This window comes from Zingiber officinale, chromosome 8A (assembly GCF_018446385.1).
Source record: "Zingiber officinale cultivar Zhangliang chromosome 8A, Zo_v1.1, whole genome shotgun sequence".
Lineage (NCBI taxonomy): Eukaryota > Viridiplantae > Streptophyta > Magnoliopsida > Zingiberales > Zingiberaceae > Zingiber > Zingiber officinale.
In genome coordinates this window covers 79,779,279-79,849,551 of record NC_056000.1, presented here as the reverse complement: position 1 = coordinate 79,849,551, position 70,273 = coordinate 79,779,279, and the positions used below count along the sequence as shown (strand labels likewise).

Sequence of the window (70,273 nt, the reverse complement as noted above, 5' to 3'; positions counted from 1 at the left end):
TATATCACTTTGTTAATCCTTAGAAAGAAACAAGTGGGTGAAGGAACCTCTAAGTCTAAGTCACCTGAGAAGTCGAAGTCTAAGGCTCCCTCTCGACCTCAACCATCTGTCTCCAGGAGATTCCCAAACCACAATTTTGAGGAAGCCTTTAGACAAAGAACCTTTAAATTACTCCCTTGTAGGTCTGTGGATCGAAAATTCATGGACGAATTTTGTCCAACTGTGTCAGAAATCATTGCCTACTACAAACTTGATACACTTGTCTATTTAGAACGAGATATCAATTACGACTTAGTATCTGAATTTTATAACAATCTTCATCAAACTAATGATGTAAGTTATAAAACAAGAGTTGCTAAGCGGACTCTTGATTTCAGTTTCTCAGCTTTCTTTGACTATCTAGGTTGCGGAGGTGTTCCGGAAATGTCTTTTCTATATATCCAGACTTACCCGACCCCTTACCTGAGCCCTTTGATGTATCACCTGACTCTATTTATGAGTATTTCTTCAGACATCCTAGACCGGGTGGGCTAGATGAATTAGATGTTGATTTTCCTACTTTTACAGCCTTGAGATTATCTCCTCAAGATTACATTCTTTTTAAAATTGTCACGAACTGCCTTCTGCCTATCACATCTAAACCATTGTCTGAGATCCGACCATATCATTGCCTGATGCTTTATGGATTGCGTCGGCGTCTCGACTTTGACATCATGTCTAGCATCTACTCTTCGATCATCTCCTATAGTGAGTCAAACAGCTTCACTGTTTATATGTCTTATGGGCATATAATTACAGATTGGCTCGAGACCCTTCAGATTGATGTCTCTAAGGGTAGAATAGTCAAGATGGTCAGGAAGGACTGCAGACTTGGGAAGCGGGCATTTTCCAAGTCTGGCATCATAGGTCAAAATGGGGATGTTCGGTGGAAGGATGGGAGAGCTCTAGGTGAGTTACCACGGGAACCTCCACGACAGGTTGCGGCTGCTCCTGTTGCTGCTCCTCCTGCTGCTGCTGCTGACGATGGAGAGGCAGATCCTGATCTGCGCTGGCAGATCGCCGAGCTGGAGAGTCGTTTTGATCGGCACGATGAGCTGCTGGTTGCTGAGCTCCACGAGCTGCGCGTCCGGATTGACCAGCGCTATGATGAGTTACGCAGTCAGCAGTTGGTGACACATCAGGCGATTATGGGATGGATGGCCAGATACCCACCTCCGCAGGATTTCCCGGGCTATCCATCTTCGAGCAGCGGCATGCCACCTCAGGGACCCACTCCTTCCATTGATGATGCTGATGCTCCTCATGATGAGGAGGCTGATTGATATACATTGTTCTATGATGTCATTTTGACTGTCTATGCTTTGGATGTTGTTTGTTAGATATTTATGTCTGACCTGGATACTTGCTGATTTCATCTATTTATGTTGTTCATTTTCTTGTTTTTCTTTATGTTTCACTTCCTATTGGCTATTAATTTGTTGTTCATATGCCATGTCTTGTATGTCTCTTATCTCTTTATTACTGTCTTCTAATACACTTAGAGGGCATTTTCGGTGGATTAAGAAAAAGACAGTATGGGTTAAGGGGGAGTCCGTTAACGTTGTCTTACCTAATTCGCACCTTTTCGGTGTTTGACAAGGGGGAGAGAATAACTAAGTTTAGAAATAAATGGAGGTTTGACTTTAGGGGGAGGATCTTGATTCCCCTAAAATTGAAATATGAACACTTCTGATCTAAATGAACACTTCTGATCTAAACTTAAATCGTGTTGTCAAACAACAAAAAGGGGGAGATTGTTGATACAGTCTGACCTGGCTGTTGTTTTGATGTTGACACTGATTTAAGTTTGTATCAAATTTTAATTAGACTCAGATTGATTAATGATCAAGGTTGATCATGTGGAGAGGAAAGTCCAAGTACGGATATTTGGCACACGAAGTCGGAGAGGGCTCGGCAGCTCGTTCTCCGGACTAGGTCAGAGAGGGCTCGGTAGCTCGTTCTCTGGACCACACGAAGTCGAAGAGGGCTCGGCAGCTCGTTCTCCGGACTAGGTCAGAAAGGGCTCGGTAGCTCGTTCTCTAGACCGGACGAAGTCGGAGAGGGCTCGGCAGCTCGTTCTCCGGACTAGGTCAGAGAGGGCTCGGTAGCTCATTCTCTGGACCGGACGAAGTCAGAGAGGGCTCGCGGCTCGTTCTCCGGACTAAGTCGGAGAGGGCTTGATAGCTCGTTCTCTGGACCAGGAAGACGTTAGGGTTTAGGGCTGGGAGGCTCTAAAACTAACACAGGGACATTGGATCGGTCGACAGACCGATCCAGTGATACCTTAAGTGAACTGATCGGTCTCGTGACCGATCAGTAACCACACAGAAGCAATCTGTGGATTATCTGATCGATCTCGTGACCGATCAGTAACCACACAGAAGCATTCTGTGGGTTATCGATCGGTCTACAGACCGATCAGAAGGGAGCGATGGGATGCGCTGGAACTCAAAGCGATAAGGAGGGATCGGTCTGTGGACCGATCCACCCATAGGCTGATCGGTCCACAGACCGATCAGCATCAACCCAGACCGATCAAGGTGTGTCCTGATCGGTCTGGAAGGTTATGGATCGGTCTGTTGACCGATCCACAACAATGTCGTTTGTTTCTGCTGCTTCTCTGATATTTCTGATTCACTTCTGATTCACCTGATCAAATCATCTGCTGTGAGATTTTTAAGTTACAGGTTGCAGGTGTCGTGCCAATGGTTGATTTCAAATTAAGCTCCATCAGAAGAATAAGATCAAGTGATCTTTCTGCTGTGTTCCGCTGCGAATGGTGCATTTGGAGCATCAACGTTCACTGGCGACGATCAGTGGCTACAGCTTGACTCTTGCTCATTGGTTCGAGCTCAGAGACACCAGTGAAGACCATGGATGGTATTGGTGTGAGTTCAGAGAACCAGATTAGGAGGAAGAGTGATTGGCGACACCTGAGTTGGTCGCAGCGATTCGACACAGGTGACAGTGATTCGGGACAGTGAGAAAGCAGAATAAGAAGAAGGAAGAAGAGAGGTTTGCTAAGGTTCTGGAAAAACTCTCTATCGCTCAAGCAAGAGGCTGTGTTGTTGAGCTCTTGGCTGAAGCTTCCTTCTGTCTTTTACATTTCGCTTCGTGGTTGTAAGTTCATTTGCTCAATCCTTTAGCCACTGAACTCTGTAAGTCATTGTGCTTTATTTTCAAATCTATTCTGTGACTTTTGTGGAGAGGTTACTCCACCGAGAAGGAGAAATACTTAGCCGGAATTTGTCCGGGGTGTGATCTACCGAAAGATCAAGGGATCGTCCACCTTACGGACACGCCGAGGAGTAGGGGCAAGTTATCCTCAAACCTCGTATATACTTGTGTAAGCTGTGGTTTGGTTTTTCTTTCCTTGCATCAGTTTTTGTTTTGTTTATTTCCGCTGTGCTAACAAAGTTTTGTGAGGAAATTGATTGAGTTTTGAGTGGAGGCTATTCACACCCCCCTCTCTAGCCATCCGAAGGTCCTAACATGAATAACTCTGATTAAGTAAAGTTAGTAGTCCAGTAGCGCTCCGCCCTTACAGACCAGTAGTGAGGAGGGTGGGGTGTTACATGTTTAGACTTGGATCGCAAACGATGCTTAACATTATTGATCCAAATCTACCCATGTTACAAATTTAATTAAATATTAATTTCAGATATTAGCTTCCAGGTTAAACATGGCGAGGCACTAGGCCTTCTTGGGTATGGGAGCATTCACCACTTCCTAGACAAAGCCTTTCAACGAAATTTAATATTTAATTTCCTTATAGTAACCCTAGGTTTAACCAAAAAGAACAATCGAATCACAAATTCGAAAAACAAAAGAAACACAAAATCGAAAAAACATAAATTCGATTACCTAAATTCATTAGCCTCTTGTGTTTGGTATTTCAAGATCTAAATAAAAGGATGAACTAGTTATGATGCGGAAACTAATAACTAGTTATACCTTTTATAGCTTATAAACCTCACGATCTATTATCGTATTCCTCTTCTTATCTCGGACGTCGTGTGAGCGACGATCTATCGAGACGAGAATCCACCCAAGCTTCCTTCTTCTCCAAGCAAGTTTCGGCCACCACAAGAACTCCAAGAGAAGATGAGGTTCGGCCACCACCACCAAGCTCCAAGGGATGCTAGAAACAAAACCTCCTTTCTCTCCTTCTTCTCCAAGCAAGATTCGACCACCACAAGAACTCCAAGAGAAGATGAGGTTCGGCCATAAGAAAAGAGAAGGGAAGGAAGAGGGTCGGCCACACCAAGGAAGAAAAGAGAGAGGAATAGATGATAGGTTATTCTTAGGCGAGACACCTCTACCCTCTCTTTTATATTCCTTGGTCTTGACAAATAAAGAAAATTTAAATAAAACCTTCCTTATTCTCTTTGCCAATGAAAGGAAAATTTAATTAAAATTTCCTTTCTTGTTTCTATTTGGCCGGCCACCTCAACATCCTCCATACAAGGAAAGTTTAAAACAAAATTAAAACTTTCTAATTTGTTTCCGGAAATTTTTAAAATAAAAATTTCTCTTTAAAAGATTCCCTTCATGGTTGGTTATAAAAGAAAACTTTTATAAATTAAAATCTCTCTATTAAAACATGTGGATGATTTACAAAAAGAAAAATTTTCTCTAAAATTAAAATCTTCCTTTTAACTACAAATAAGGAAAGATATCAAATCTTTCTCTTAATCTTTTGTAGAAAACTATAATAGGAAATATTTATAATTTTAAAACTCTCTTTTAAAATCATGAGGATGGTTACAAAAAAAGAAAGTTTATCAAAAATTAAAATCTTCTTTTTAACTACAAATAAGGAAAGATATCAAACCTTTCTCTTAATCTTTTGTAGAAAACTATAAAAGGAAATATTTAAATTTTAAACTCTCTTTTAAAACCATGGCTTTCACATAAGAAAGATCTTAAAAAATAAAATCCTTTTAATTTATTGTGGCCGGCCACACCAAGCTTGGGTTCAAGCTAGGGACGACCACCTCTTTAAACCATCTCACCTTGGTTTGGCCGGCCCTAGCTTGGGCTCCAAGTTAGGCTTGGGCGGCCACCTTAAGGTGGGTAAGAAGATGGGTATGTGTGGATATAACACTTTATAAATAAGAGGCTACGACAGGGACCGAGAGGAGGAATTGATTTTGGTCTTCCGATGAACTTGAGCTTCCCATGTTCGCCCTGAACACCCAACTCGAGTTCATCAATAATATCTCATTCCACTAAAAAGTTATTATTGAACTATCGCACCAATCCAATATTACTATATGGGCTCCTTCTTATCATGAGTGTGTTAGTCTCCCTGTGTTTAAGATATAGAATGTCCACTAATTAAATGAGTTACTGACAACTCACTTAATTAATATCTAGCTCCAAGAGTAGTACCACTCAACTTCATCGTCATGTCGGACTAAGTCCACCTGCAGGGTTTACATGACAAAGCTTATGAGCTCCTCTTGAGGACATAATCAACCTAGATTACTAGGACACAATTTCATTTTATAATCAACAACACATCATATAAATAATATCATTTCCCAACTTATCGGGCCTATTGATTTATCGAACTAAATCGCCCCTTTGATAAATTAAAGAAATGAATATTGAGTATATGTGCTTGTTATTATATCAGGATTAAGAGCACACACTTCCACAATAACAAAAGTCTTGTTCTTTTATTCAGTCAGTATAAAAAGAACTTACCTTAAATGGTCCAGCTCAATACACTCAGAGTGTACTAGTACAATTATATAGCTAAGATAAACTAATACTAAATTACACTAAGATTATTCCAATGGTTTGTTCCTTTTCACCTTAGTCGTGAGCTACTATTTATAATTTATAAGGAATTGATAACATGATCTTCTGTATGTGACACCACATACCATGTTATCTACAATATAAATTAATTGCCCCCAGGGCGTAGCACAGACGATGGGCGCATGGTATCTCTGACGTAATGGTCAGGAGTCGATTCTCAGGAACTAATGACCTGGGGTTTACCCCGCCATGCGCCTATGACCTGTGTACCTGCATGAACCTCCCTCCATATCCGTGGGGCCGGCACTAGGGAGGTCGCTAAGGTAGCGGATCTACCTTTTTACAATATAAATTAATTGAACAACTACACTTACCATATAAATGTAGACATTTGACCAATGTGATTCTTTATTTCAAAATAAATGTTTACAAAAAACTAGGCTTTTAGTATACACTCTAACAGAGGAAAACCCTAAGGGGCAGCAACCTTAGGTCCTAGGGAGTGGTAACCCTAGGTGGTGGAAATTCTAAAGGGGGGTAACCTTAGGCCCTAGATGGAGGTAATCCTAGGTGGCAGAAAATCCTAGGGGTGGTAACCCTAGACAGAAAGTCTAGTCAGTCTAGAGGACCGGACTGGCAACAGGTATGCTCTCCTGAGTAGAGTAGGTTAGGACGCGTTCCCCGCGGAGGGAACAGTAGGCGTCAGTTCGACCTAGGGTTTCCAATTGAAAATCCAAAGTCAGAACTGGACGGCCCGAAAGTTGTCAACTTATTTGTTTTATTTGCTATTTGTCTAACTCTGTTTTACAAGAAACTAACATTTCTGCAGGGTCAAACTTAGCCATGATCGGTCGACTGAATGACCTGATTGGTCAACTGAACCGTAGCACAAAAGGACCAGATTTCTAGATCGAGGGATCGGTCTACCGAACCTGGGGATCAATCGACTGAACCAAGGATGGGAGTTGACCAGATCGAAGTCGGGGGAATCGGATCGGATGAGGAGGTCATCTGATCGGTTGACTGAACCTTGGGATCGATCGACCGAACCAAGGATAGGACTTGACCAGATCGAAGAGGAGAGAGCGGATCGGATGAGGTGGAGATCATCTGATCGGGCGACCGAACGTGGGGATCGGTCGACCGATCTGCTTCGGATCAAACCTGATCCCGAGCTTTGAGGATCTGGATCAGTCCTGTAGAGGCTATAAAAGGAGACTCAGGAAGTAGCTTCGAAAAGAACGAAAACTGAACAACCTGTGCTCTTGTACATTGCTCTGAACGCTCCAACTACGCTCTACTACTCCGAGACTCTGACAATTGGCGACGACTTTCTTCATCTATTTGTACTATCGGTATAATTCTTTATTCAGTGCTTGCACTTTACAATTGTAAAAAATTTACGGATTGATAGTGATTGCCCACCGAAAGTGATCAACAATCACGGGCCTTGGAGTAGGAGTCGCCCAAGGATCCGAACCAAGTAAAAATACTTGAGTTTTCTTGTGTGTGTTTTATTTTTTGCTGCTCTACTCGAATGTTTTCGAAAACGATAAGTGAAAGCTACGAACGCTATTCCCCCCCCCCCCCCCCCTCCCCTCTCCTCTCCTCTAACGCGTCTCGATCCAACACTAGCTAAACCCAAAGATCCAAACCTATAGATAAAACCCTAATCATAACGATCATTAATTATCCTTAATTAATAATTAGCTTCAATTACTCTCATCCATGAATCATTTAACCTTCCCAACTATAATCTACAATCCCTTGATTAACAATCATATTATAATCATCTTTATCCACCTAATTAGATTAGGTCTATCATATTATCCAACAAATCCAAATTAGTAATGAATTATCCATCATACTCATTGAATCCATCCATTAATCTATCTACTACAAATTAATCCCATTCTAAAACCAATTAGCTCATCATTCAATCCATTACCATTGTATCAACTACAAACATGATGAACCAATAGGATGATAATCAATCATATCTACTTTGGATTTAAGTATTCTTAAGCATTCCATCACTATAATGGATTAAACAACCATAATCATTCCATAATCCAAATATATCACTCAATTACGTATCAATTAATCCCCAACTAACACAATCATCCTTTAGATTTAATCAATATAAACTTACTACTCAAAACCACCAATTAAACCCTTAATCAACTTAGGTTAAACAATCCCAAGTATTTCATAATCAAATCGGATGAAGCTAAACACATATTAATTTCTACCACTTACCTAAGTCTGGAGGTGGTTGATGGTGGTACACGCCAGACAACCGAGATCTACTGCTGCTCTCCACTCCCTTCACTTGCTAGCCTAGCAATCCAACCAAGATTTTAGCTAGCCAATCTAATACAGGAGTGAATCGATCTTGTATTAATCAAATATCCATCATAGCTTACTCTAATCCGATTATCAACGATGAAGTAGTGTGGAGAATAGAATTTCACCTTGAATTTGTCATTTGATGAAAACCCCTAGGATAGCTAAGAGGAAATCTGCACTCTTCTCCTCAAATCCGCAAAGAAGGCGATGACTCCACACAAGGGAAAGGGCGTACAATGTCGGAAGTAGGCCCATGGCTGCTGGCGATAGATTGGCGACCATATCGCTCACGTGGACAGAAGAGGAAGGGGATCGGGCTGTCGGCGATGATCCAGAGCTAGCTGCATCTGGTAGAGACTGAGAGGAGGCGGCGATACCCGACAATGGCCACGAGCAACAACATCGAGCATATTAGGGGCGAAGAAGGGGAGTAGGGTGGAAGTTAGGGCACAGCTTGGCGGTTCCTTGCTCCTGGTCGTAGCAGCGTGGGCAGCCCGAGCGGAGGAGTCGGTGAAACGACATCACCGCGAGCAGAGGGCAACACCGATGGTCGACAGGTAATGGTGGATCAAGTGGAGAGGAGGAGACGACGACAATGAGGAGAAGGGAAAGGAGAGAAACGAGGGAATTAAGTAGACTTAGGTTTATTTTATATACTTAGGTTTAATTTAATCAACTTAGATAAATCAAGTTAATCAACTCCTACTTAATGATTATTCTATACGGGCATTCTCCTAGCCCAATAGACTCATCCCTTTAAAACAGGTTGTATGGACTCCGTTCAAATTCATAAAATTTTCTAAAATTTTTTAAAAAATTTCATAAGATTATTCCTCTAATAATACTTATTATTTAATTGTCAGATCTTACCATACATATATACAACATTTTAATTTATATATAAATATGATATAAATCTATAATATTTGACTTTCTAAAAGATTTTCTATTATTATTTTATAAATGGATATACTATTTAAATTATGGATATGGATATATAGTATAGTTTTTTCTATTAATTTATTTTTTTTTGGATATTTTATGTCTGTTTGGATTATGTTTAGTTTTTTCGAGATTTTGTTTGTATATTATATTCTATTAGATAATTGTGATTGTTTAAATCATGGATTGTGAAATGTATTTGTAATGCGAAAATGTATTTGTATGTGTGGAATGTGATTTTATGGATGAATGTGAAATATGTGTGGATTGTCAATGTCATTATTTATAATAGTTTTATTATCTATGAAAATTGTAAACAGAGTTTAGCCTAATTAAGTTGTCTATTTCTATATTATTTTTTTTTATGGAATACCAACGAGATAGAGATTTTGTTGGTAAATATCAAAATATTTTACCCACGAAATCTCGATGTCGTCGGTATTACTTAAAGGATTTACCGACAGATTTAGGTAATGCCGATGGATAAATTTTTCCATCGATGATTACCAACGAAAAATAAATTCCATCAGTGATATTCGATTACGAAAATTAAAATTCGGTCGGTAAAATATTTCTCGACGAATTATCACCTGATCAATTAATTTCTATCGTAATTCCGTCACTTAACCCCTACAACAACAGAATTCCGATAAAAACTTTGACCATTTATTTTCGTAGCGTATAACCATTCATGTAGCGTACAACCATTCAACCAAAATACACGTTGGTTAAAAACAATTCAAATAAAAAGGTAATTTGATTCGAATCAAATTCTTCATGGGTATTATAATCTTTTATCGGCTCTGCGTTGATACAGGGAGCCCTGTTTGTGATCTTGATACACCGGAGACTCACTCTTCGTACGCATTCAACTTAAACTACATGCGACAGAGATGGCTGCCGGGGCATGCTACTTCAGCGGAGTTGCTACATTCACCACTACAGATCCTCTCATTGTTTCTACTACGCCGTAGGAGTCCTTGAGATCATTAGGGTTCTTGGGTCTCGTTTTCTTGTAGGTTAAATTATTGACATTTTTATGGGCTGCGACTACTGGTGGTGAATCCCCGTTGAAATTTACTCAATCTTACTGAGTCAACATGTACAAAATCTATGTTAAAGTCAAGCCACGGTGGCATGGAGCATCTCTTTCCTTCTATCCAACTGTTGCCATCGTTTCGAGGGATGAGGCATCCGATCACAAGGCGGCGACGGCGACACGTGGTCCAGACGGACGTTTGACGGCGCCGACCAACTGCCACGCGTTCGCAGTCAAAATTAATGTGAGTAGGACATTGTGTCGTTCTTTCCTTCTCTGCGACCTTTCTTCTCCCAATTTTCCAAAATTGTTGTTGTCGATGTCAACCTGGTTGACTTACAAAGTAAAGTCGAACTATTCTCACCCATCTGTTTGGTTCTCCAAATGACTTTAGCTGCGCATTTTGAACAGAAATCCAATTAGTTGTTCAACTAATATTCTACTCGTTTTCTATATTAATTTGGAATGGTTTTCAAATTATGTAATTCTTTTTTTTATTAATAGCAGACAGCAATATTTTACTAATAAAGTATTTTTCTTACCTGTTTATATTTCTTTCCCTCATAATTAAGGAGATATATTTATTTACAAATTTAACTCTTTTATTTCGCTTCCTTCTAAAATAGTGGTAATCTTAATAATTAGTAACACAATTATGGTAAAATTGTATGTTAATTATATATTGGAGTTTTGAAGGAGAAGGGTAGAAGAATCGAAGCGGTTTTTCATCGAGAGACGCATGGCGTCACCGCCCTTCTTCTGCGCCTTCCTCTTGTTTCTTCTCGTAGGCCGTTTGCCCGGCGGAGCACCGGATCTGGCGGCGGATGGCGTCGCCCTGCTTTCCTTCCGCGCCGCCGTCGGCCGCTCCGTGCTGCAGTGGAACGCGTCCCTGTCGCCCTGCTCGTGGCGAGGTGTGGAGTGCGACTCCGGCAGAGTCAGCGCGCTCCGCCTCCCCGGAGCCAGCCTCGTCGGCTCCATCCCGTCCGGAACCGTTGGAAACCTCTCAAACCTCCGCAACCTGAGCCTCCGCTACAACCATCTGTCCGGCGACTTGCCATCCGATATTTTCGATCTTCCGGAGCTCCGCAACGTTTACCTCCAGCAGAATCAGTTCTCCAGCAGAATCTCAACGGTTCTAGGTTCTGTCAGGAACCTCGTCCGGCTTAATCTCGCTGGGAACCAGTTCTCTGGAGAAATCCCTCCGGCGCTCAACAACCTCACACGGCTTCGAATGCTTTATCTGGAGAGCAATCAGCTCACCGGGAGTCTCCCCTCTTTGGTTCCGCCTAATCTGACACTGTTCAATGTGTCGTTTAATCGGCTTAGTGGTTCGATTCCTCCTCCTCTTGGCGGGTTTCAGGTGAGCTCATTCCTCTCCACGGGCCTGTGCGACCGGCCGCTTCCTCCGTGTTCAGCAGAGATTGCTCCATCGCCGCCGCCGAATGCGGGTTCTTCCGGCGGTGGCGGCGGCAATCTCTCCGGAGGTGCCATCGCCGGCATCGTCGTCGGTTCCGCCGTTTTTCTCGCCTTCCTCCTCGTCTTGTTCATAGTATGCCGTAGGATCCGCAAGAGAGCGACGACTTCGCCTGTCAAGCAGCGAGAAGCTGTTTCGGCGGTGCCGGCGCAGGAAAGGGGAATCGGCGGAGGAGAAAGCAGCAGCACGTCCACCGCTACACCAACACCACCTGCGGCGCTCCCCGTGCCGAAGAAGCTGGTCTTCTTCGGCGGCGCCGCCGGTGCGACAACATTCGAGCTGGAGGACCTGCTGAGGGCATCGGCGGAGGTGCTAGGGAAAGGTACGTTCGGGACGTCGTACAAGGCGGTGTTGGAAATGGGGATCACAGTGGCCGTAAAAAGACTCAGCTATGTAACCTTGACGGCAAACGATTTCCGGCAGAAGGCGGAGCTCATCGCGGCGATGAACCACCCCAATTTGGTCCCTTTACGAGCGTACTACTACAGCAAGGACGAGAAGCTCCTTTTGTACGATTACATGCCCATGGGAAGCCTCTCTTTTCTCCTTCACGGTAACGACTCTGCAAATCTGTAACATTTTCAATTGTTTGTTTCTACAAACTTGTAATCTTCGCCGGATGAATTTAACAGGCGACAGGGGATCTCGAAGAACCCCTCTCCGCTGGGGCACAAGAACTGCCATCGCCCTTGATGCCGCGCGCTGCATCGAATACCTTCACTCAACTGGACCTTCTTCCTTCTCGCATGGCAACATCACATCCTCCAACATCCTGCTCTCCGACTCGTATGAAGCTCGCGTCTCCGACCATGGCCTCTCTCTTCTCGCCGCTCCGTCCGCTGCTATGGCACGCGTAATTGGCTACCGCGCACCGGAGATCACTGATCCTTCCAGGGTTCCCCGGAAGGCTGACGTTTACAGCTTCGGGGTGCTACTGATGGAGTTGCTCACCGGGAGGGCCCCTGCTCAGGCCAACCTCAACGGCGACGGCGTTGATCTGCCAATGTGGGTTCGATCGGTAGTGCAAGAGGAGCGGACGGCCGAGGTGTTTGATCCCGATCTGCTCAGTCAGCAGAATGTCGAGCAGGAGATGGTCCAGCTGCTGCAGCTTGCTGTGGACTGTGCTGCTCAGCATCCGGAAGAACGGCCTTCGATGGTCCAGGTCGTCGCTCGCATTGAGCAAATTCGATCGCCAAGCGTCATAGCTCTTGAAGAGGTTGAAGTTAGCGAGAAGCTTTCATCAAGCAGGGATCATTCCACCACTGAATCCTAAGTTTTCTGGATGAACAGAATAGTCTGGAGATCGCTTCACATGAAGATTTCCCCCCCTAAATTTTGATGATTTATCAGAATCGTTTGTTCTTCCCTTTGTGTGATTGCTACTAACAGATTGTTAGACTGTCGTAATGTTCAAATGCTGATTCACGTAATTGTTTGAACCTTTATGTATTGTAAGCTTCCTTTTCGTTTCCTTCATTTTTTTTTTCCTGCAAGAAAACAACGCCGGAGAAGTTGTTCCCGCGTCATTTCTCTTTCCGGTTCCTTCTAGAAGAGCATTGTTCGTAGACTGCCGTGGCACGTGGGTTGGGTTACAAACATCCTCGTCGGTCCGCTTAACCGCTGGCAACGTCAACTGCAGAGCTTGGGAGAAGACGTTACTCCGGTCCGTTCGGTCGCTTTGCCCGACGGCGACGGCGACGGCGACGGCGACTTTGCGGGCCCCCACCTGCCATATCGCTTCCTCCATTCGTGAGGTATGTCGTGAAGGCCGGGCAAGCTGTTTAGTTGAAACGTCTCACTCAGACGGGAAGTGTGTTTCGTGTCGTGATGGATGCGGTAAGTTGGGCATAACGAATTAGTGGACCTGCAAAAATAACATAGGAGAATAGATAGACAACCGTTTCTTTTTTACGGGCAGGGAATGCTCAATCTTCACTTAATTTTGAAGAGATGTTTTTTAAAATTTGTCGGTCATTGGAATAAAGGATACATCAGTCCAACATTTTAAAGTGAAGTATCCATTAAATAAAATTTATCTATTAATTTAATAAAATTTAAACTTAAGCTTTAGATACTTAACCAACGCTGTTACAGACAATTTTATGTCTTAGATTGTTCTAAAGAAGGGTTTCATGGCGTAAGTCGTGAGGCAACCCGGTCCGGAATGGCACCAGCAAGGGAGACCGTGATACTTCCCAGGCTGACGTGATCTGATGGATGACGTCAGCCATTTTCTTTTTCACGGTAGCGAAGGAACGCAGTTCCAAGTGCCGCAAAAGCGAAATGGTTCACCCAACGTCCCCGCCGCACCAAACCTAAGATCACCACGAAAGAGATAAATGATGATAATTAAGAGGGTAAGTGGTAGATGGAATGAGATATACAAGATCCAAAGATTTACACTTCGACATCCCTATCGTTCAAAGGTAACCACCACTTACAATCTCGAATACCCCCGTGGAGTTGAACGCAGTTCCAAGTGCTACAAAAGGTAAATTCATTCGCCTCTAGTGCTCTCGTCGCACCCAACCCAAGGCCATCACGAGGAAGATAAATTACAATAACTAAAAGGACAAGTGGTGGGTGGGATGAGGTATACAAAATCAGGAGATTTAAGCCCCGATATCTCTATGATTCGACCCTACGTTCTCAGCTGCAAACGTAACCACTATTTACTATCTCGGATAACCCCGTGGGGTTGAACGTAATTCCAAATGCTACAAAAGTTGAAATCGCTGGTCTCGAGCGCTCCCACTGCACCCAACGTAAAGTCATAACGAGGAAGATAAATTATGATAACCGAGAAAGTAAGTGATGAATGTAATGAGATATACAGAAGATTTATGCCCCGATATTTTTATGATTCGATCATGTATTTTCAACGGTAAATAAACACGTAACCACCACTTACCATCGAGAATCCTGTGGGGTTGAACGCAGTTCCAAGTGCACTTCTACAAGAGAGAGAGAGCGTGCACCGCAAGCCACCTCCATTGCTTCTGAAACCCTACTTGCCTCCCTTCCGTCCACTAGCCAGATCTCGATCTCTCTGCTTGCCGAATTCGTTGTATCTTCCGATCGGATTCTCGAACTTTTCCTTTTCTCCGTGTTCTCTGATCTTATCCGGTCCAGAAATCTATTTTGAACTGGTGATTTCGTACATCTGATGTGTTTTTTCCATCCTGATCGAGGTTAATTGCGCGATTTTTAGCTGCATTATTTTTTATTCTCCCCTCCGATCCGTTTGTTTCCAGGATCGGAGCGTGTGTTCAATTTTTTCTTCTAGATTATTGCTCGGTATACTTCTTTGGACGAGATTTTTCTCTTGATTTTCGAGGTCAAGAGGTTGGATCTTTGGTTATGTGCTTGAATTAGAGGGCTTGGAGATGGCGGCGTTGTCGGGTAACTCGGTGGTGGTGTCGGTGGAGCCAATGCAGTTCCCGCTGAACGGCGGCCGCGGGAGCGAGGTGCCGCAGCAGTGGTTTGTGGACGAGAGGGATGGGCTCATCTCGTGGCTGCGGGGAGAGTTCGCGGCGGCTAACGCGATCATCGATGTGTTGATGGATCACATCAGGGTCACTGGCGAGCTAGGGGAGTACGACCACGTTGTCGGGTGCATCCACCAACGGCGGTTCTACTGGACAAACTTTCTCCACATGCAGCAATTTTTCCCTGTTACCGATGTGGGATACGCGCTGCAGCAGGTGATGGACTTGAGGCAGCTGAAGCAGAGGCAGAGGCATTCGTATGGCCAAAAGGACGGGAGGAAATCTGGATTTGGGCATAGGTATGGGCATCGATCTGATGGGGTTCGAGAGAGTCGTGTATCTCCTGCTTCCGGCACGGCTGTGTCTGAGAGTGGAACTGTGGAGCAGATGGTGGATAAATTAGACCACAGCAAGAACGTGAACCAGAACAATGTGCAGATGTCACGTGCTATGAATTGTTTCCCTGTTGCTGGGAAGGATGGTGAGTTTCTGATTTCAGTTGACGAGTCTGTTGTGATAGTAATGTACAATCGAATAGCAGTTATATGGAAGTTCACTCTTTTTTCCCTATTACTGCATAGCGCTTACACACAATCAACCTATAAGCCATAGCCACGGTTTTCATTAATAACTTTTATGCAAGAAACACTCACTTGGATTTTGCCTTCGTTAGAAGACTCGTATACTTATGAATGCTCAAGGATAACTATGATCTGACTCGCAATTAAATGTATTCAGGAAACTCACATAGCCTGGCGGAAAGTTGTTGCATGAAGGATGGAAGTAATCCAGCTGAGACCTGTGTTATTGAGTTGGAAGCTGCTTCTGGGTGTGGTAGTCAAGCCTCAAACAGTGGAGGTATGCTCTTTTTTTTTTCTTCTATGTGCAACAAAAAAAACAGCATCTTGGAAATGGCATGCAACACCCTTATCCTTAAGAAGTTCAGCTAATTTTACATTATCTAAATTGAATTTTTGGGAAGTTCTCCTAATCACGCATTTTATAAATACATTTTTAAGGAAGCCTTGGTTATTATCATTGAAAATTGAAATGTGATGGCGTGATAGGGATTACACACATATAGGACAAGCATCCTTGTAACAAACTCACCTTTCTCCATAACATTGATATGGAATATCTGAAATTTTATTAACAAGGTCTTAGCTACTAGTTCTTTTGTTAGTTGTACAATACTTTCAAACTCTATCATAGTTTTATAATCAAACATTCATGAGCCATTTGTAATAAGTTTTTTACGCATGCTTCGAGTATATAGTGATCCCATCTATATTGTTAATGATATAAATATATAAATTGATAGCTTTACTATTAGCTCAAATTTTGAGATAAGTTAGGGAGGCAGGGATTTGAATCTCATCTGTGTGACTGTGTCAAAGAAAAAAACACAATTTAATCTAATCAGTTCATGCGTTGGGAAGTTGGGATCAATCAACTCAAGTACACTACCCACACATGATGGTTGTGTTAACCATCTAAATATATAAATTTGTTTTACTAATAGCTCGAATTTTGTGTAATTCTTAACATATACTAATAAATTAATCATCAAATACCCTTAGTTTGTTTACCAACAATCGCTTAAGGGTTAAAGTGGTTTGAGTCCATTAACAAACTATTGGGAAGGTGCTCCTGAATGAGGATTGTCTCATATCCAATATGGTGCAAGAACACTTTCGTGGTCAGACCAAAAAAAATTGGCTTACCTTGTTGGGCATGTGCTGGTTTATCTGCATATGGAACATTTTACCTATTCCTGACAGTTAATATCTGTTTTCTTTTGTTTGATGTCCAATATTCAATCATTACTTATTTGCATTATGCCCTAGCAATGTGAGCACTTGGTTCTTTACCTTACTTTACTCTTTCTTGTACATTGGTTTAATGTTTGGAGACTTGAAATGATGCTACTACAGATAACACAGTTATGACCTCAAATCAAGATAGAACTCAAAAAGTAATACCAGCACCAAACGAATTTGTGGCCAAAGAAACATGTGACGGCATGATGGTAAGTTTTATATAAGAGGTAAAACAAAAACATTGCTGTAATTGCATCATATAATTGTTAGATTGAAATTTAATCTTTTAGGTTTATTATACAACTTGGTTATTAATTTCCATTATGCAACTTGTAGGTCAATGTCGTTGAAGGGCTTAAACTTTATGAAAATTTTCTGGATAGCTCAGAGGTCACTAAATTTGTTTCATTAGCAAATGAAATGAGAGCTGCTGGCCACAGAGGAGAACTTTCAGGCAAGCATTGCTATAATCCATCTCCTTTTCTATTGGATACACAATTATAAATTTATAGTTATTATTAATAAATCATCATTCGGGAATTATTTATAGGTATATTCTTATGCATGACGTTCTAGATCCTCAAACAATTAGTTAAACTAATCAGAATTATCTCTTTCCATGATTGATATTCTAGTGATATTCTAATTGAAAGGCACTATTTAAAGGTTTATGTATTGAGAAATTGTTCCATGATAGATCCATTGTAGATTATTGTTAATCCACTGAACTAATTTTTTTTCTGTAAGATTTACATAGCTGTATTGTTAGCTCTTATCTTTAACATTTTTCCGATGTAAAGCAGGACAAACACTTGTTACCCTGAAAAGGCCAACAAAAGGACATGGAAGAGAGATGATTCAGCTAGGCATACCCACTAATGAAGGGCATATAGAAGATGAACATAGAACTCTGAACTATAAAGGTATTTGCTACTTGCCCGATATGTTTTCTTTGAATTTATACATATCCTTTGTCAACTTGAATACAATATTTTAGAGAGGAAGATAGAGGCCATTCCTAGCCCACTTCATAGTATCTTCGACTGCTTGTTTGAGCAGCAAGTTTTACCGGTCAAACCGGATTTTTGCATGATTGACTTTTTCAATGAGGTAAGGAAACTGTTTTTTTTTTTGTTGGTGCATGTGTGAATCTGTGAGAGCTCCTAATGTTCTTGGCTGACTTTTGTTCTCATGTGAAGGGGGATCATTCACAACCTCATACGTGGCCATCTTGGTTTGGTAGGCCAGTTTGTAATTTATTCTTGACCGATTGTGATGTTATATTCGGTAGAGCAGTGGGATCCAATCACAGAGGAGATTATGATGGTTCTCTGAAACTTCCTGTAATTGCAGGGTATGTTTCTACTTCACCAAGTTCCAAACTCAAGGCCATGTTATTAGCGATGCCATCCTGTGTCATGTATGATAGTTCTCTTTGATCTATTCCAGGTCTCTTCTTGTCATGCAAGGGAAAAGTGCAGATCTTGCAAAACGTGCTATCCCCTCCCTTCGCAAGACACTGATATTACTAACCTTCGGAAAGTACCGGCCAAAGAAAACTCTTCTTCCATCAGAAGGCACGTTCTTCAGTTCATCTGCTGTAAATCCACTCTCAATCTCAACATCAGCTAGGCCTTCAAGCTTCTCACGGTATCCATCAGCTCGGAAACCATATGGGATCATGCCTGCCAATGGCATTCAACATGCTCAGCAAGCCCCACAAATTATGCTATCTCCAAATGGTGTCCAACCACGCTTTGCAGCAGCTCCCATGGTGGCTTCTCCAGCTCTGCCATCAGGGCCTCCTGCAACTGTTGGGTGGGCGGCGGCGTCTTCAATGAATGCAACTGGCCCTCGACCTCCTGTTCCCGGCACTGGAGTCTTCCTACCCCCTGGATCTGTTCATATATACCCAATCCAGCACCTACCAGGAACACCGATTTCTGTCCAAACCATCTACGACAATAGTAGATCTGAGAAGCCAACTTCTAATAGTAATGCTTCTGATTGTTCCACAAATATTACCACTGATTTGTCTGAGCCTGTTCCCGAGTGCAATGGCGATGGGTGGTGCTTGGACACTGCTGCTGTTGCTCCTAACCAAGAACAGACCGATTCTGTTGAAAAAGCTGATGACAATCTTTCTGAAAGTGTTGCAAAGTAAGCAGAGGGAGAACACTTTGTTTTGAGCCTTCGTAAGATAAATCAGAAAACTACATAGGACTTTTGAACCAAATGTAGAGGGCGAGAGAAGAATTGGTAAGCAATTATCTTCGCATTTTTTTTTGTCATACGTTAGGCCAAAAGCATTTCATTTTTGTAGGCTCTCTACACTCATATACTCAGACTTAGTCATATACTTAAAATGCCTCTGAACCTGGACTAGTTACCACGGTACACAGAGAAGTCGACCTCGTTGGTTTTCAATGGCTAGCTTCATCGGACGGTTAAAACAAGATTAAATTGACACTACAAAGCACAAAATGTTCATTAGTTATCAGCAATTCTAATAAAATAAAATGATAAATAAAAAACAATTGAAAAGTTTAAAGCAAGGCTGTTAAGATCTACGTAATCACAATGCTGGGGCCAAATGAAATTCTGAAGGGCGGTGAAAACATGGCGTCTGAGTCGGAGTTGTTAAACCAGTGTGACACTGACGTACTACTCTCCTTCGAACAGAGAAACAACCACATCAGCCGGATTTGAAGATCAGGCTGCGTCGCCCAATCTCCATCGCCACTCGCCATCCACTTGGAACCGACCGATTATTTAAAAACCCAAACCTGATTCACATTTTAATTAAATTATAGCATATTTGATTTATAAGAATTATTTCTCTAAATTATCAAGCGGTCCTATTTTTTTATTGCAAAATTAAGTTCATCGTATTATTTTACTTTCTAAAACTTATCTATTTTAAAAAAGAAAAAACTAGAATGATTTTTAAGGAAAATATTTTCTATCTTTGGTCATGCATATGTATAACAATTATGGTTGCATGGTTCGCCTGCTGCTGTCGACGCAGAGATGATTACTCAACGACCGATGGCCGGAGTCCGCTAAAATACGGCGCAAGCAAACAAATGCAGGGGAGGATTAGCTTTCCGATGGCCGCCGGTGACATGACTCGTCGAAGTGAAAGCTCCACCGCCTCTGCCGGCGGTTGGAATGTCATCGATCATATCCATCCACCCCGGGCATTTCCAACTGCAGCTTATTTCAATAAAATAAAACACCTTATGATCCTTAATCGCTCCATCTTCAAACTGCGCAATCCTTGATCGACAACATCTTCGCTGCTGCTGCTGTTCCAGAATTTGACCAACCAAAGTACCATAAACTACGTTAAACTGCAGGATGCAGCTATAAAGATCCCCCTTTTTTGCTTCAATCTCGGCAAAATCTCGGTTGATTTCTCCTGGCGACCATTTCCAGTTCGGGCATTAGCAAGCAAGCTTGTAAGGCAAGGCGAAGGGAAGCAGAAAAGTTGTTCCTTTCTGCGCAAGCAACGAGAGAGGAAGAAAGTTGGTGTTTTGGTCACTGATTGAGGCGCAAGGAAGGGAAGGCGGGATGGCGGCTCTAGGGTTAGGGTTAGAGGCGGAGAGTACCACCGGCTTTGGCGATTCCATCAGAGAGCTTCAGGTTCGTTCTCTTGCACCTTCTCGTTGGCGAAGATTGTAAATTTAGGGTTTTCCTGGTCTGCCAATGTTCATGCCAATTTGGTGGAGCAGCAAATATGGACAGAGATCGGGGAAAGCGAGGAGGACATGGACAGCATGCTGTTGGAATTGGAGAGGGAGTGCAGGAAAATATACCAGAAGAAGATCGAAGAAGCTAGCAGAGCTAGGGCATTCCTTCACCAGTCAGTGGCGGCCAAAGAAGCAGAGGTTGCTTCTCTTGTGGCTGTTCTTGATGAACGCAATCTCCAGCGCAAGGTGCCATACCACTTTTTTTAGTAAAATTGCCACCATTGTTGTTCAATATGAGAATTTTACTACTCCTTTCTTTACATGTACAATAGCTAGAGATTTATCTATCACTTTGAAGAAGAAAAAAAACTTCTGGTATCAGTTTAAGAACATGTTATTCTGCAATTTACACTTAAATTCATAGCAGTTGACTGTTGTTGTGTAGATGGAGAAGTTGTCTCTGAAGGAGCTGCTTGCTTCAGTCGACCCTCTTTTGGAAAATTTGAGGGAAATGAGAGAGGAACGGCTGAGGCAATTTGCAGAAGTGCTTTCACAGATTGAGAAGATTAAAGCAGAGATAGAAGGATTCAGTTACCCTCATCCTCCGACTAATGATGTTAAGATCAAACAAGATGACTTATCAGTTCGAAAACTCACGGAGTATCAGTTGCAACTAAAGGCCCTCCAGAAGGATAAGGTATGTTTCTTGCTCATCCAACTCCAGTTAGTCTAACTGGTTTTCTACACTCAGCATATGTTTAGTGTCTACCGGGTGATTCATCCTTAGAATTTAAAGTTGTTAGTTCATCGAAAACACATTTTGTCAGACATTAATCATTAGATATTACATTCAGATCTACTAGTACTGATTGTACTTATAAGTTGAGAGATCGAAGGGTGTAAGAAGAAAGTTACAATTTCTTCATCTAACTATGCTTTAAGGTTACTTTCGCATGATTGTATACTTCTATGGATCTACTACAGGTCTTTTTGTTCAATATTTCTGACTGTCACAAGCATATTATTGTATCAAAGTGAAGAGTTAGTATTGTCGACTTGTGGCATAATGTGAATTCTATTGCAGTAGCTTAATAACTAATATGGGTTTGCATTCAAAAAAAATGATCTGATCAAAAACTCTTCTTCAGTCTGACCGCCTTCAGAAAGTTTTGGAGTTTGTAAATGAGATTTACTCTTTATGCGGTCTCCTTGAAGTGGATTTTCGAAAGACAGTTGACTCTGTGCACCCTAGCTTGCATGATAATGGTGGAAAACATTCCACAAACATTAGTGATTCCACACTCGAGGGGCTGTCTCAAACTGTCCTGAAGCTAGAAACTGAGAAGAAGATTCGAAAGGAGAAGGTTGATTACGACCTACATGCATAACTTTCAACATCTCTTGTTAAAATTGTTTGATGCGACCTCTTCGATTTGTAGCTATTTCAAGTGGCGGAATCACTGCTGGATCTGTGGAATCTGATGGAGACACCTCATGAAGAGAAGAAATACTATAGAGAAACAATAAGCATTGTGGGATCACTTGAACATGACATTGGATGCTCAGGCATCTACTCGCTTGAAACGATTGAGAAGGTTAGATTTGTTAGATCTATACTGACTGTTAATATCAAATGAAAAACAGTTTACCGAAAGTATAATTCTTAACAGATGGAAGGTGAAGTTGAGAGGCTCACAAACCTTAAAGCGACTAGAATGAGGGAACTTGTTCTGATTAGAAGGACAGAACTAGAAGAGATATGCAGAACTACACATATCGAACCTGATACAAGCACAGCACCAGAGACCGTCAGTGCACTGATAGATTCAGGTAACTGTATGGCGCACATATTCGAAGCTGTGCTGAGAGTGATAAACAACATATGGCATCATGTCACTCGTCTCAATTCTTGTTGGTGTCCAGGCGTTGTGAATTCTTCTGAACTTCTTGCGAGCATCGAGATGCAAATTTCTAAAGCCAAAGAGGAAACCATTGTCAGGAAAGAAATCACGGATAGGGTAAACAAATGGCTCGTGGCATGTACTGAAGAGAACTGGCTCGAAGACTATGACCAGGTAGGTTAATTTCGATTGCTATAATTGGATTGTCAAACACCCTTTAGTTTTAGATCTTGTGTTGCATGCATCTTGAAAATCTTCACATCATCTATTTCTCAGTTGTCACTAAGTTCAAGTACATTGCAGGATCCAAACAAGTACATTGCTGGAAGAGGTTTCCACTTGAATCTAAAACGCGCAGAGAAGGCACGAGCGATTGTCAGCAAAATTCCAGGTAGACCTTCGTAGGACTGATGCATTATCACTTTCTTTCATCTTGATTGAACTGTTTAGTGCTGTTTCCAGATATGGTGGACAAATTGATGAACAAGATATTCGTCTGGGAGAACGAAAGACAGATGCCTTTCTTGTATGATGGGGTAAAAGAAAATCTTGATTCATTGTCTGCGAGTTATGGAGTATCTGCTGATTTATCTGCTGTTAATTGTTTAGGTTTCACTGGTATCAATATTGGAAGAGTATAAACTATTGAGGCAACAGAAGGAAGGACTGAAAAGGCGATATCGAGTATGTATCATCTCTTATATCCTTTTTTTCCCTCCCTTCGGAGTCTTTTGTTTTACCTGCGATACTGATTTTCTAAACAGGAGCAGAGAAAACTTCAAAACATGTTCCTCAAAGGTAAGGAAACAGTTTACGGGTCCAAATGGAGTTCAAGAAGAAACACCAATTTTAGAGGGAAGCCAAATGCAAATGGCTCCATGAACAGTGCAATCCCCGAGTTGTTTCTTCTCCATTCCCGTTCTCGCGATTCTGATGCATACTCCTGCACATCGTTGAACTTCCCTCCGATGTCAAGGGAGGATACTGCATCTTTGTTCACGTCCATTACAAGTTCTGAACCTGAGTCTCCACCTTTCACTTAAACTCTCAGGTTTGTGTCACTTGTTATTCATTTCACATGTTTCCTTTCCACATCTGCAAGTTTGTAATACCTTCCTTTCAGTTTCTTAGCCGCCGGGCCCTTTGATCTTCTTTGTTAAATGAAACTCATTAACTAGATGTTCTGATACTCTGCGATATCAGTCATATGGAATAGATGCTGCTAGTAGATTTATATATGTAAAAGCTATAAATAAAAGATAAAATTTTACTTTGCGCGGGTAAAATATTTTTTAAAAATTGATAAAAACAAAGTGGCAATCATATTTTCAATGTTTTTCTTTGTGATAAATATTTGTTTTGCAATGTTCACATGATGTTTGTAACATACCATGTACTCAGGCATCATTATATCATTATAGTACACTCCTAAGGTTATGGTGCAGCGATAAGACATCCAGATTGTCACCCAGGTACCTGCGATTCGAACTCCAGTTATGACAAATTTATAAAAAAAAATTCTCCAAATGGAACACGCAACTAAAGAATGTTGAACTCCTGAGCTGCGAGTTTTTTCGATTTACTTTGATAGTCGATGTAAAACTTTCGTGGAACCGGAGATGATGAGACATCTTGTAGAATGCCTTGTGTTGCGGATGGTGTTCAAGCTCACTTGAACTTAAAATTAAACATTTTGATTCACAAACTGTATTTTTTTTTTCCATCAGCCACAATTTTATCTTTCATAAAATGCTAAAACCCTTTAAAAAGAAGGTAGTTTCCAAACAAACATTTTGCGTAGGACAGTTCTACGGCCGACGATCGAAAGATAAGCAAGGTAAGGCAAGAACCGAGTATAAAGTGTCCAGATTTTGCAGCAAATACTAAACAAAAGTTGCATAACATGTTTTGCAGAAATGTAGTCAAAACTTAAAAAAGGGCAAAAATTTTCATAGGCCTCAATAATAATCACATCATATACAACAGGACCTGGACGAAAGGGCATACCAGAGTGCAGCTCAACTACACCCATTGACTCGAACACAAATGATAAAAGGAGCGAATGAGTGATTACAACAAGACTCCACCGCGAAGAAGAGTCGGATCCTAATGTCACATAAAAAACTAAGCACAAAAAAAAAATGGAATTAGATATCGAACTTCCCCCACCTAGGCTCACCTGAGTAGCTCGTGGCAAGTTCCTCTGCTTTGCGCGTGAAAGATCTGCTGCGACATCATTTACGTGCAGCGGAGGATAATACCGATGAGAATTTTCTCCGAGACTGACTGACCGAATGCAGCGTCCATCATGGATATCTCAAGTTGATATTGGTTCGTAAGGATATGAAAGCCATGGATGGTTAAGTGCCTCTGAAGCACTTGATCGCTTCCTTGGATTCACTTCAAGGAGGTGTGCCACAAAATCAATGAAGCCTTGATCACCCATCGGCAGACGGTGGCGTAGTGATGTTTTCTTTGGGATCAAATATTCTAGCCTGTTGGTTTCCTGAAAAGAAAATGTAATTGAGGATCAGGGATTCGAGCAACACTTCTGTTCCATGCTTCAAATTTTTTTTTTTTTTTTTAAGAAAAGGGGCTTCGAGAGGGTACTAGCCACCTTCGCCGCAATAAGATAATACAATAGCATCTAATTATGTGTCTACGAATAGTAGCAAAAAATAAGGATGGCAAAAAGGCGAGAATAGGAAGGATGTGGAATTAGTTAATGGCACAAGTCCAATTTTTGCAGAGCATAGGTCATTTATTTGTTCTTTCTGATAATCATAAAAATGATATGACTTTTGTTGTAATTTAAAATGCATCCTTACCAGTTTATAGAAAGACAGCACAAGATTGGAAAGTTGCTTTTAACATAGATTAAATATCGGAGGCTCAAACCTGGTTCTTCTCGTATAACATGTGGTTCTTTGTAAAATATTTGTATGTATCATGCCCCTTAGCAAGCATTCCTTGATCAATGGGACCAATGATGCCGATAACACGTGCTAGTAACGTTGCAGGAGAGTCATTTTGAAAGAGAACCTGCAGAAGTAGGAATTCATTTAATGACAAAGTAGAAGAGCATTGTTGTTATGAATAATGGCATCTTGAAAAAACAGCACAATCTGTTAATATAATCTTAGGAAAAGATTAATACTAGGAGAAGGCAAAAAAAAATAGAAGATAAAAGCAGACTCTCTAATTTGGCCGCATGATTTATCCATATGACATGGAATTGATTGGACAAATAAGAAAAAAACAATGTTGTATAACATTTTTTAGTCATGAAACTTACATTTCCAGTGCAAAGTTCGGCCAAGATGCATCCAAGCGACCAAATGTCTATCTTTTTATCATATGGGAGACCTAGAATAACCTCAGGTGCACGATATGATCGTGATTGTACATAGGAACATAAATTATCTGTTTCAAAACAACTACTGCCAAGATCAATGACCTTAACTTCACACCTACTGTAACTCTTCACCAATATATTTTCAGGCTTCAAGTCACAATGAATAAGGCCAAGGCCATGCAAAAACTGAAGTGCCTTGAGGCATTGAATTGTAATGGACTGCAAAAAAAATTATGTAAATCATAAGCTAAAACTTCTATCAAATAACAAGCAAAAATCATGAGCATGGGCAATGGCATGGAGCATGGAACCTGAAGCCTAGGCATTGTAAAATAAACCTCGCCTCCAGATTCTCTATTGAACTTGTGGAATTCATATAAGTTGGCTTTGAGAAGTTCACAAACTATCAACAAGTGTTCCTACACATGTCAAAATTATCAATCAGAAACAACGGAATAAAGCAAAAGCAAACCAAAGTTATTGCATGAAACCATCTTAAGCTAATTCCATTCTAATAACTTCCTAATTCTCACAAGTAGTTGAATGATGAAAGGAAAGGTGTGTTTATGGTTATTAGAAAGGATAGTTTACTAGTTAGGGCATTATGCATTCCAAGATTTGTAGAACAAGGAAAAATTAATAATGAGCATACTTAAATTCTGAGTCTACATTATTTGCCTTTGGGTTTTGTGCTCGTGGTGGTGACAGATTCCAAATTGCTCTCTCGAATTTAGAAAAATGTCTACATACTTCAACTTTACAGCACGATGAGATATGCACACCTGTTAGACTTGAATACTCTCATCCTTGCTCTTAAATCCATAAAATAATAATTCTTTGGGACATGTAATCCTTCTGTATCCTTTTTTTTTTTTTTGCTTTATTTTCTTTTTCTCCTACAGGTAAATGCATGAGTGCTGCAAATGCCAAACAGGTAGCCTAACCATTAAGAAATTTCCAAGGTCCTGATGCATGCAGAGATATACAACTAACAAGGCAGCAATGTAATCAAATACTTTTCAAGATATTATTTTATTTCTTGGAGAACTAGCCATTTCAAATCAGAATAAGGCCTTAAGGACCTTCATTTTAAATTACTAATCCTATAATACATTATTCATAATTTTGAACTTTCCCTAGCTACCTTTTTGTTCATTCTGAGCTTTTTTTGAAATTTCTCTTTCAAAGCAATTCAAGCATTCATAGATAAGAAAAGAACTATTTTGAATTTAACTAATCTTTTGTATAAAAATAAGGAAACAGAGTAAATGGGCAAAAAATGAGTACAAATAAGAATAAGAATAATGGATGATCAAAATGTAAGTATATATTCACCTGATAATAGAAATAATCATAGAGACGTAAAATATGATACTTGTCAGCAGGGTCATGCTTGTTAACAAATTTCAGAAGCTTGATTTCATCAAGGCTCTGATCAAAGAAATCTTTGTTATTCTTGATAATTTTAACACAGACATCCATGCCAGTATGCAAATCATGTGCCTGAATAGCTTTGCTAAATGCAGCAGAACCCAAGTATTCAGTTACATGATAACGTCCAGCAATAACAGAATTCAGAACCACATGAAAATTTTTGTCCTCTTCAAAGCCAGTTCTGTAAGTGACATGAACAGGAAAAACTGAAAGTTAGAACATAAAAGTGTTTCTAAAAATGACAGAAACCCTCAAACATTTGTTTTTTGTAAGCAGTTAGTTGTGGATCATTAGCACGAAAAGATTGAGGAAAGAGGAACAAATACGAATGACTTATCATTCAAACAGAATATTGCAAAAAACAATGTCGAGGATAAGCATGCCTGTTTTTCCTATGAACTATCTTAAGATAGAAAGTCTCAAATTCTTCCTCCTGAGCTTTTATCTGTCTTAGTTGTTCTTGCAGTGCAGCTACTTCTTCATCTTCTAACGCTGCTCCAGGGTCTTCTTCCTTTATCTCATTTGCTTCATAGTGTCTTTTCCTGATAGTGTTTGTTTCATCATAACCATAATCTGACGCTGATGATGCACTTGAGTTCTGTGATCTGACAGCATCAGAAGTCTTCCCATCTCTGGAGCTCCTTACAGGAGATGAATCACTGCTTTTTCTCCTCCAAGTAGCAAGGGCATCCTCTGAAACTAGACCATTTGCACACTCATCAAAAGATTTAACAGCATCACCAGATTTTCCTGAACATAGTGTTTTGTTAGAATCAACCTCCAACATACTTGCAGTTTTATAAGGCTGGAAAGAGAAGGCACCATCAGCACTCACTCCTGGCATGCTTAAATCCTTTTTATATGCCCAAATGTAGCTATCTCGTTTATTTTCCTTCATCTTTTCCTTCTTTAACTTATTCAAATCACTACTGGTTGTACCACTTTGAGGATGTCTTATACCAAACTCTGTAACATTATGATCAGGAAAGAATTCCATGTCCCCTTCACTGCTTCCTCCAACCAAGCTCTCCCGTACTTCACTGCCTATATCAGCAGCATCACTATTAATGCCCACACCAACTGACCTGACTGAACCATGTTGATCATCTTCTATAAGAGAGTTTCTCTGGTGGCTCCGTCCAACCTCAATTGAGTTGGGACCATCCCCTAACATCATTAGTTCATTATTTTGTGTGACAAAACCTTGCCAAACATGTTCTGAATGCATTAAACTTAGTTCTTCAGCATCCATTAACTGCCCATCATAGTGACCTATTAGATCATTCTCATTTGTTCTCCCAAATACTCCTGGCATCTTATGTCCCAATGGTCCCTTCGAAATAGAAGAGAGTTTCTCTGGTGGCTCCGTCCAACCTCAATTGAGTTGGGACCATCCCCTAACATCATTAGTTCATTATTTTGTGTGACAAAACCTTGCCAAACATGTTCTGAATGCATTAAGCTTAGTTCTTCAGCATCCATTAACTGCCCATCGTAGTGACCTATTAGATCATTCTCATTTGTTCTCCCAAATACTCCTGGCATCTTATGTCCCAATGGTCCCTTCGAAATAGCAACCTGTTCAACATTCTTAGTTAGGAAATACTGATCTCCTGACAAATAGGAATCCTCCTCAGCATAAGACTGGTCATCATCTTCATCTTTTCTTGGGGCCTGGTCCCGATGATCAAGCATACTCTCATGGTGTGTTCCTTTCTCATTATCACTTGGATAGTCGATTTCATGTGCCAGAAACCAGGTTTCATCTTCAATTGGTTGTCTCATGTAGCCTATATCATCATCATCTTCATACTCATCAGAATCCCAATACTCGTTTGGATAGTCAATAGAATCATCACCAAAGGTTGCAATACCAGATACTAAATCAGAAGTATCCTCAGCAATTCCTTGACTTACAGAAAGCCAACTACTTCCAATTGTTCGCCTGCCACCTGTATTAAAATTTCACAGCTTATAAAACATTGTCTTATGCAGATGAATGTATAAATTAACTGCACTCTGCGGGACATAGGCTAAGAACAGACCATCGAGCATGGACAATGACAGACACTAGCAAGCAAACATTGAAGATATAGTTAAATCAAGGGTGAACTGATACTTTGTCGAACACAAACCCCAGGGCCAACTTAAAAGAATAAGGTTAAAGATTCAGCTAAACCGTTATATCTCACCAATGAATCCAAATTCAATAGAACAAAAAAGTAAGAATTAAAAAAAAAAGGATATAGAAATTCGTGGAACCATAGATATATAATGATGTGATTGAGTATACCAAATACCAAAGAGTGAACAACGTAGGAAAATATCACAGTAAAAAGGCATTTTCTGTTGGAGAAGCCAAATTTATTGTTTCAAAAGGTTGTATGACATATAATTGGAGTCTGGGCCATCCATGAAGTTCCCATATTTGGTACAAGTAATATGCTTGAAGTTGGCTAAAGCTTACAGATTTCTGATTCATAATGGAATGCCTGGAAGGCTGGAACAATTGGCTAAAGAGATGGTTTTATGAATTTTAAGTAAATAGTTGCGGTACATGCATTAGATGTACTCTTAACAATTAAATAAACAATAGCCCACAGAAGTACTGCCAGCAATCGGCGTGGTTTCAAAGGCAGTGAAAGAATACAATTAGAAATAGACTAACCTAGAGAAGCCTATTTCGACTGCATAAAGTGAAGGAAACATATCGACATGCATAAACAATAATCTTTGGCAGCCAAATATTTCTTAATCAGCAGGTACTTAAAATCAAAAGCCATTGATCCAGTGGCTTGTCTGAAATATAGGCTCATTATCCAAAGAGAAAACTAGCAAGCACATGACATGATCATACTCACATCTTAAGACTAGGCAAAAAAAAAAATTCAGCTGTGTACAATATACATTAGTCAATTCATAGACTGACCACACAATTCCTTTCACAGTCTGGTATTGAAATTGGCAATATTATGAAGAATTAAACGGATAAAACTTTCAAATCAAATCAGTAGACAAATAGAAATCCCAAATTCAACCATCAAATACATTAATTGGTCTTAAATTTTGTGTAGCTTTACTAAGCAAATTAGGTTTAATTCTGTTCTTACAAATCATCAGAAACATTGTATCAGATTTTCTATTACTTAGAACACTGATAATAAAATTTATTAAATGAATTGAGGACTAATAGTTTCATATATGTCGCGGTGAAATGAAAATGCAATGATCATGTCATGATCCATCGCTAAGAGACTGGTTATATATTGTACCCTTATCTTTTGCAGGAACATATTGATTTATTGAGCTAAATTTTACAGTTAAAATCCATAACTAGAAGACAGTTATAGCATACCTGACGAGTTGATCTCCTGGCCAACAGGTACATCGAGGAAGGATCCTATCATAAAGGTACTGTCAGCATTGGATACCTTCATTCCCGATCCATGCTGACCAGCCTTTTCCACCAACTGAGTACTGAGTAACTTGTCTTCGGACTTAAGTCTTACAGGAGGCAACTTAGGTAATTCATCCCGGTGATTCTCACCGATAGCTGGTAAATCAAAACTCTTCCAACCATTAGTTACAGCATTTTCTTCGGATTTAACCAAGAAGTATGATCCGCTGAACTCATCTAGTTGTTCTTTTCTTGATTCATTGTTGCTGCCATCTTTATGCTTAAACTCATTTTTTTCATTAGGAAGTCCACTACAACTGGATGAGGTTGTGTCCATGGGAAATGGAAAAACTGTCTTCACAGAGCATCCCTTGAATGAGTCTTCAGCTTTCACCCAAAGGTCATTGACAAAATGGTCTTGAGAATAAGCATTTTTGTCCTTATAATCACTAGGCTGCCTGATCTCAGGTTTCACTTCAAGCACAGCTTTATCTCTGTCCTTGGCATAAGAAGTTCGCTGCTCTGCTTGCTGATCAGGTTCAGTACCAACAGCACGATCTCTTTTCTCAGGCACAAAAGTAATGCGCCGATGCTTTGGTTCTTCTGGTATCAAGAGGTCAGCAAAATGGTTGACAATTGCACCCGAGTCTTTAGAAAGTAAATCAGAATTACTAGCACTGGAACCAAAATTCAAAGGATAAAGATCTACAGAGTCACTGTTCCTGTCCTGACCAAAACCACGACCTTTCTTATTGTTGAATCCATTACCAGACCCTCCTACTTCAATTTCCTTGACAATGTACTCCTTCGAGGTCTCAGGCCGATGATTGTTTGAGTTTTGCTGCCTAGCACTACCAACTTCTCCAGCATTTCTTCCCACTTCTTCTTTTTCCACGGAAAGATGTTTTTGAAGGAACCCATTCAAGTCTGGTCGCGCATTCAGCTCCCCCCGCAAAGCAGCCTCTGCATTGGTAAACCGATTCTTCCTCAGAAATTCCAACACCACGTCCACCGAGTCCACCATCTCCCGAAGGGAAGAGACCACCACCGAAGCTATAAAAGAAACTCCAAATGAGCCTGCAAATCGAAACGACGTGAGACGGAAGTAGATTTATTTCCTCTTCCTTGCTCGTGATTTCCCTTTGCACTAAATAAAAAGAGAACCTTTGGCACCGAGCAACGTCATTTAAATAACAACGAGACGCGAAACCCTAGACCAAGCTGTCAAACACACAATTTTGCTTCGAAATAAAAAGGACCGGCAAGTACCGCGGTCAATCCACCTCGGTACCGGACATATGAACAAACCCTAGCGGCCCACTCCGCAGCCCTACTCAAATACGAGGACAAACGAAAGAGGGAGAAAAAAAAAGAGAGACTTCGAGCGGGAGAGGGAGAGCTAGGAACGAAGAGACTCACGGATCGAGAAAACAACAGAGACGAGGAGGGGGTATGCGGGCCGCGGCAACCTCCGGCGGCAGTACAGCGACGAGAAGAAGCGGTGCCTAGGCGTGGGGCAGCAGCGGGATCCGGCGAAGTCAAGAGCGGAGGAAGCGGAGGGAGAAAGGACAGAGGAAGGACAGCATTGGTCGAGGACGACGTGATTGGATTTCGATTCGGTTTCGAGGGTGAGGGTTTGGATTTGGATTCGATTCGATTCGGTTGGAGGGTTTGGTGGTATAATTGCCGATCCAGCATCAGCACTGGCAACTGAAATATTAAATTCCCATATTACTAAATTTTATATATATTAGTGTGTGTGAGTTTATGGTTGGCAACGAACATGGTTCCTTACCTTATTTAACGAAGAATATACTTTATCAAGATAATTTTAGATAAAAGATAAACAAATAGGTTGGCAACGAACATGGTTCCTTACCTTATTTGACGAAGAATATACTGTATCATGATAATTTTAGATAAAGGATAAACAAATAAAAAAAGATTTCACTTTTTTTTTTTTTGACAAAATCAAATTAGGCGTTTTTAGTAGGGATGACAAATCATTTTGTTTCTATATAAATTCATATTTATATGCTGGAGTAGTCTCCGTTTAAACTATTGATGTAAAAATATGATAATACTCATAGTCGGTCCGGTCCTATAGTATCACGAAGAAAGATAAATTAGGTATTGAATAGTCCACTAAGTAGCAGAGTTATTTTTCATATTCACAACTTGAACTATTGCCCATTGATATAAGTTTAACACTTTAAGACTAACTCAACTATACTCCGAGGCTCGTCTCCATTCAATATTTTAAAAACAAATATTAAATCAGGTAACATCGAATTTGGAACGATCGATCTGATCTTATGAAAATTTTCTACTACTCGTTGAGTAAATCGGGAATTACTTGTTGGTACAGTTAACATCAATAGTCAAACTCAAATTTTAATGAATAATAAATAGTTTAAAGTTAGATGTTAGGTTGTCTAATATTTTCATCATATGTGCAGAAATTGACGAGTCTAGAGGACCTGATACTAAGCTGAAGCTAGTTATGTATGAGAGCCTAATAACTAACACGAAGTCTAGATATGTCAAGATGTGACATGATATCTCATAGGAAGTCTAGCTAGGTTCGACCTGACAATGGCTAAAGGTAAGTTGAGTTTGCGGACTTGACAATTGGCAGTAAGACCTGATGAGTCAAGAGGTAAGTCAAGTGACTGCAAATTATAACTAAAAGTAAAATGACTAGAAGAGAGTGATCTAGTGAGAACGAGTCCCAGTGAGACTGTAGGCATGTGTCCAGCTTAGAGTCATTTTTGAAGTCTAAGCTGAGAACATAACTAGATCATATGGCAAAAGGTGATTCACTCGCCACCAGTGCCGCCCGCCAACCCGTCCTGAAACCAACACGGAGGAGGTAAATTATGGTTGACTACTAGCCATTAATGCAGGTGGTAATGCATGAGGGGGAGAACATAACTAGATCATGATCTTGGGAATGCATGATCTAATTAATAATGTTATTTTATATTATGTTAACTCTATTTTGCAGATTACACTTTATTTTTGGACTAATATATTTTGTAGGGTTAAAATGCATAAACAAGCCTCTAGTGAATTGTTGAAATGTATACTAAAAGCTTAACTTTTTGTATAAACATTTAAGTAGAAATAAGAATCATATTGGTCAAATATCTACATTTATAAGTTAAGTGTAGTTATTCAATTAACTTATATTGTAGATAACATGGTGTGTGGTGTCACACACAGAAAATTATGTTATCGATTCTTGATAAATTATAAACAGTAGCTCACGACTAAGATGGAAAAGAACAAACCATTGAAATAGTCGTAGTGTAATTTGGTATTAGTTTATCTTAACTATAAAATTACACTAGTACACTCTGAGTGTATTGAGCAGGACCATTTAAGGTAAGTTCTTTTGGTACTGACTTAATAAAAGAACAAGACCTTAGTTATTATGGAAGAGTGTGTTCTTAATCCTAATATAATAACAAATACATATATTTAATATTTATTTCTTTAACTTATCAAAATGTGAGATTTAGCTCGATAAATCAATAGTCCCGATAAGTTGGGAAATGATATTACTTATAGTGTGTGTTGTTGATTATAAAAGAAAACTGTGTCCTAGTAATCTAGGTTGATAATGTCCCCCGAGAGGAGCTCATAAGAATTGTCATGTTAAACTCTGCAGGTGGACTTAGTCCGACATGACGATAAGGTTGAGTGGTACTACTCTTGGACTAACACATTAATTAAAATGAGTTGTCAGTAACTCAATTAATTAGTGGGCATTCGATATCTTAAACACAGGGAGACTAACACACTCATAATAAGAAGGAGCCAAAAATGTAATTTGGGATTGGTGCGGTAGTTCAATAATAATTTTTTAGTGAAATGAATTATTATTGATGAAATTAAGTTGGGTGTTTGGGGCGAACACGGGGAGTTTAATTTCATCGGAAGACCAAAACCAATTCCTCCTCTCGGTCCCTATCGTGACCTCTTATTTATAAAGTATTATACCCACCTTTATACCCATCCTAAGGTGGCCGGCCAAGCCTTGCTTGGAGCCCAAGCAAGGAGCTGGCCAAGTTAATCCTTGGATGAACCAAGTGGCGGCCGACCCTAGCTTGAGTCCAAGCTTAAGTGGTCGGTCACAATAAAATTAAAAGGATTTTATTTTTTAAAATTTTTCTTATGTGGATTCCATGGTTTTAAAAGATAGTTTAAAATTTAAATCTTTCCTTTTATAGCTTTCACAAAAGATTAAGAAAAGATTTGATATATTTCCTTATTTGTAGATTGAAAGGAAGATTTTAATTTTGATAAAACTTTCCTTTTTTGTAACCATGTTCATGATTTAAAAAGATAGTTTAAAATTAAATATTTCCTTTTATAAGTTTTTACAAAAGATTAAGAAAAGATTTGATATCTTTCCTTATTTGTAGATTGTAAGGAGATTTTAATTTTAAAAATAACTTTTCTTTTTGGAAATCATCCACATATTTTAATAGAGAACTTTTAATTTATATATTTCCTTTTATAACCAACCATGAAGGGATAAATTATTAGAGAATTTTTTTAAAAAATTTCAGGAAACAAATTAGGAAGTTTTAATTCTTGTTAAAACTTTCCTTGTTTAGGATTATGAGGTGGGCAACCACTTGATTTAAGAAAAGAAAATTGTTTTTAATTAATTAAAATTTTCTTTTCATGGCAGAGAAAATAAGGAATATTTTATTTAATTTTTCCTTATTTGCTAAGACCAAGAATTATAAAAGAGGGGTGGCTTCATGGCTAACAACTCTATTCTATTTTTCCTCCCTCTCTTCCTTAGTGGTGTGACCGACCCTTCTAAGTTTCCCTTCTCTTTTTCTTTCTTCTCCTTGGCTGAAACTCTTCATCCTTTGGAGCTTGGAAGGTGGCCGGATATTGCTTGGAGAAGAAGGAGAGAAAGGAGACTTTGTTTCTAGCATCCCTTGAACCTTGGTGGTGGTGGCCGAACCTCACATCTCTTGGAGTTTTTTATGGTGGTCGAAACTAGCTTGGAGAAGAAGGAGCTTGGGTGGTTCTCGTCTCGGTAGATCGTCGCCCACACGACGTCCGAGATAAGAAGAGGAATACGATAGAAGATCAAGAGGTCAGCAAATCGACACTGACACTCATGCGCTCTCACTTCGATCCCTATGTGTCGGTAATAAAGTAATTTTTTTTGTACTTAATTTATGCAAATGAAAAATGTAGTCTATTACACTTTTCTGATCTCTTTGTACTTGATCTCCTCTTTCTGAGGTAGCGGAAGAGGTTTGTTAGTGGATTACCCATTGATAGATTCGCGGGACCTGGGCCTTAGAGTAGGAGTCGTCGAAGGTTCCGAACCAAGTAAACCGCTTATGTTCATATTATTTTTTTTGTATATTCTGTTGGTGCAGTAAGCATCCGACGATCGAACCTCAGTTTTGATAATGGCAAAGGGATTCAAAGTTAAGGTTCCTTGTTATCTAACGTGGTTAAATAAGGTTTCAGGAAAGTCCTAACTCCGGTTAGGCAGGGGAAAATCCTAAGGGGCGGCAACCTTAGGTCCTAGGGGGCGGTAACCCTAGGTGGAGGAAAATCCTAAGGGGCGGCAACCTTAGGTCCTAGGAGGTGATAACCCTAGGTGGAGGAAAACCCTAAGGGGCGGCAACCTTAGGTCCTAGGGGGTGGTAACCCTAGGTGGAGAAAAACCCTAGGGGGCGGTAACCCTAGGTCCTAGGGGGTGGTAACCCTAGGCGGAAAGTCCAGTCAGTTTGGAGGACCGGACTGGCATCAGGTAAATCTCCTGAGTGGAGTAGGTGAGGACGCGTTCCCCGCAGAGGGAGCAGTAGGCGTCGGGTCGACCTAGGGTTTTCGGTTGGAAATCCGAAGTCAGACCCGGACAGTCCGGAGACTGTCATAACTTCATATTCATACTATTATTTTGTGTTAACTTTGTATTGCAGGTATTTTTGGATTAACATACTTGCAGGTACCAAAAACACAAAGAAGAACTCGGATAAACAGTGTCCGAGGCGCCTCCATGAGGCTTGGAGGCGCCTCAGGTTCAAAATCCTAAGCTGGCACGAGGAGCAGGCTTAAGGCGCCTTGGATGGATTGAAGGCGCCTTAGACAGCTTGGAGGCGCCTTGAAGGGTTTGAAGGCGCCTTCAGGTCGCGGCAGTCAAAGGGTTATCGCATCGAGCAGATCAAGATAAAATTCTTGTTTAAGACACCTTGGAGCTTGTTTAAGCCGCCTTGAACACTGTTTAAAAGCAGTGGTCGACCAGCAGCTCAGTACAACACTTTCTCAAGCAATCTTCTGCAACGTGCTGCGAATACGACCATCCCCAAGTGTTGCAAGAACACCCCGACGACCCGAAGCTTCAGATTTAATCTTTTGTTGTCGGTATATTTTTATTACTGCTTAAATTGTACTTAGATTGTAATAATCTTTACGAACTATAGTTGTTGCCCACCGAAAGCGGTCAGCGACCGCGGGCCTTCGAGTAGGAGCCGAGATAGACTCCGAACGAAGTAAATAGCTTGTCTTTCTGTGTGCTTGTTTTCTTTATTCCGTTGCGTTACTTCTCCGATAGTTTTTACGATTCCGATACGAACGAAATAGCCGCGAGCGCTATTCACCCCCCCTCTAGCGCGTCTCGATCCAACATATTCTCTTATTCCGCTGTATTCATACGTTGATTTGAAAACTGAAAAGAATGAGATTTTTAAAACCATGTGATTCACCCCCTCTCACGTGCGACTCAATCCAACATCTATGAAATCGTAACTACTACAACTGTGTAGTATGTTGGTGCATTTGACACCAATGATCAAATCTGAGTTTTGATGAATGACCAATAGATTAAAGTTAGATTTATTGTTGATCTAACCTTATTATTGAGTATGCAGGGTTGACTAACTTGATGGATCAAAAGAACTTGACACTAGGCAGGAAGTCCAGTTAGGATACGCGATTCATGATTGACGAAGTCCAAATGTAGATGGTAGGAGGATTTAAGTTAGAAAATAAATAAAACTTGACGAGTTAGGATGCACAATTCTGGTAGGAGGATGTTCGATGTGTGATTTTGGCAGAAGATCAGGATGTTTGATTCCCGATTAGCGAAGTCTGGATGTGCGATTCCAACAAGAAAACCTGGTGGGTTAGATTGGACTTTGAGAAGGTAACTCAACAGTCGATAAGTGAAAGTAAGTCACTGGAGAAGAATGACTAAGTGAGGACGTGTCTCGGTTGAGGGGACATTCGGTGTTGGTCCAATTTAGGTCCATTTCGAAAACTTAAATTGAGACATTGAATAGGTCCTGGTCTGGAGAACAGGATCTAAGTCATAAATTAATCATATTATTATTGTGCTAACTTTGTTTTACATGTTATTAATTATTGTGTTGGACTGACACATTTTGTAGGGCAAAAAGAGCAAAAATTACCTCGGGTGAACAATACCCGAGGCACCTTCCATGTAACGGAAGACGCCTTCAGTACTATTCATGGAAGGCGCCTTCGGTGCTATAGAATGCGCCTCCCAATAGATGAAATCAGACTTTGTCAACAATAAGGAGTGGGATGTTTGAGATCAATTTTTACACATTAAAGGTGCCTTCAGCCATATGGAAGGCGCCTTCCACACTCTATAAAAGTGTTACTCGACTAAGCATTTAACACCAACTCTTCTACGAGCTTCTATGCATCCGTTTGAAGTTTTGACTGCTCTGACTTCCTGCTATTGCTCTGCTACGATGTTGCTATGTCCGACTACTGTTGAGGAGCCACCCTACACCGAGCCTAAGCCGATCATCTTTGAAAGTGTTGGGTAGCAATGTTAAATATTGTACTTACTTTCTGAAAAAGGAAAAGTGTAGCGTGTTACACTTGTTCTAATTTTTATTGTACTCGATCCCCCTCTTCCGGCGGTTCTAGAAGTGGTATTTAGTAGATTACTCATCAATAGGTTTGCAGGACCTGTGTCTTGGAGTAGGAGTCGCCGAAGGCTCTAAACTAAGTAAAACTGACTGAGTTGTGTTTTCGTGTTTTTTTTTTGTGTGTTTAAATCTTTCACTGCATATACTTTGATTTCAAAACCAAAAAAGAAAGTTTTTTAAAAATCATGTGATTCACCCCTCTCTTACTTGCGTCTCGATCCAATATAGTAAACTTCCGAAAACCATAACTTCTAACTCGGATATTAGAATGACATGATCATTTTTTTTTAATTATAGACCTCTAACGATCTTCGATTCAAAAAAATATCGTCTAATTCTGATATCTGAGTCAAAAGTTATAATGTTTAAAAGTTTGTTACATAATTATGGCAGCCACACATGTTGTAGCAGCTACACAGTTGTAGAAGCTATAGTTTCGTAGTTACTATAATTGTGTAGCAACTATAAAATCGTAGCTGCTACAACTTGAAAAATAATTATAGTTGTAGATGTTACATTAATTTAATCATTCATTTCATTCAACTTCTTGAAGTTATTTATGTTCAAAGGAACTTATTACTCTCACTGTAGCATGCACACTAGTGAAACCATTCAAGAGTTACCATACCTCAAGGCTCCGTTTGATATGCATGATAGGATAGAATTGAGTTGATTAGGATAGGATTAAAGGTAGGATAAATAATCCCTCTTGAAGCCAAGGTATTATGAATCCTACCCCTAATCACTCACAATCCTGCCTCTAATCAACTCTACCAAACGCTTGATTAAAATCTTTTTGAAAATATAATCCTATCCTATCATACATACCAAACAGAGTCTAAGTGAGTAAAATTTAAAAAAATTTAGAAAGTAACTAAAGAAGAAAATTCATACTTGACTTCTCCAGATATCCACAAGAGTTATGAGTGGAATAAGATTTAAGTATTTAGTAATCTCAGACGGTGCAGTCCTGAATTGTCTGACGTTCAAATGAACAATGTCTATACTATAAACTACACTACAATCTCCTAACATATGATTATATCACATAAGTTGATAAGTATACACAAAATCCCATCCTATTGCGCATGGAATGCGGCATTCATATCACTTGTGAACAATAGGAGGTAATGGATGATCCCCGCAAAAGAAAAACTTATACATTAAAAATGAATAATTAGCAATGCAACACATTATAAATTAAGAAATATATATTGTTGAACTGAAATTAAACATACTTGAATAAAATGATTTCCATTCATATATGCAATATAATAGTACACTTTGGAGGCTCAACCATGGGAGTCCTCATAGGCATAAATGTGAGATAACCCATTTTTGGCAATGTAAGAGTGATGATGCTTCATCAAAACAATTCAACTTGTGCCTTACTACTCTAACACCATCTTCATTGAATATACCTTTACATAATATTTCGAAATGTATGATCTTCTCAAGAAGGTTTCATTGCACCCTCGGCCATACATCATCACTAAAACCAAGTAAGCCAACAATGGAATAAAAACTACAATGACCATCCGTCGTTACATCTTTAGTGCCAACAATATAGCCCCCAGGGCGTAGCGTAGATTGGTGGGCGCATGATATCTCTGGCGTAATAGTCAGGAGTCGATTCTTAGGAACTGACGACCTGAGGTTTACCCTGCCATGCGCCTATGATCTGTGTACTTGCATGAACTTCCCTCCATATCCGTGGGGCCGACACTAGGGGAGCCGCTAAGATAGCGGATCTACCTTTTTTTAGTACCAATAATATATTCATGGAGATGAAATGATAGTTGATCAATATTTTGTTATGTTTGGTTTCTAATAGCCGAAGGTTACTCAAATTGTTTGGCTTGGTAAGATACTTATATTGTTCATAAGAATTGAATCTTCATGATCCATTATTGATTTATTACTATAATTTTTATATTTTGGGATATTAGATTATATAGAGAAAAAGTGAGGGTGAGGAAATAGGAAAAGGGGAGGAAAATATTTTATAAATGTTATAAAAAGAATATTTTAAATGTTTCATCTAAGAGTATCTTTAATACTCTGTTTAGTTTAGAGAGCGGAAAATAAAACTAAGGAAAGATTTATGTAGTGAGAAAATTTTCATCATTTATTTCATTAAAATTTTCAGATGGAAGAGAAACATAATTCATCTACGGATGGTTTTAGAGCCAAAATCGATCACCTCAAAATTGGAGGGAAAGCAACGAATGAAAAAAATAACGCATGCACCCCTTTGCATTCTCAAAATTACATCATATACAAAAAATTAATGACGTATGTATCATTTTTAACTTACAAAATTACACCATGTAAAAAAAAAATTGACGCATATATATTTTTTTATTTATAAAATTATATCGTATGTATCCATCTTCCTCAATGAAGATAAATAAGAATACAAAGGAAGGGATTTCTTTACCCTTTATCTTCTCTTCCTCCGAGAATAATTTTCCAGCATCGATTTTTTTCTTTTCTTTATCCGCGCTTGAGAGTAAACATAGCATAATAGAAAAAAAAAATTAGGGTGTGGACAGCTCCACCAAAAAAAAAAATTGTTTAAACTTATTTCTTTAATTATTTTAAAGATATCGTAAAATATTTTTTAATGAAAGTATATAATTATTTTTAATGGCATATTGTTAATGTAGTTAGTATGGTAATTAGTGAGAAATAAATCACACTCCTATGTTTAGTCAGCGCTCAACGGTCAACTCTTCCTACGATGCGCACTGCTAAAATTTAAATCTACCGCCCAAATTCGTTCGGACCCCAAAATTTTCTTTCAAACCACTTATCTCATTTTCCACGATTCCGGTTCCCGCTCTTTTCACAGCCCCACATTTTCACCTCCGATTCAGATTTTAAGTATCTCCCACGCGGCGACGCCGCTGCGAAACCCTAGACAATCCCCTCCTCCAACCATCTTTCTGCATTCTTCCACGCTGTTCTCTACCTCCCAGCTTCCTGAAATGACTGCGGCGTCGGTGGAGAAGCGAGATCGGCGGGTTAGGCGGGCGGCCGAGGCCAGCGGTGCTCGTGCTACTCCCCCCAGCACCCGAAGCAAGATGCGCGCGACTGATGCTGGCATCGACGGTGCCACGGCTGCAGATGGAAGTGAGAATAGCGCCAGGGAAAGAGCGGCGGTGGTCGGAGCGGCGAACGAGGTAGCGCCGTCGGCTCCAACCACCAGAGGAAAAAAGCGCGCGACGAATGCGGAGGAGGGGAGAGCAATTCCTGTAAGTCCGATCCCTCTTCCGTCGTTCACGCAGTTGTCGGCCTCACACCTTCCCGAAATGGCCACGGCGTCGGCGGAGAAGCGCACGCGACGGACGAAGCTGGACGCCGAGGCTAACGGTGCCCGCGCCACACCGCCCACCACTAGGGGAAAGAAGCGTGCCTCTGAGGCTGGCAAAGATAGTGCCATAGCTGCAGATGTAAGCACAAATAGGGTGATGGAGGCATCGGTGGTGGTCGGAGGGGCAAACCAGGTAGAGCCGACGGATCCAACCACCAAAAGAAAAAAGAGGGTGGCAAATGCGAACGGATGTAGCGCCAGGGGCCTGGATGGAGTCAAGAATCGAGTCATGGAGATCGTTGGCGAGGCTAGTGAGGTAGCATCGACTGATCCAACACTGGATCAGTCAATTAAGAAGAAGGATATCTGCATCGGTGATGAAGGATATGATGTTGCTAGCGATCAAACATCTGAAGAAGCTGAAAATCAGGAGGCGGAAGAGAAAGAGCTGAAGGAAGTGGTGAGCATCAAACTATCACCGAAGAAGAGGGCTGGCTATAACAAAACGTCAAAGGAAAATGTTGTGCTCGCCTGCCACTTTATAGGCGAGCCTATTCCCGCGGCCGAAGCCAAACAGCGTTGGCCAGAGAGATACCAGAGGAAAGTAAGACATGTATTTAAAATCATTTGCAGTTTAATGTCTTTTTGATAGTTGTCACCTGATTATATTTATGCTTTTTCTTTGTGTGGTTAAAGAGGATCTATGTTTCTGGAAGTGCCAAAAGGTGAGAGCTCAATTTCAAAAGTATTTTTTGTTATTTCTCTGGTTTTCTCTCATTATCTATGATATATGAATGATATATCTTCTCTAATTTTAGTGTGGATGATGAACCAATATTGCTGGCAAGGCAGCATTATTTGAAGGCCATAGTGGATGGAGTTACTTACAACCTTTATGATGATGCATATGTGAAAGTGAGCTTTGTGATATTTATTCTTAACATTTTGTTTGACATAGCTGTTCTGAACTAAATATTGAATAAACTTAACTCTGGCTGCAGCATTTTTCAATATTCTACCTCATTATACACATGCTTGTTTTCTTAGTTCTAATACAAAAGTTCATTTTTTAAGTTTGACATTATATTATGAAAATTGGGAAAAGATAATACAATACTATGACATTCTTTCTTTTTCTCATGCTTATTTATCTTTTTTTCTCAAAATTGGAAAAAGAAAAATGTAATAATATTGCATTGTTTCTTTCTCTCATAGTTGTTTTATCTTTTTCTAAGTTGTTTTATCAATGTTTCATTTAACATATTCTTTATCTTTCTCATGATTATCATATTTTTGGAATGAAAAAGGAAACATCTTTAGTATTTATTAATATTTACAATACTTTGTATACCTCATTTTAATCTCATTTGGAAAGTTATGTTGATAAGTTTAGTTGTATGGCACTTTTTGCTATTGGTTGACATGAAAAATTATTAATTTAATTCTCACATTTCTCTCATGCTTTGTTCTTTTGTATGACATGAAAGTTGATTATTTTTTATATAGTTAACATTGATGTGGAAACTATCTTTTGCCTTATAAATTATCATGGTTGATAATTTCAGGCAGGTGAAGGAGAGGCTGACTATATTGGTCATATAGTTGAATTTTTTCAAGCAACTGATAATCAACTATACTTTACTGCTCAATGGTTTTTCAGAGCAGAAGATACTGTAAGTAACATTAGATTTCTAACATTAACTTTTCTTGGAAATTGAATTCCTTGATGTATATTTTATTACTAAATTCTAGGTTATCAAGGAACATGCTCATTGTCATGGAGTCAAAGTGGTGCATGATTCAAGAAGAGTTTTCTTATCAAAAGAGACAAATGACAATGTGTTGGACTGCATTGTCTCAAAGATACAAATTAAACGAGTGACTCCAAATGTTGGTTTAAATATCTTGATATTTTTCTTAACATTATCTAGATGATTGTTCTAAATTAGTTTTTGAGATGTCTAACTTGATTATGTCCTCCTATGACAGATTGATTTGGAAGCTAAGGAGAAAAACATTCCTCCATGTGATCTTTATTATGATATGTCATATTCTTTGGCATATTCTACATTTGAAAATCTGTCCAATGGTAGTATTATTATTTTCTGAGATTTTGGTAATTGGTATTGTCTATCACTTACTCTGATTCTTTTTTTTTTCTTGATTCCAGAACATGCTGGGACTGATAGTGGTTCTTCATCCACTGTTTCTTCAGAAGATCCTACTAATGCCACAAATCAGAAAACACCAGATTCTGAGGCTACATTTGGTCAAAAGAATGTCATCACTTTGCTTGATCTCTATTCAGGCTGTGGGGCAATGTCTACTGGTTTATGTCTGGGTGCCAGTTTGTCTGACATGAATCTCCAAACTGTAAGTTAATCCTGCAGACCTCATTGAATGTGCTAACTATATATACTTGACTTTATATATATTGGTTTTGTAGTGTTGGGCGGTTGATTTCAATCAATATGCATGTGAAAGCTTAAAGCTCAATCATCCAGAGACTCAGGTAGTGCTAACTGAATCATTTATTTTAACTTTCAAAACATTTAAGAGTTACTTGCTTTGTTTTTTGCAATACGGTTAGTGTTTGCTACGGTAGACTTGTTTTCTAGGTGAGAAATGAGAAAGCCAATGATTTTTTGGCTCTTTTGAATGAATGGGTGAAATTATGCACCAAGTACTGTGTACTTAGTGACCAAAGTTTCGATGAAGAAGAAAGTGATTTTAATGGTTTAGATGATAAAGAACATGAAGATTCAAAGCCTCCAAATGGTGAAGAATTTGAGGTTGAAAATTTACTTGATATTTGCTATGGTGATCCAAATAACATTGGAAAAGTTGGATTGATGTTTAAGGTACATGACTGAAGCAAGTGATCCAAGATTTTCCATCCTTACAGCATCAAAAAAAGCATTGAGTAACTTTTCTCCATCTTGTAGGTTCGTTGGAAAGGATATAATCCTAGCTATGATACATGGGAGCCAATTGATGGCTTAAGGTACTTAATGCACGAATACTGTTTCTAATATTTTATAGCTGATTTGTAACTTAAATATGCTCTACCAGCAATTGTGAAGAGAAAATTATGGAGTTTGTGAAGAGTGGATACAAGAAGAATATTTTACCATTACCTGTATGGTTTTTTCTTTCATTCTTTTAACTTTTCCTTTCTAGTTGGTAAATTTAAAATGTGATTCTTTTACATGTTCTAATTGTTTATTTGCTCTTACTACAGGGCCAAGTGGATGTGATTTGTGGTGGTCCACCATGTCAAGGAATAAGTGGATTTAATCGATTCAGAAATATAAATGCCCCATTAGAAGATCCAAAGAATCAACAAATGCTTGTTTTTATGGACATTGTTAATTTCTTGAAACCAAAATATGTCCTTATGGAGAATGTGGTTGACATTCTCAAGTTTGCTAATGGTTTTTTGGGAAGATATGCATTGAGCAGGCTAGTTGCCATGAACTATCAGGCAAGGCTTGGTATGATGGTTGCTGGATGCTACGGTTTGCCTCAATTTCGAATGCGAGCATTCCTTTGGGGTGCTCGCCCAACTGAGGTTGCACTTTTTTCCATGTGCAATATCATAAATTTCTTGAGTTTTTTGTTTAGTGTGTTCTAACATTCTTTGTTGCAGATTTTGCCTCAATTTCCATTACCTACTCATGATGTGGTGGTTCGTGGGGGTACACCTAATGAGTTTGAGGTACAGATTATGTATTCCATTCTCAATAGCCTTTTATATCCATTAGTTTTTATGAATATCAGTTAGTAACATTATGGTCGTGTATTCCCAAATAAAGTTTGTAATTTTATTAGTTAAACTAGACTTGATTAATAGTTACTGATTTTAACAAATTTGCTATTTGCTATATTCAACATTCTATTCTAACTTGGCATATGATCTTGGTTTGAATATGCATATTATTTGACAGTTATATTTGACTAAAATGAAATCAATTAGGACTTGAACCTGACTTATGCTAGTCTGATGGTAACTAAAGCTTAATCTTTGTGTCTTGCTGTATTTCCTACTAATGTCTTGCTCATTTATAGCAAAACATTGTTGCATATAATGAAGATCAACATCCTCAACTCGAGAAGAAACTACTCTTAGAGGATGCAATATCTGACCTCCCTGTGGTATTTATATTCTCATTTGATTTAATCAATTTTACACAATTCATGGATTATTGAAGTTATTAATATGTACTATTCCTACTTTGAATTAGATCAATAATTATGAAGATAGAGATGAAATGCCCTATGGTAGACCTCCAATCACAGAGTTCCAGAAGTTCATTCGTCTTTCAAGGATTGGTATGTTGCATTATATATATATATATATATATATATGATATCTTGCACTTCCTTAGGTGAGTGACTGTGGGCGACCTCCGATGTGAGTGATCTAATGTGGTGTTGTGACAAATCTCATCTCTTTTATCTCTCATATGCATGCAATAAAATAAAATTCTTTGTTTTATCTTCTTTAATTGCATGCAACAACCACTTTGGCCCACCAGCATCACAGCTTAAATACACTAGCTATCACTGCGGTGGTAGCATTTTAAAATAAACATCACAGCTTAAATACATCAATTACTACTATGGTGTTGTTTTTTAAAAAATGGAACCACTTTGGTGCTTGAAACTAGCAACACAGCTTAAATATTGGTGTATTTAGATTGTGGTGCTAGTTTTTAAAAATCAATATTATAGTGGTTGTTGAATACAATCAAAGGAAAGAAGAGAATTTTATTTTCTTGCAAGTAGATGAGAGAGGAAAAAGATGAGATTTGCCACAACATTGCCCACGTCAGATGTCCTCTACAGTTGCTCACTTAAGGGTGTGCAGGATATTATTTCTCTCTCTATATATTTTGTTTTGGCTATTATAAAATTTCTACCATGTAAATTTTTGAACAAGTAATTGATTGCTAGTGCCATAAATTGATAAATTGAAACAACACAACTTTCTTTTGTAGATCTCACTCTAACTGATTTAAAGGCAAAGATAGTTAATTGGGAAATACGATAATTCTACGAAATCCTACTAAATTAGAACATGCCAAATTTTTTCATACTCTAGAATAAACTATTTTCAACTTTCTATTTCTTAAAAAGCTTATTCGTGTAAAGAGAAGATTTTCCCATAATAAATTTTAAAATCCTGTAGGAATGTTCCTAGTTTGCATCACAAGCAACATTTCTACAGTGTCCTATTGTTTTTAGGATTTTCTGTTGACCGTGCTTTCATAATAGTTTTCTGTTTGATGTGCAGAAGCTTTAGCTTCTGGGTCTATTGTGGAGAGGCCTATTGCAAAATATCCACTTTTTGATCACAGGCCTTTGCAATTAAATGAGGATGATTATCAGCGAGTTTGTGCAATACCAAAGAAAAAGGTTTGCTTGGTCCCCCCACTCTTAGTTCTTGCTTTTCGATTCTGTGAGGGAATATTGTTCTGAATTCAGACTCAATTCAAAATTTGGTTGTCTTTGTAGGGTGCAAACTTCAGGGATTTGCCAGGAGTTAGAGTTGGTAATGATAATATAGTTGAGTGGGATCCAGAAGTCGAGAGAGTTTACTTGCCATCTGGGAAACCACTGGTACTTAATGAGGCATTGATTGCTAGCTATAGGTGTAATCTCAGCTCATCTGAAACAATTCTTTGCTGCAGGTTCCTGATTATGCAATGTCCTTTATCAAAGGAAAATCCCCGAAGTACACTACAACATCATTTTTTCTTATCTTGTACCATATCTGCTACAATATTTAGTTTATATTAATTTTTTTTATAGGCCTTTTGGACGGCTGTGGTGGGATGAAACGGTTCCCACTGTTGTAACAAGAGCTGAGCCTCACAACCAGGTACAACATTAAATTGATGAACTACAAGACATAAGGTTTTTTAGTTGTTAATCATTGTAATGATTTGTATGTTGATAGGTAATTTTGCACCCAGAGCAAGATAGAGTACTCTCAATTCGTGAGAATGCCAGGCTACAAGGCTTCCCAGATTACTATCAACTCCGAGGGTCTATAAAAGAAAGGTAGAACCAACTCCTATTATAGTTTTCTTTCTTATGTTGATGTGTCACTAACATAGTTTGCTGTGGTACTTCATAAAATGAGCATTTTTAGTAAAATTATTTTGTTGATATTACTTAGTTTTTTTAAATTAATTTCAACTTTTTGACTTTTTGTTTTTTTTTTTCATTCAAGACAGGCAGTTTTAAAATTACTCTTTTTTGATAATATCCTATTATTTTATACCTTTTCAGGGTAAATTTGGACTGAATTAAAAGAGAGATATTTCTCACCTTTTTAATTCCTCTACTGAAGTAGACATGGAAACTATTGTTTTCTTTTTCTTCCTTTCCTCTATTTTGACTCAATTGAAGACCATAAAATAAAAATATTTATTTTAACTTATATATATATATATATATATATATATATATATATATATATATATATATATATATATATATATATATAATTGCACCTTTCAACGTTTATATTTTCATACTGGTTTTCATAAGATTTTTAGATACTAAGATATTGCTTGCTCATTGCTCTTATTTGTGCTTTAATGTTGTAGTAGTGCTTGGTGGTTGGTAAAGAGGGTATAAAATGAGAAGTAGATATTAAAACTCAACTTCTTGGTTCTACTTACCTAATTTAGAATTCTTAAATACAACACTATCATCAGCCAATTGCCCGATCCTTTTAAGTTGAACTCGTAACTCAGTTTGATTCTTGTTTCAGATACATTCAAGTGGGCAATGCTGTTGCTGTTCCAGTTGCTAGAGCATTAGGTTACGCACTGGGTCAAGCATATCAGGGTCATCGCAATAGTGAGCCTCTCCTCATACTTCCTCGTCATTTTCCTGTCCTGGATCCTGCATCTGCAACAATTGAAGCCGAAGAGAGTGGTTGATTGATTTGAGGCATTTGGCACGATCATATCAATCCTGTTTTTTTCATGGCATAATTTTGTGGCCATTCTATTATTATTTGTTATTTATGGTCCTGAATTGAAGGAACATTAAACTCACTGATTGTTGTATTATTGTTATTATCCATTTCGTCGTTTGCTTGCAAGTGCATCTTACAATGACATGATGTTCTGGTGATAGTATATAATTTCCCAAATTAAGATTTATTGCCTTCAATATTTTTTATATAATTTAATTATAAAATATTATTATATCAAAATACATTTTACTAATTAAAATTGATTAAATTTCATTTTAATACCATCAAAAATTACAATATCGCAAAGTGATTTTAACTAAATTAGAATATCAAATGAATAAAGATTATTTTAATATAATGATAATTTTTTTTATTAAATTAGAGTAATTTTATATTATATAGTGTTAAAATAAAAGTATTTTAGAATGTAAAAAATCGGATAGAGTGCTCTTATATATATATATATATCATAAGAGACTTTAAAGATTACATGGACATATTTGAAAAAAATTATATCGGCATGCCAAACAATATAATACAGAAAATTTGATGCTGATTTGTAAAACAATTCCGGACGGAAAATATAAGACAAAAAAAAGGAAGGACTTCAATTAAATATCGCAGTGATGATTAAAAAGGGAAATTAAAAAAGAACGACTTTTCTATCTGCCTCTTCTCTCCTTTTATCGGTTCGTCTTCGCCTCTCGCCTCTCGCCTCTCGCCAGGGAAAACCCGTCCGCGTCCTTCTCTCGACTCAGGCTGTCCGCTTCCTTTGCATTGACATCCACCGATCTCCACCGAAATCAACCTCAATCGATTGCCATATCCAGGTTCCGTGCAAGGATCACTCGGCTTCCGGCGAGGAAATGTCGCTCTCGGCAGCCGACCTCCACACTGTGTACTCGTTCCTCTCCAACGCCTTGAGCATTGACGAGTCCACCCGCAAGCAAGCGGAATCCGCCCTAGCTCAGTGCGAGAACCGCCCCGGATTCTGCACCTGTCTTCTCGTAATTTTAAGCCGCCTTGGATCGCAACCTTAGGATCTCTATATTTCTTGAACATATCGTTTGACTGCGGGAAACGGTTGACGCAGGAGATCATTGCCGCGAGGGATTCAGGTTGCCGGGATGATGCTCTTCTTCTTGCCTCTGTGTATTTTAAGAACAGCATCAGTCGCTACTGGAGACACCGCCGTGATACCTCGTGAGAAGTTCAACTCACTCGTTCTTGTTTTTTTTTTCCTTTTACTGTTTTTTTTTTGTTCTAAGAATTCATATTTGACTTGTCACTAAGAATGATTCAGGTTGTTAGATAGTTCATTGCCTATGTGGACTAAATTTAACGGGCAAGTGAGAAGTTAGTTATTAGGATGACATTTGGAGAAATAGTTCTAACTGAAACGCTATTTGGACACATATGGATGAGTTTACACTAGATAGGGAGTCTACTTGCATTATCTAGATGCACTTGGCGTTACTATCTTATCCCACGGGTGTCTTTATCTTGGCCTGCATATCTCATTTTCGAAGCATTATAATTGACGGGACTGATGTACCAGTTTTGTTTATTAAGGTCCTCGAAGCATTCTTTATATGTTTGTTGATATCATAGAAGAAATTGTCTTGTCCACATACTTAGTGTAACCATTGGAAGTTCCGCTGGACCTGCTTGTTGTAAATTCAAACCATTCATAATCATGCTGAAATCAGTTTGGTCCCAAGTATGAAAAATCAAACAAAAACACTTTGAAGTGAGAACAAATATAATGCAAATGCACACTATACATTGAAACCCTAAGGAAGTAAAAAATTCCACAAGAAAGGAGAGAAGATTTCACTTCATGCATCACGATGAAAAAGAAAGGCAACAACCAATCTAACAGAGGATGATGATGAATAGCCATCCTAGATTAGTGATACACTGTACACTAACCTATCTACTTTTGTGTGTTTCTGTTGGTTATGTTTTTGGACCATAAAACTACGGGCAGCGATGCGTATCTATAGATAACATACAAACAGTGCCACCATAAACTCTAAACCACACATGATAAAAATGAAACTTAAGTGTTCACTATCTAAGTTATAGCAATTAAGTGGGCTGGGCTGTTGTCCCACTTGTTGTCCCTAGTCATTAGCTGATCTTGGCGATGCTCGATCTCCTAGTTTTGCTCCATCTCTTAGATTGTTGATCTTCTTGAACTTATCAACATAGATTTGCTGGTCATGAAACTAACTTGTATGAGCTGCTGTTCCAGCAGTTATGCCCAGAATCATATGCATCCTACCTATATCCTTCACTTTTGAATATACCTTCAGCATTGTTTAGAGAGAGTGATTTTCAACCATACATTGTGAGATCAATTGCTTTCACTGATAGAATTGTGTGTGGCTTATTGATTGTCTTCCATACCCTTTGGCATTCAATGATGAGAGGGCAGGTTCTTCATGTGAAGCTGGAGCTATTTATCTTAAATATGTCATCATAACTTTGGCTTGTGGGTGGACTCCATTTCCTGAAGGTTCTTTCAATAACTGGAACTGGGCCATGTGACAAGTGGGCTACATCCTTTCATGTATATCTTATCTGAGATTAGAAGCCAAATAAACTGAATCAAGCGTGTTCCATCAGTCATTTCCTAGTTAATGTGAGGATTCAGAACAACAAGACTGGAAAAACTCTTCTTTTTAATATTTGTGCTATGTGACGTGAATTCGGTTGACTGTTTATTGTATTTTGACTATCTTTTCTTCAACTGATTACTTTTAACAGATTGGTTTGCCAAAATTTTCCATTCAATGGAACTTCCATTCTTAAATATCCAAAAAATCATATGGAAGCTTAGATTTATTTATGTAGTTTGTAATATTTAAACAAATATCCCAAAAATTCTGTCGTGCCTTGCAATCTGAAGAGGCCCTTTGTCTCTTCCACTAGTGCCTTTATGTTTTTAAATTCTGCAACATAATATTTGCCTTATCAACCTTCATTTCTTTGTCGTCTATGTCTGAAAATGCCTTTTCCAGTGGCATTAGAAATGGTGAGAAGAATCACATCCGAACAAAGTTGCTCTTACACTTGCGAGAAGAAAATACCCAGGTGATGTTTGGCTAGGTTTTGTTTTATGCACTTTATTTGGGATGAAAGGCTTGACTTTACATTATACTTGCACAACATAGATCTGAATTATCTGGTCTTAAATTTCCAGTTTGAATCTGTGCTAATTCTGCTACGTTGTTGGTGTCATTGGTCATTGGTCAGATAGCAATTCAGCTGGCTGTTCTTGTTGCAAAAATTGCACGCATTGATTACCCCAAAGAATAGTATTGCTTTATTTTTTTTGTGCCCGACTATACTTGCACTTTAAATTCATTATCTATTGAAATGTTCTTCTTGAAATTCTTACTTGATTACTATTTCTCGCACTGTAGGTGAGCTAGAAAAGCTTGGAGCAGAGAAACATTCACTTGACTGTTTGAGTTGTGATTAGGTAGAATTTTGAAAAGAACACATTGGGTATTACTATATAATTACATAAATCTATGTGAAGGGAATTAAATCTTTCTATTACTATTCTTTCAACAAAATGTACATATTTGATTCTAACCCACAATATTGCTGTTGACCTTCAAATGTCAGATCCCTTTTCCTGTTGTCCTCTTAACCTCTTATGGGACATTCTGGTTCATTGGAAATGCAGGTGATATTTTCTTATTGCGCACTGATTAATGGATGGGGAAATCAAATTTCATAAAGATTCTAATTGGTGGTAGTTGGTGGCAGTAAAGCATTATCCTCACTTATATACAATATTATTAACATTTTGCTTCATGATATAAAAAAATTCCTCTTTCACCTTTTTAAATGCTGCACTACATTTATTAGCATTGCTGAAGTTAAAAATCTGTAATAAAATGAATTTGCTAGTAATTTTCTCTATCACACTAGTTCAGAATTGATCCATCTAGTTTTTGACATGTTAAGATATCATTCTAGTAGGATTAGCAAGTCCAGTTATTTCCTTCTTGATTTGCATAATGTAAATGGTGCTGTTTATCTTGCTCTATCAGATATTGATAAATGGCCATGTGGTTTTTCTTCTTCTCCATAAATCACTTAGCCAAAATGTTTGAGAATAACTAAGAATCTTGCATATACCTATTATCATACTGAACTTCCTTTAACTCCTAATATTATGGATGGAGCGCTAATTTATAACAAATTGTGTTTGTTTAGAAGTTCAAATGATCTGAAACTCCAAGCACACATTGTTATGCATATTCTGGTAGCATAATATTGTGAACTAGGCAATGACTTACAGTTACAAATAGAGTTGATGCAAACGCTTTCAAGATTCAGATTTTTATAGCTTCAATATTTATTAATTAAAGATAGGTTGCTAGTCACAAGGCCTTAACTTCTCAAAAGCTGCTTACATAGACTTAAACATCCCAAATCTAATTAGAGACCTGAAGAAAGTGAGTCCAGCAACTAATTAGAACAGAGTAGGGATAAAAAGGTGAGATAACATTACAATTAAACCAGAAATCATTCACCCCCTATGCAACCTAAAGCATTGATTTGGTTTGCTTCTACATCACATAGTTTCTATGCAAGCATGTTGTCTCATATTAACTCTTGATTCTAGTTGGATTTTCCATTTCTGCATGAGCCACACATGCACTGATTTGGTTGTGCATGATATTCAATGAATTTACTTCAACTACTTGTTTCCCATTTGTATTTGTCTTCAATGTACAAATTATCATATCATCTCTGGTATATTATCTTAGTTTAGAATCATATATATTTCAATGATATTTGCCTAATTGCTTTTAGGCCAGAGCTCTTTTCAATTTTAGGTCAACGACTCCAATCACCTGATACCCTAACTTCACATAGAGTCTTCATGGTTTTGTTTCGCACTTTAAAAGAACTCTCGATAAAACTTCTCAACTCAGACCAGAAGACATTTCATGAGCCATGCTTCTCTCATATTATTTTTGAAACGAGTATATATTTTCTATGTTGGATGTGATACATTCTTCAGTGAAAATCTTATAAGCGTTTTTCTTGATATGTTGGTTTTGCCTGGTGTCAATATGTTGTACAGCTGTTAATTTTGTCTTCAATAAGTATGTACACGTTTTTTTAGTAGTGGAAGATAAATATGCAATTGGCAGTGTTCATGGTTTGTACTTCTGTAATTTTCCAATAACTAAGCTAAAATCTCTATCTTGAGGCAAGCATTCGAAATTCCAACTACTTCTGTACTATGCAGTTGGGCTAGCATTGACTAAAATTTTGATTCAATGTTCTGACTCATATGCATACTTTTTGATATTCTCTTGTGTTCATTTCATGTTTATTTCATATTTCATGAGTTGCATTTATTTTTGAACTTAATTGCAATTTATCTCATATTTACAGTATTTGATGTTAATATTTTAATGTGGTCTTTGTAGGCATCAAAGGATTATGGACCCAAGTCAAATTAGACCAAATTGAGCTCAAATATTGGTAAATGAGGAGATCGAGCTTTGGAGCAATATGGACCATCCATCCAAGATCTGAAAAGATATGTTCCATCCAAGCTCAAGAGAGAGTAGATCATCACCACAAATTAAGCTATGAAGCTTTTGATCTAGATCTGAATTGATCCAGCCAAGATCCGAAGCATTATGGACCGTCTGTTCAGATCTGAGATCATATTCCAAATTGAGGCTACAATGATCTTCTCACGGGTTCTGCTTGATCTTCTCCTCACGCGGACGCTACCCGACGTCGCCACTATCTCCTCCACCATTGCCTCACCACCAAGTCCAATGGCCGACTACACCATCTCCACCTTCACCATCATCGGTCGGGCTCCACCTCATCCTTATCTCATCTCACAGAAGAAGGCAATCAAAGGAGTTTGACCAATGCCGCCCATCAAAATCTCCAGCCATTTTCCTCCTCGGGCTAGAAGTGGGAGATACGGATCCATCTCCTCTTCACGGTAGAAGAGGAGAAGCATCATTGCCTCCACACCAAAACCAGCCGTTGTCACCCTTCTCTGTCTAGCACCCACGCCTTCGCCGGAGTTCCTCTCCTCTTCGGGTTAGAAGAGGGGAGTCTTCAACCATCTCCATCACACCCTCTCTCACGGACACCATTTTCACGCATAAAACAGCTCTGACCATCTTCTCCATATCTTGCCAGCCATAGCAGCCCCTTCCCCTCTTCGGGTTAGAAGAGGAGAAGCCCCTTCGTTGCGATCCACAACTCCGTCCATCCAGTGATCCCTTCGTCCTTCATTAGATATGTTGTTGGTTTGATGTAGTTGGATGTTTTCATTGATTTTTGTATGCTTATAATCAAATTCTATCTCCCATGTTTAAGTTGCTTGCATTTGACTCATTTTGATTTATGCTTGTTAGTGTTTATGCTGAATTCGAAATTCGGGTATTGTGTTTCTACATCCCTATGCACAACGGAAGTTTAAAATTTATTTTATGATTTAACAATTAAATTAAAGGAGTATTCATATGGATTTTTCAAAAATAAATATGAGCATGATCTTTAATCTAAGTATGCATTACAATCTAACCATTCAAGTAAGATCCTTGAAATATAATAAAGATAAACTATTACGTGAATAATTCCTCTAATATTAATTTAGTCCTTTTATTTAGACATGCAAAACTACCTAAATTAAATATACTATATTATTTAAGCATAATCTAAATAAAACTATTAACACATGCATTAATATATAAATGAATCAAAACATAAGCGAAAACATACCTTCCAAACAACCTTTGTTTGGGGATGACTCCAACTATTTCAAGTTTAGCGAAATAACTTTTTTTTGTTTGTCTTAAAACTTGTGCTTGCTCCGTCTAATCCGGTCCACGATCGGAGTCCCCTTTCTAATAGTTGATCATACTAGAGATCAAGTGTCGTTTTTCATCGAAATGGTTATAACGACACAAGAAGATGAGACTCTTTCGATGGAAGATAAGGAAGAAGAATACTATTCTTTCGAGGGGAGGGGCTGCCAAATTCTTCAAGAAAAGGAGTAGACTTCCAAAAATTCCAAGGGAGAAGAGGAATAGATTGTCCACATAATTTTCTCTAAGGAGGGCTACTTATAACTCTCTAATGGAAAGATCAAGAAGTTGTCTTCTCAACTTCTCCAAAGGAAGATCAAGAGGTTGTCTTCTCAACTTCTCTAAAGGAAATAAAGAGAGGTGGCTACCATAAACTCAAAGGGAAGTCCAAGAGTTAGTGGTGGATAACGTGGAAAAGGAAAAATATTTTTTCTTTCTCTTCTCTTAATACATTGAATCTAGCCCTTTTCTTTCTTCCATCTGGGCTCATTGGATATTAGAACTTTTCTAAAATCCAATAATGTGAGTCCTTCATAATCATATATTGATAACATTTAATCATATCAAACTTTAGTTGTCAATTCACTATTTAATCATATCAAACTTTATTCGCCAAATTCAATTACCTGAATTTGACTTTCTCAACTGGAAAAAGGGAAACCAATACTTATGTGACCCTCAATGGTTCAAAGATACAGCTAGTCGTGAGTTTACAATTATTTGTGATTTAGGACGATGCTCATCTTTTATTTGGGCATACCCTTAATAGCCCCATCTTATGATCAATTGCTTGATTATAGGATGTTGGAACTAATTCTGATTAGCATCCAAAGAATTATGATAAGAGTGTCTAGCAGCACCGCCCTATGACTCCTTAGGTATCACTGAATAGTGCCGGCAAGAATCAGTCGATTATGGTTAATGTATAGTCCAATCCCTTCACCTTATATATCCCAGTTGTATTTACAACCATTGGTACATCGAGGGTTGTATATTGATTCGATAACCATGTGATGTATCTTATAGTGACATCGCATGTGCAACTAGGAAACTCCTTTCCTAAGGCAAATTTTACAGCTCAGACAAGAGACTTTATACACTCTAGAACAATACATTACATAGGATATCCACACCCGCGAGTGTGCGGTGAATCTCCAACTACAATGCATTGACTCTTATATGTTTCGTTACTACACCCAATTTCACCACCTGATGACCCTAATGGAGTCGATAAATGAGTCAAAGTGCAACCCCAACATATAAGGTCTCAGTGTTGTCCCGGGTTATAAAGACTACTAGTGTACAATCACAACTAAGGACTTATCTACTCAATAAATGATAACCACTTGGAAAGTTCGTGTGAGGGTTGTTCTATGAACTAATCATATAAGCATCTATCTGTATGCTTGAACATCTGTCCTTACCAATGAAATATGGTACACTACATCACGGATGCTAGTCTCTAACTCGAGCGATCTTTTACCCTTATTTATTAGACAACCCAATTGACTAGGAACATGTTTAGAATATCGTGTGAATATTAATGTATTTCATGATGATCATTATATGTACCACCATATCTCACTATAGTATATTCAAGAACTTTATCTATGCATCTAGCATGGGTATAAAGATAAAGTAAATATCATATTGAATTGAATTATATTAAAATAAATGATGTTTATTTACAAGATTCAATAAAGCCCTAGCCTATAGTTGGCTTATAGGGCACCTACTCTAACAGTTAGTTGTTCGATGAAATTTCCCAATCAGTTGCCTTACTTTAGTTTTGCAATTTCTTTAGCTTAGATTCTTGCATTGTTTTGTTAATTGAATGCTTCATGTTTTTCTTATGTTCATGCCTTCATTTAAATGCAATTAGGTTAGATTAGATTAAGTTCTTTTAATGCTCTAGGTTTTGTTAATTGTTTTACTTTATGTTGCTTTTAATATTCCTTGCAATTGTAGTTTAAGTTAGAGTAGGTTTCCTTTACATGCATTGTCTTTTATTTATTAGGATTCGATTTCATTACATGTATAGCTCTTCATTTCTTAGTTTTAGAACTCAAACTCAAACCCCCCATTTTGCATCTAAAATCCAAAAGTAATAAATCAATCCTAAGAATTATCATCCATCGTTACATTCGTTGGGAGATGACTCGAGTCATCCCTTTGCTACATTAGCATAGAGAGGGTTCGGTAACTTAATTGAGTTTGATACACCTATAGTATGACAGATGGGTGCCTATCAAGCATCCCAAAGGAATGCTCGCATTTGAAATTGAGGCAAGCCATAGCATCTAGCAACCATCATACCAAGCCTTGCCTGATAGTTCATGGCAACCAGGCTGCTCATTGCATATCTTCCCAAAAAATCATTAGCAAACTTGAGAATGTCAACCACATTCTCCATAAGGACATATTTTGGTTTCAAGAACTCAACAATATCCATAAAAATAAGCATTTGTTGATTCTTTGAATGCCTTGTTGGAAGGTCCAAAGAATCAACAAATGTTTGTTTTTATGAATGTTGTTGAGTTCTTGAAACCAAAATATGTCCTTATGGAGAATGTGGTTGACATTCTCAAGTTTGCTAATGGTTTTTGGGAAGATATGCAATGAGCAGGCGGGTTGCCATGAACTATAGGCAAGGTGTGGTATGATGGTTGTTGGATGCTATGGCTTGCCTCAATTTCGAATGCGAGCATTCCTTTGGGGTGCTCGCCCAACTGAGGTTATACTTTTTTCCATGTGCAATATCATAAGTTTCTTGAGTCTTCTGTTTAGTTTGTTCTAACATACTTTGTTCCAGATTTTGCCTCAATTCCATTACCTACTCATGATGTGGTGGTTCGTGGAGGTACACCTAATGAGTTTGAGGTACTCACTATATATTCCATTCTCATTGGCCTCTTATATTGATTAGTTTTTATGAATATCAATTAGTAACATTATGGTCTTGTATTCCCAAATAAAGTTTGTAATTCTAGTTAAACCAGACTTGATTAATACTAACTGATTTTAACAAGTTTGCTATCTGCTATATTCAATATTTTATTCTAACTTGGCATAGGATCTTGTTTTGAACATGTATATTATTTTACTGTTACATTTGACAAAAATGAGATAAAAATGGACTTGAACCTGACTTATACTGGTCTGATGGTAACTAAAGCTTAATCCTTATGTCTTGCCTTAGTTCCTACTAATGTCTTGCTCATTATAGCAAAACATTGTTGCATATAATGAAGATCAACACCCTCAACTCGAGAAGAAACTACTATTGGAGAATGCCATATCTGACCTCCCTGTGGTATTTATATTCTCATTTGGTTCTATACGATTTAATCAATTTTACATCACTCATGGATTATTGAAGATATTAATATGTAGTTGCTACTTATTAGATTGGTAATTATGAAGATAGGGATGAAATGCCCTATGGTAGACCACCAATCACAGAGTTCCAGAAGTTCATTCGTCTTTCAAGGATTGGTAAGCTGTCTTATATATATATATTGTTTTGGCTACTATAAGATTTCTACCACGTAAATTTCCAAATTAGTAATTAATTGCTAGTGCCATAAGTTGATAAATTGAAACAACACAACTTTCTTTTATAGACCTCAGTCTAACTAATTAAAAGGCAAGTATAGTTAATTGGGAAATACGATAATTCTACGAAATCCTACTAAATTAGAACACGCCAAATTTTTTCATACTATAGAATAAACTATTTTCAACTTTCTATTTCTTAAAAAGCTTATTCGTGTAAAGAGAAGATCTTCCCATAATAAATTTTAAAATCTTGTAGTTATGTTCCTAGTTTGCATCACAAGCAACATTTCTACAGCGTCCTATTGTTTTTACGATTTTCTGTTGACTGTGCTTTGATGTGCAGAAGCTTTAGCTTCTGGGTCTATTGTGGAGAGGCCTATTGCAAAATATCCACCTTTTGATCCCAGGCCATTTCAATTAAATGAGGATGATTATCAGCAAGTTTGTGCAATACCAAAGAAAAAGGTTTGCTTGGTCTCCCCACCCCTAGTTGTTCTTGCTTTTCCATTCTGTGAGGGAATATTGTCCTGAATTCAGACTCAATTCAAAATTTGGTTGTCTTTGTAGGGTGCAAACTTCAGGGATTTGCCAGGAGTTAGAGTTGGTAATGATAATATAGTTGAGGGGGATCCAGAAGTCGAGAGAGTTTACTTGCCATCGGGGAAACCACTGGTACTTAATGAGGTGTTGATTGCTAGCTTTAGGTGTAATCTCAGTTCATCTGAAACAATCCTTTGCTGCAGGTTCCTGATTATGCAATGTCCTTTATCAAAGGAAAATCCCTGAAGTACACTACAACATCATTTTTTCTTATCTTGTACCATATCTGCTAGAATATTTAGTTTATAATATTTTTTTTTTATAAGCCTTTTGGACGGCTGTGGTGGGATGAAACAGTTCCCACTGTTGTAACAAGAGCTGAGCTCACAACCAGGTACAACATTAAATTGATGAACTACAGTATATAAGGTATTTTAGCTGTTAATCATTGTAATGATTTGTATGTTGATAGGTAATTTTGCACCCGGGGCAAGATAGAGTACTCTCAATTCGTGAGAATGCCAGGCTACAAGGCTTCCCAGCTTACTATCAACTCCGAGGGTCTATAAAAGAAAGGTAGAACCAACTCCTGTTATAGTTTTCCTTCCCTGTGTCAATGTGTCATTAACATAGTCCTCATCCTCAATTATTTTGATGTGGTACTTCGTAAAATGAGCACTTTTGTAAAGATTATTTTGTTGATATTACTTAGTTTTTGTAAATTAATTTCAACTTTTTAACCCGTTGATTTTTTCATTCCATACAGGCAGTTTTAAAATTAGTCTTTTTTGATAATTTCCCATTGTTTTATACCTTTTCAGTGTAGATTTGGACTGAATTAAAAGAGGGGTATAAATACTCAGATTGTTCCATTGTTTCTTACCTTTTTAATTCCTCTACCGAAGTAGACATGGGAAATGATTGTTTTTCTTTTTTCCTTTCCTCTATTTTGTCTCTATTGAAGACCACAAAATAAATATATTTGTTTTAATTTTTATATATTAGACATGGGAAATGATTGTTTTCTTTTTCTTCCTTTCCTCTATTTTGACCCTATTGAAGACCATAAAATAAAGATATTTGTTTTAACTTTTATATATAAATTTTTTGAATGTTTAATTCGTTCCCTCTCTTTTGAAGTAGGAATGCCATCAAATAAATGTTTGTTTAATTTTTATACATTTCAAAAAAAAAAAAATTCTTCTGTATGTGTAATGTTATTCCCTGTTTGATTGGATGATGGTGATATCTGTTATAAGAGATGGAGAAATTAAGAGGTTAAAATTCCACCTTTCAGCGTTTATATTCTCATAGGGGTTTTCATAAGATTTTTAGATACTAAGATATTGCTTGCTCATTGCTCTTATTTGTGCTTTAATGTTGTAGTAGTGCTTGGTGGTTGGTAAAGAGGGTATAAAATGAGAAGTAGATATTAAAACTCAGCTTCTTGGTTCTACTTACCTAATTTAGAATTCTTAAATACAACACAATATCATCAGCCAATTGCCCGATCCTTTTAAGTTGAACTCCATCGTAACTCAGTTTGATTCTTGTTTCAGATACATTCAAGTGGGCAATGCTGTTGCTGTTCCAGTTGCTAGAGCATTAGGTTACGCACGGGGTCAAGCACATCAGGGTCATCGCAATAGTGAGCCTCTCCTCACTCTTCCTCGTCATTTTCCTGTCCTGGATCCTTCATCTGCAACAATTGAAGCCGAAGAGAGTGGTTGATTGATTTGAGGCATTTGGCACGATCATATCAATCCTGTTTTTTTTCATGGCATAATTTTGTGGCCGTTCTATTATTATTTGTTATTTATGGTCCTGAATTGTTGGATTATTGTTATTATCCATTTCGTCGTTTGCTTGAAGTGTATCTTACAATGACATGATGTTTTGGTATTGGTATATAATTTCCCAAATTAAGATTTATTTGCCATCAATCTTTCAATGTTGTGGCATTTTGCAAAAGAGAGTTAAGGTCTGGAGTTATTTCTTTCATTTTCTGGGAGGTGGCCAGTTTAATCCCACAGAGGCTTCTTATTCGTCATTGGATAAATTTGAAAAGCGTAGATTTATCATCGGGCCATGGGGATGGTCTAGCATAAATGGTCTAGCATTATGAATAATTCGACCGTAGGCTCCATAGCAAAATAAAGGAAACGAGATTATAGAGAAACGAGAACATTACCCTGCAGAGTACCAGTCTGATCAGATTGAATGAAGATGGGAAACTAATTCTTCTAACTTATACTCGCTAGATTTAATTACTAAAAGTAAATAAATTGGAAGTTGAAATAGTGAAGAATTTGCATTTAAATAATAAAGCAGTTGCACGAAGATAAGAACAAGTGCTTTGCCAAAAGGTAATCTACTAGATGTTATAAACTAATCACAAAAAAACATTCTCTGTTTGCCTTGCTCAGATAAGGAGGAGGAGGAGGAGGAGGAGGAGGAGAGGGAGAGGTGAAAATGATTTTTTGATTCGATGTATAATTATGAATAATCTAGATAATATTTATAACAGTAATTTATATAGGAGAGAATGATTCTCAATCCTTTGATTATAGCTTAATTAATATGAGTAAATATTCGATAATATTTCCATGACTAGAGTGATCCTCAATCCTTTGATTGTAGCATGCGATTACTTTTTTTTTTAATGAGATTTTGGTGTGATTATTTCTTTCCTTATCATTCTCCTGCAAACGAAGCGGTGTAGCACACACCGTGAGTCGTGTAAAAGAGCAAATCGATGAGAAGAGAGGTCCTTCGTGAGAATGTCAGATAGTTGATCTTGAGTGGAGATATACTCGATGATGAGAGTCTTGCGGGCAACACGTCTATGAACAAAGTGAAAATCAATGTCAATATGTTTTGTATGAGCGTAAAAGATGGGATTGGCAGCAAGGAAAGTTGCGCCAATGTTGTCACACCAAAGAATCGGAGGAGATAGCATAGACACTCAGAGTTCTTCCAATAAAGATTGAAGCCAACAGAGTTCATCAGTAGCATGAGCTAGTGCCCGATATTCGGACTCAGTACTGGAGTTGACAACAACTTGTTATTTCTTTGAATTCCAAGAGATGACGTTGTCAGTAAGAAATATACAGTAGTAGTGGTGGACCGACGATCATCGGGACAACTAGCCCAATCAACATCTGAGTATGCTGTCAAAGTGAGAGAAGTTGCGAGGCACAACATTAGGCCATGACGAGGGGTGTGACGAATATATCGGAGAATTCGTTTGACCGTGATCTAGTGAGTCGTTGTGGGTTTATGCATAAATTGGCAGGCTCGATTGACAGTAAATGCCAGTTCAGGATGAGTGAGTGCCAAGTACTGTATGACACCAACAATGCTCTAATATATATGAGGGTCGGGAAGTAGGTCTCCATCGTGTTGAGATAGAGAGGAACCTCGAGAAATGGGAGTGTTGAGTGGTTTATGTTGGATCGTAGACGTTCGATAGAGGGGGGGAGGGTGAATATCGATTAAAAAAACCTATCGAGAATACGCAGCAGAAATAGAAAGCAATGCTAACACAGACCAATTTTACTTGGTTCGGAGCCTTTGTCAACTCCTACTCCAAGGTCCGCACTCGTTGAGTGCTTTTGTTGGGCAATCACTAATAGTTCGTAAATCGAATTACAATATCAAGTACAAGAACTATTAAAAGATAATACTGACAATAATAAGAAAGAACACTTGAATCGCAGGTCGTCGAAAGAGCTTCGCAGCGTCGCAGGAGCACCAGAGATTGAATCCAGAGTTGTTTTTTGAAGCTCCACCCTTGACCCTTCTTTTATAGGATGCTCGAGGCACCCGCAGCCCTTCGGGGCACCCTGGTGTGACGTAGCCGACCCAACCAGCGAGCTCCACGTGTCGACGCCGCGATGGAGATAAAACTTGCCTCCGGGCACCCGGACTACCTTTCTCCAGAAACTCCTTCTCTTGCAAGACAAGGTTAGTCCGGGGCAATGTATATCCTGCAAAACAAAGTGTTAGCACAGTTTATAATTTGACAACAAGAGTATTAATTAGATTCCGTCTCTCCAAGACCGGAATCTAGTCAAGATCTCGACTTAGAGTCCCGAAATGGTTTTAAGTCGGATCGGCGCTTAAGTTCCCTTCCCGGGAACGCGTCCTCACAGTCACTCCCCTCCAGTGACTTACCTTTACTTACCTGCCAGATATCCGGTCAACCCTTCGATCCGTCTGGACTTCATTCCAGCTATCGGTTAGCCCGTCGACCTAGCTGGACTTCGTGCCAAACGACCGATCATCCCGTCGACCCGTTTGGACTTCATGCCAGCTATCCGGTCGGCCTGTTGACCTAGCTGGGCTTCGTGCCAGACATCCGGTCAGCCCGTCGACCTGTCTGAACTTTGTCTGCATACTCGATCAGAGTGTTAGACAACGACAAACCTAACTTAACCTAATTTATCATTCATCAAAACCTGAGTTAGACCGTTAGTGCTAACCGCACCAATAATCTCCCATTTTTTGATGGAATAACAACCTGGTTAAGTTAGTAAAAAAATATGCAAGTAAAAATAAGCATTTATAGGGTTTTAAGTTAGATTTTAAATTTTATATTTTGTTGCACTAACTTAACCACATAACCCTCCCCCTTTGACATTCATCAAACATAAACACGGATCAAATAATCATAAATACAAAAACATTGCAAAAAGAATGCAAACAGAAATTAGATCGACTCAGGGGAGTTAGAAAATTTGCTTTAAAAAATATTTCTTATCTTTTTCAAAATAGCTAAGTTATAAGAAAGATAATTTAGAAAGAGTAATTTTTAATAACTTTTTCAAAATAGTTAAGTTTTGAAAAAAATGACTAAGTTAGAAAAATAACTAATTTAGCAAAGTTTAAGAAGAATTCAAAATTCCAAACATAAGTTTATATGTTCCAAAATGAACTTGAATTTGAAATATTTTTCAAACATAAATTCTGTAAAGATAATTTTACAAAAGTAAAATTTTCAAAAACCAGGTAAAATTCAATATTCAAAATCTATTTTTTCAAAGTTAAGTTTGTGAAATCTAATTTGCAAACCTAGGTTTCTATTTTCTTAAATTAATTTTCAACATTAAGTTTAAAAAATCATAATTTCAAAGCTAAGTTTGTAACATTCGATTTTCAAAACCAGTTTCAAACCAAGTTTATAACATACAATTTTCAAAACCAAGTTAAAAAAATTTAACATAAAACTTAGTTTTACAAAGGTTAGGTTTCATAAACACATTTCTAAAACATTTTTAGAAGAATATTTTCTAAAACCTAATTTCAAAAATATTTTTTAAAAAAGTATATGTGAAAATAATTATTGCTCCCCCTGAACCTGACATTATTAAAATAATACTTTTGAAAATATTTGATAAGAATATTTAATATAAGATTTTCAAAGTATTTTTTTTTAAAATAACTTGAGGTAGAATTTTCTAAAGAGATTTTAAAGAGAAAAAATAACACTTAAGGAGATAATTAAAAAAATAAACCTCCTCTTGAATTTGATACTCCTTTAATCTATTAATTCTCTTTATTTTATTACTCCCCCTTAATATAATGCTAAGATTTGGGTGTGTTAAATTTCAAAGCCCTAACACATTTTTCTACCTAAGTGTTCTAGGGGATTTAGTAACACTTATATTATTTACATAATTATCGCTGTATCCTTGGTATAATTATTTATTTAAGTTTAATTAATCAATTATTCTAAAATTAATTAATTTTAGATTCAGGTCCTTAAACTTTAGTTTAAGGTTAAATAAGATAACTTGTTATTAATTCAATAACAATTAATCATTATCAATAATTTATCGATTAAATTTTACTTGATTCAATAATTTAATACTTATTAAAATAATTTAAATTTCGTATTAATTGATTGAGTTGATTTAATGAAAGTGCTAGTTATAATTTTAACTATTCATTTACCTCCTTTTAAGTAGGATTAACTTAGTTTAAAGTTAGCATTAATTCGAAGTTAAATTTATTAAAGTTATTAAACATAGTTAAGGTTCAATTTTAATCAATCATTAATAATGATAAATTAAGATTTAATTATAGTGAATTAAGATTTTGATTAACATTAAAATAAAGATTTATTGAGTTAAATTAAGGTTAAGAATTAATTAACTCTTTAGTATAAGTTAAAGTTAATTTTTGAAGTTCTTACTTCAATTATTCACTTATTAAGTATTTAATTAAGTCTATAATCTTAAGTTAATCAAGTTTTAATTATTTGTTAATAACATCATTAAGGTTTAGTTTAACATATTGTAATTTGAATTTAATTATTTAATTTTATTTAATTTAACTTTAAGTTTACTTGAAATGTTTTTTTTTAAAAAAAATTAAAATATATATTTTTTTAAAAAAAGTAATTTAAGTTAAAAATATTTTTTTTTTGTTAAAAAGGATTTTTAATATAATTTTTGAAGATGATTTAAGTTTAATTTTAATTGTAAATTTTAAATTAAGTTTAAATTTTAAGTCTTAAACTTAAATTAACTTTAATATTTTAATGTTAAGTTTTAACTTAAGTTTTAAATTTAATTTTAAAGTTTTTTTTAATGATTTTGAAAAGTTTTTAAAATAATTTTTAAAAGAATTTTTAAAATTATTTTTAAAAGTTTTTAAAATAATTTTTAAAAGAATTTTTTTAAAAAGATTTTGAACAATTTTTAAAAGTTTTTAAAATAAATTTTAAAAGAATTTTTTTAAAATGATCTTGAAAAATTTTTAAATAATTTTTAAAAGAATTTTTTAAAATGATTTTAAAAGTTTTTAAAAGAATTTTTTTTAAAATGATTTTTAAAAGAATTTTTAAAAGAATTCTTAAAATGACTTTTAAAAGTTTTTAAAATGATTTTTAAATGTTTTTAAAATAATTTTAAAAATGATTTTTAAAAGTTCTTAAAATAATTTTTAAATAATTTTTAAAATGAGTTTTAAAAGTTTTAAAATGAGTTTTAAAAGTTTTTAAAATAATTTTTAAAATGAGTTTTAAAAGTTTTTAAAATAATTTTTAAGTTAAAAAATAATTTTTAAGATAATTTTTAAGTTAAAATAATTTTTTAAAATTTTTTTGGGTTAAAATAATTTTTAAGATAATTTTGGAGTTAAAATAATTTTAAAATAAATTTTTAAGATTAAAATAAATTTTTAAATTTTGAGATTTTATTTTAATCTTAATTTAAATTTAATTTTAATTCAAAATTTAATTTTGATCCTTAGTCATCTCACCCGATCTAAATTTTAAATCAGGGAATCCTATATTTTTGTGAGATGAATTTGATTCAATTATAGGGTTTGGTTTAGCTTTGTGTTAGATTCAGGTTTAGCTTTGGGCTCAACAAATAGGTATTCTTTTGATAAACTTCTGGGCTATATGAGTCACATGGACATCGTTAGAGTAAACATGCTTTCGAGGTTTTCCAAATAGTCCTATCCACTGAACTTAATACAAAACCTTGGTCTAACTGGTTGGGATCCGTAAGGGGTAGCTTCGGCTAGTTCCACTTAGCCAAATGCACTAGGTCGAAGACATATCTTCCTACACATGCATAGACTAAGCTTCCCTAACGTACTATCATCCAAAACTTCACCGGTACCATAGGTCAAGTTAAAATTTGTCCATTTTTAACTAGTCCTAATACCCGGCTGGGTAGATTTGTTTGGGTTATCTTTTCGAATAGGTTAGTTTCGGAGGTGCCAGCTATTCTGGAGTCTCCCCCTAAATTATTGACTTTCCTTTTAAGATTTTTGTATAATTACAGTTGGTTTTAGTTAAATTTTAATGTTTAATTTGTAATTTAAATTTAAGTTTTTAATTTTGAATTAATTAAATTGGTCAAATTATCTTTCTTTAAAATAGTGTATTTAATATTTAAATTTCCATTCAATTTCAATTTTATTAGGTTAATTGAATTATTTTTCTTTAATAGCTTATTTTTAAAGTTTAAGTTTTTATTAATTTTTAAATTTGAATTAATTAAATTGTTTGAATCATATTTCTTTAAAAGTTTATCTTTAACATTTAATTTTAAGTTTGTTAGATTTAATTTTGATTTTATCAAAGTGTTTGATTTTATCCTTATTTTTTCTTTGTCTTTTATATTGAAATGATTAATTGAATTTTTTCTTTAGGGTTATTAATTATTTTCAGATTTTCTGAATTTTCTAAATTAATTAGATTTGTTTTATCAGAAAATATCCTAGGGGTATTTTTGTAAGTATTGTCAGCTACACTATTTTCACATATATTTTCAGAAATATCCAAATTAACATGCATATTCTTTAAACTACTATTAGCAGAGGTATTTTGGTAAATATTACTAACCTTGAGCGCAACCCCTAGTTCAGTAAGCTTTTCTGTTGGATCTGACTCAAGTTTGGATTCAATTTTTACTTGATCCTCGAGCTCCATCGATTCCTCGTGAAGTTTGATCAACTGGGTCCAAAGCTCATATGCATTCTTGTACTTTTCTAGTCTGTATAAAACATTGTTAGGTAAAACACGGCAAATAATTTTACTTACATTTTTGTTCAGTTCCGAGTCCTGAGAAGGTTTTCTCAATATTAGCACATTATCAAAATCTATTTTCTAAGAAGCATTTCATTAATCGCTTCCAGTAGTTGAAATCTTGATCGTATGGTAGTGGTTCGTGGGGGTTCTGTCCTTCTTGAAGAGACATTGGTCTTCCACACAAGGAAACAGAGACAAAATACCAAGACTTGGTCTTGGATTAGTAGTGCTGGAGAAAGAATATAGTATTGCACTAATTTCGAAAAAAATATTAATTTAAAAATATTATTTCAAAATTTTGAAAATGTAATATTTTGTCAAGACTAAGCAATGGTGAAAAGACGGCGATGTATTTTTCAAAAATAGTTTTGGAGGGAAAAAATGAAAGGTGTAAGGTTTTATTTTAAAGACAAACAATATCTATTTTTCTTTTAAAAAGAACCCCCCTTGCTTGATTGGTAGTTGCACCAATTCAGAGCGGTACCCGCTCTGATACCACTTGTTGGATCGTAGATGTTCGATAGAGGGGGGGGGTGAATATCGATTAAAAAAAACTATCGAGAATACACAGCGGAAATAGAAAGCAATGCTAACACAAACCAATTTTACTTGGTTCGAAGCCTTTGTCGACTCCTACTCCAAAGTCTGCACTCGTTGAGTGCTTTCGTTGGGCAATCACTAATAGTTCGTAAATAGAATTACAATATCAAGTACAAGAACTATTAAAAGATAATACTGACAATAATAAGAAAGAACACTTGAATCGCAGGTCGTCGAAAGAGCTTCGCAGCGTCGCAGGAGCACCAGAGATTGAATCCAGAGTTGTTTTTTGAAGCTCCACCCTTGACCCTTCTTTTATAGGATGCTCGAGGCACCCGCAGCCCTTCGGGGCACCCTGGTGTGACGTAGCCGACCCAACCAGCGAGCTCCATGTGTCGACGCCGCGATGGAGATAAAACTTGCCTCCGGGCACCTGGACCACCTTTCTCCAGAAACTCCTTCTCTTGCAAGACAAGGTTAGTCCGGGGCAATGTATATCCTGCAAAACAAAGTGTTAGCACAGTTTATAATTTAACAACAAGAGTATTAATTAGATTCCGTCTCTCCAAGACCGGAATCTAGTCAAGATCTCGACTTAGAGTCCCGAAATGGTTCTAAGTCGGATCAACGCCTAAGTTCCCTTCCCGGGAATGCGTCCTCACAGTCACTCCCCTCCAGTGACTTACCTTTACTTACCTGCCAGACATCCGGTCAACCCTTCGATTCGTCTGGACTTCATTCCAGCTATCGGTTAGCCCGTCGACCTAGCTGGACTTCGTGCCAAACGACCGGTCAGCCCGTCGACCCGTTTGGACTTCATGCCAGCTATCCGGTCGGCCTGTTGACCTAGCTGGGCTTCGTGCCAGACATCCGGTCAGCCCGTCGACCTGTCTGAACTTTGTCTGCATACTCGATCAGAGTGTTAGACAACGACAAACCTAACTTAACTTAATTTGTCATTCATCAAAACCTGAGTTAGATCGTTAGTGCTAACCGCACCAATAGTTTATACTGATGCATGTTTTTTCGAGAGAGAATGTCATCAATATATTTAGATTGGCATAGGAAGAGACCAGTTGTGGTGCGAGTAGCCTCAATACCAAGGAAGTAGTGTAGCTCGCCCAGATCCTTGAGAGGAAAGGAGGTACCTAGATGAGCAGTTGTAGATGCAATAAAAGAGGAAGAATTGTTGGTGAAGATGATGTCATCCATATAAACCAAGAGATATGCTATGATTTGTGCAGAGTGAAAGAGGAAGAG

General features: G+C 37.7%; 6 protein-coding genes across 9 annotated transcripts; 5 read left to right on the top strand and 1 right to left on the bottom strand.

The window, feature by feature from the left end:
- Positions 1–10,850: 10,850 nt before the first annotated feature.
- LOC122009686 (probable inactive receptor kinase At1g48480) lies at positions 10,851–13,063 on the top strand. The gene is made up of 2 exons (XM_042565948.1): positions 10,851–12,165; positions 12,245–13,063. Exons 1-2 carry the CDS (start codon positions 10,878–10,880, stop codon positions 12,883–12,885), a joined length of 1,929 nt encoding a protein of 642 aa, XP_042421882.1. The 5' UTR covers positions 10,851–10,877; the 3' UTR covers positions 12,886–13,063.
- A 1,480-nt stretch (positions 13,064–14,543) lies between these two features.
- Positions 14,544–23,643, top strand: LOC122009685 (65-kDa microtubule-associated protein 6-like). Of its 3 annotated transcripts, XM_042565947.1 has the most exons (13): positions 18,120–18,274; positions 18,370–19,179; positions 19,949–20,565; positions 20,655–20,858; positions 21,058–21,309; positions 21,761–21,976; positions 22,052–22,207; positions 22,283–22,442; positions 22,536–22,687; positions 22,817–22,904; positions 22,976–23,049; positions 23,123–23,197; positions 23,278–23,643. In XM_042565947.1, exons 3-13 carry the CDS (start codon positions 20,494–20,496, stop codon positions 23,554–23,556), a joined length of 1,728 nt encoding a protein of 575 aa, XP_042421881.1. In that variant the 5' UTR covers positions 18,120–18,274; positions 18,370–19,179; positions 19,949–20,493; the 3' UTR covers positions 23,557–23,643. The 3 variants fall into 3 exon arrangements, 2 of the variants coding, with proteins under 2 accessions (XP_042421880.1, XP_042421881.1); XR_006119635.1 differs by lacking the exons at positions 20,655–20,858; positions 21,058–21,309; positions 21,761–21,976; ... (5 more) ...; positions 23,123–23,197; positions 23,278–23,643 and adding exons at positions 14,544–15,581; positions 15,839–15,958; positions 17,035–17,129; ... (1 more) ...; positions 17,724–17,843; positions 17,918–18,030; XM_042565946.1 differs by lacking the exons at positions 19,949–20,565; positions 20,655–20,858; positions 21,058–21,309; ... (6 more) ...; positions 23,123–23,197; positions 23,278–23,643 and adding exons at positions 14,544–15,581; positions 15,839–15,958; positions 17,035–17,129; ... (1 more) ...; positions 17,724–17,843; positions 17,918–18,030 and having other exon boundaries at positions 18,370–19,257.
- A 331-nt stretch (positions 23,644–23,974) lies between these two features.
- On the bottom strand, positions 23,975–32,395 carry LOC122009684. 2 transcript variants are annotated; one of them, XR_006119634.1, is made up of 10 exons: positions 32,119–32,395; positions 30,658–31,776; positions 28,848–29,254; positions 27,686–28,617; positions 27,204–27,483; positions 26,180–26,287; positions 25,809–26,087; positions 25,412–25,555; positions 24,693–25,019; positions 23,975–23,989 (listed from the first exon to the last, which is right to left on the bottom strand). XR_006119634.1 is itself a non-coding variant. In XM_042565945.1 (9 exons), exons 2-9 carry the CDS (start codon positions 31,721–31,723, stop codon positions 24,831–24,833), a joined length of 3,405 nt encoding a protein of 1,134 aa, XP_042421879.1. In that variant the 5' UTR covers positions 31,724–31,776; positions 32,119–32,395; the 3' UTR covers positions 24,443–24,830. The 2 variants fall into 2 exon arrangements, 1 of the variants encoding a protein (XP_042421879.1); XM_042565945.1 differs by lacking the exon at positions 23,975–23,989 and having other exon boundaries at positions 24,443–25,019.
- A 9,108-nt stretch (positions 32,396–41,503) lies between these two features.
- LOC122009683 (DNA (cytosine-5)-methyltransferase CMT3-like) lies at positions 41,504–49,078 on the top strand. Its single transcript, XM_042565944.1, has 21 exons — positions 41,504–42,562; positions 42,655–42,683; positions 42,777–42,873; positions 43,524–43,631; positions 43,711–43,848; positions 43,948–44,047; positions 44,129–44,331; positions 44,405–44,470; positions 44,577–44,819; positions 44,904–44,962; positions 45,031–45,097; positions 45,200–45,529; positions 45,608–45,676; positions 46,027–46,113; positions 46,203–46,290; positions 47,255–47,376; positions 47,476–47,580; positions 47,652–47,695; positions 47,773–47,842; positions 47,921–48,024; positions 48,743–49,078. The coding sequence occupies exons 1-21, from the start codon at positions 41,633–41,635 to the stop codon at positions 48,912–48,914; spliced, it is 3,231 nt and encodes a 1,076-aa protein (XP_042421878.1). The 5' UTR covers positions 41,504–41,632; the 3' UTR covers positions 48,915–49,078.
- Positions 49,079–49,599: 521 nt separating this feature from the next.
- On the top strand, positions 49,600–55,354 carry LOC122009682 (importin-11-like). Its single transcript, XM_042565943.1, has 5 exons — positions 49,600–49,959; positions 50,046–50,155; positions 51,979–52,051; positions 52,214–52,275; positions 52,384–55,354. Coding segments are annotated over exons 1-5 (387 nt in total). The 5' UTR covers positions 49,600–49,818; the 3' UTR covers positions 52,385–55,354.
- Positions 55,355–58,373: 3,019 nt separating this feature from the next.
- LOC122011885 (DNA (cytosine-5)-methyltransferase 3-like) lies at positions 58,374–61,500 on the top strand. The gene is made up of 9 exons (XM_042568308.1): positions 58,374–58,707; positions 59,054–59,140; positions 59,235–59,322; positions 59,729–59,850; positions 59,953–60,057; positions 60,129–60,172; positions 60,252–60,319; positions 60,398–60,501; positions 61,485–61,500. Exons 3-7 carry the CDS (start codon positions 59,262–59,264, stop codon positions 60,295–60,297), a joined length of 378 nt encoding a protein of 125 aa, XP_042424242.1. The 5' UTR covers positions 58,374–58,707; positions 59,054–59,140; positions 59,235–59,261; the 3' UTR covers positions 60,298–60,319; positions 60,398–60,501; positions 61,485–61,500.
- Positions 61,501–70,273: the final 8,773 nt, after the last annotated feature.

Bases quoted from the DNA above. Each gene is read 5' to 3' on its own strand.
- LOC122009686 (XM_042565948.1), top strand. From the start codon at position 10,878: ATGGCGTCACCGCCCTTCTTCTGCGCCTTCCTCTTGTTTCTTCTCGTA. The intron at 12,166-12,244 runs GTAACGACTCTG...TGAATTTAACAG, and splicing joins CCTCTCTTTTCTCCTTCACG to GCGACAGGGGATCTCGAAGA.
- LOC122009685 (XM_042565946.1), top strand. From the start codon at position 14,999: ATGGCGGCGTTGTCGGGTAACTCGGTGGTGGTGTCGGTGGAGCCAATG. The intron at 17,375-17,723 runs GCAAGCATTGCT...GATGTAAAGCAG, and splicing joins CCACAGAGGAGAACTTTCAG to GACAAACACTTGTTACCCTG. The intron at 18,275-18,369 runs GTATGTTTCTAC...GATCTATTCCAG, and splicing joins AAACTTCCTGTAATTGCAGG to GTCTCTTCTTGTCATGCAAG.
- LOC122009684 (XM_042565945.1), bottom strand. From the start codon at position 31,723: ATGGTGGACTCGGTGGACGTGGTGTTGGAATTTCTGAGGAAGAATCGG. The intron at 27,484-27,685 runs GCATGCTTATCC...TGTCACTTACAG, and splicing joins ATAGTTCATAGGAAAAACAG to AACTGGCTTTGAAGAGGACA. The intron at 25,556-25,808 runs GTAAGTTTCATG...CTACTTCTGCAG, and splicing joins CCGAACTTTGCACTGGAAAT to GTTCTCTTTCAAAATGACTC.
- LOC122009683 (XM_042565944.1), top strand. From the start codon at position 41,633: ATGACTGCGGCGTCGGTGGAGAAGCGAGATCGGCGGGTTAGGCGGGCG. The intron at 45,677-46,026 runs GTACAGATTATG...GCTCATTTATAG, and splicing joins GTACACCTAATGAGTTTGAG to CAAAACATTGTTGCATATAA. The intron at 46,114-46,202 runs GTATTTATATTC...ACTTTGAATTAG, and splicing joins CAATATCTGACCTCCCTGTG to ATCAATAATTATGAAGATAG.
- LOC122009682 (XM_042565943.1), top strand. From the start codon at position 49,819: ATGTCGCTCTCGGCAGCCGACCTCCACACTGTGTACTCGTTCCTCTCC. The intron at 49,960-50,045 runs GTAATTTTAAGC...CGGTTGACGCAG, and splicing joins GATTCTGCACCTGTCTTCTC to GAGATCATTGCCGCGAGGGA. The intron at 52,052-52,213 runs GTGATGTTTGGC...GTCATTGGTCAG, and splicing joins TGCGAGAAGAAAATACCCAG to ATAGCAATTCAGCTGGCTGT.
- LOC122011885 (XM_042568308.1), top strand. From the start codon at position 59,262: ATGCCCTATGGTAGACCACCAATCACAGAGTTCCAGAAGTTCATTCGT. The intron at 59,323-59,728 runs GTAAGCTGTCTT...TTTGATGTGCAG, and splicing joins CATTCGTCTTTCAAGGATTG to AAGCTTTAGCTTCTGGGTCT. The intron at 60,173-60,251 runs GTACACTACAAC...TTTTTTTATAAG, and splicing joins ATCAAAGGAAAATCCCTGAA to CCTTTTGGACGGCTGTGGTG.